Below are 72,089 nucleotides of genomic sequence, written 5' to 3' on the forward strand. Positions count from 1 at the left end.
GAATCTTGGAGAGAAGGGCACAGCATTCTGCTCTGAGTTGGGATCCTTAGTGCTCCCTGTGGCCAGGCTTTGTGATAACGGGAGCCCCTGTCCGAGAATTTCCCACTGGGGTCGTCCAAGTCTAGATTCTCTGACTCAGGGCAGTGTGGCCCAATTGAAATAGCATGCCAGCCTGGTGTGTAAGTTTAAATTTTCTAATAGCCACATTAACAAAGTACAGAGAAACAGGTGAAATAACTTTAACAATATATTTTATTTGACCCAATATATCCCAAATATCAATTATGTTGTTAAAATAAAAAACAGATGACATATTTTATTTAAAAAAATAGTAAGTCTTTGAAATAGATGTGTATTTCGTACTTACAATTCATCTCAGTTTGGACTAGCCACGTTTCGAGTGCTCAGTAACTCCACATGGCTGTGGCTGCTGTGTTAGACACTGGAGCTCTGCTGTTTAGGAGTGTGGCATGTGACCCATGAGGGCCAATGCAGCCCTCCTCAGCCCAGAGTGCTGTGCTCCGGGTTTTTAGACTGCAAATGTGGGGTAGTGAGCCAGGAGCCCCGGCCACCTGCTCCCGCATCAGGGGGAGGCATTTAGTAATGATCACTGAAGTGGAATGCAATGTTTGCAAACTTTCTAGTTTTTCATTCCTCTATAATTACGTTATAAAATAAGGGGGATGGTAAGGGGTTGGTGAGACCAGGGATTTTCTTGGAAGAATGCTTTGCTGTGCCTGTGACTCACGTTCCGACAGGAGCACTAGCCTCAGAATGGCTGTGAGGAAAGCATTTTGGTCCTCCCACAGATGTCTGGCTGAGTGTGTATGCGGAATCCCTTTGGATGTGCGGCAAATATGTACACATCCCCCTGGAGGAGCTGAAGCAGGGTCTTTGGACTGCATTTCAGTAGAGGCTCTGAGCCCAGCTGGAGCTGAGTGGCATAAAAAGGTCTTGAGCTCTTAGACACCAGCTGAGGTTGGTAATTATAAGGCTGTGTATGAGTTGGGCCGATTCCAGCTGTGTGGGAGCACTGGGAAGGGAAGACCACAAGGCACAGTCCTACCTGCTGCCCCCCAGCTGCTGAGAAACTGGAAAGTCTTCCTGGATACACCCAGCCCAGAGACACAGAAATCTCTGCCCAGTGAATTTAATATGATAGTAACAATTCCTTACATGAGCATGAGTACATTTTGTATTTTAAAATGCCTCCTGGTTCACATCCCTGACTATGAATCAGAATCAACTGTGGAGCATGCTGAAAATACTGACCCCTGAACCGCACCCCAGGCTTACTGAGTGAAAGCCTCCTAGGAGGAGAGGGGCCCTCCAAGCCATGCTAGTGAGGAACCCGTCCTGGGTACCCCTGCACCAGACTGTCCTAATTCCAGGTCCGTACCACCTGTACCAGGTTAGAGGTACAGACTCTCAGCCTGTCTCTGGTTTCCTCCACACTCTGCATTTTAGTAAGATCCTGGGTGGTTTTGGGTGTAGGGTTACCAGATAAAATACAGGACATCCAGTTAGATTTAAATTTCAGATAAACAACAAAAAAGTTTTTAGTATAAGTATGTCCCTTGTAGTATTTGAGACATACTTATATTAAAAACTTATTTGTTGTTTATCTGAGATTCAACTCTAATTGTGTCCTATATATTTTTATTTATTTATTTATTTTTTTTTTTTTGAGACAGAGTCTCGCTGTGTTGCCCAGGCTAGAGTGAGTGCCGTGGCGTCAGCCTAGCTCACAGCAACCTCAAACTCCTGGGCTTAAGCAATCCTCCTGCCTCAGCCTCCCCAGTAGCTGGGACTACAGGCAGGCGCCACCATGCCGGCTAATTTTTTCTATATATATATTTTTAGTTGGCCAGATAATTTCTTTCTACTTTTAGTAGAGACGGGGGTCTCGCTCTTGCTGAGGCTGGTCTCGAACTCCTGACCGGGAGCAATCCACCGGCCTCGGCCTCCTAGAGTGCTAGGATTACAGGCGTGAGCCACCACGCCCAGCCTGTGTCCTATATTTTTATTTGGTAAATTTCTCACCCTATGTGGGTGCACAGTATAGTCTGAGGGGCCTGGGCTCTGCAATGGCTCGCTCCTCTAACCCTAGCATCATAAGGACGTCCCACTGCAGTTTGAATGCATTTATGGAAATTTTTTCCCCAGTTAAATATGATTAAGCTTTTGCATATTTAGGTCTCTCATAAATTGAAATAATATTTAAGTAGTATCTAAACTGAAACTACCTCTTTGATTTATTTTCTTTTGTTTCAGAATGCTAGGAACAAAACAAAACAAAAACCAAACTAAACACTATCTAATAAGTAGATAACTTACATTATTTATCCAAAAAAGAAAAATAATTTTAAAGCTCTATCCTAAGTAATAAAAAAGCACATTCAACCCTTTAGAGGTATGATTTAATACAGTCACAAAGATTTATTGTCCCCTATTAACAACTCAGCATGTACATTTAGATAATTTAATTATAAATGTCAACAAACAGAAAATGTTCAGTACAGAAAACAGTCCTTTTAAAATAAAGTAATTTTTGTAATTAGAATTATTTGTATATATCAGACAAAAGGTATTTCTCAGTTTTAGGGCCAAGGTATGTGAGCAGCCGGAGCCATGAAAGGGCAGGAAGGGGTTGTGAGGACTCCTGGGCGCAATAATCAATAATCTGATTATTGTCAGATTTCACGATGTTGGCTATCTGCAAAACGTATTGGCCCAATTATTAAACTCTCTAGAGAGAGCCTAAACTCACATACATTTTAGGAAATTAAAAAGAAAGAAATATAAGGATGAAATCGAGACCTTCCACGTCCATTTCTTCCAACATTGGAAAAACTTACATTCCCTTGGTCATGTGGCCTTGTAATCCTGCTTCTTGGGTTCCTGGCTTAGAGCTAAGACACGGAACCGGTCCCTGCTCTGGCCCTGTTTTAGTCCCACACCTTAGGATTTCCAACGTGAAAGGGTGCAGCCGTGTGTAGCAGACATGCAGCCAGTCCTGGTTCCAGGGCTCACCCTGGCCGGCCGCGGTCCGCTCTGTGCCAAACTCTCCCCGGAGAAATCTGTTTTGTCTCAGGCTGGGCTGAGTCACATAGAATAGATAGATAGTTTATCAGCACATGTCCTCCAGATCATGTTATCCGCTTACAAATATAGCCTGTTAGCGCACAGGCACGGCAGGCTCCGGGCAGCGCGGGCTCTTCCGGCTCCGCGGTGCTGCTCTGCGGGTGTAAACAGCGGATTACGCGCCGACTCCGGGGAGGTGGAGGTAAGGGCGGTGGTCGCGGTGGCCTTCCTGGAGGGGGAAGGGACTGCGGGAGAGGGGCGGGCGGGGCGCGCCACCTGCGGGGAGCTGCGCCCCGGTGCGCTCCGCTAGTTTACGTCCTCCCCTGGGGCCGTGGTGACCTCGAGCCAGCCCAGGGGTAAGTGTCCCTAATGGGACAGGGGCTGAGGACTAGGTATTGACCTGTGTTTTAGGCCAAGGGCTACAACTGAACAGGGAGGAAGCGGGGACGCTGGGGCGGGCGCGCGGGTGACTCTGGAGCCCGCTTAGCGGGCTTCCCTGCGACCGGCCCCGGGGCACGGCTGAGCGCAAGGCGTTCTGGCCCAAAGCGCTGTCCGGGGGCGATAAATCAACTTTGTTTGTATCCTCTGGCGCCCTGAAAGGTATGAGTGACACCTGACCCTGAGCGGGAAGAGCGTCTCAGGGCCCTTGGTGGGGCTAGGCGGGCGGGGTGGGGTCCAGGGTGGAAAGTGATTGGAGACCCAGAGAGCTGCCTGGCTTTAAGCGGCTCAGCCCTGCTGCTGGATCTTCTGCTGGACCAAGCCCCCCCCCCCAGAACTCAGGGATGGGAGGGGGTTCAGCATTATTCTTCCAAAGAGCCTCTGCTAACCGTGAAGGGTGGAGAAAAACTCTCAGATGCTCAAGAACCTCTTGTTTTTATCTTACATTTAATTATTGACAATGACCCTGTCTTAATTTCTTTCCTTTTTTTCCTTTAAATAATTGACCTTTTTTGAGCCTCACTAGGTGCCAGCTACTGTCTAAGCACTTGGCACAAATGTTCACATGTAACCCTCTTACCGACCCGGTGAGCTTGGTGCTGCTGTTGCGTCGTGTCCGCGGGAGAACACCGGGGCTCAGAGAGGTTAGGCCACATTCTCAGGGCCATACCGCCAGTAAGCCAGTAGGCAGAGCTCCAGCCCTGCAATCGGGCTCTGATTAGGCCTTCTTAATCCTATCTGGACCTTCCCTCTCCTGGGCTGGATTTTCTAGCTTAACAAATTTCCATAAAAATAATCAGGTGTCCCCAGGGAAACTGATCATGTGACATAAATGATTTGGCTGACTATACTAACTTTACTTGAATATGTGGTCCATACTTGTCCCTTTGCTTCTCTTTTTATTTTGAGACAGGGTCTTTCTCTGTCGCCTGGGCTACAGTGCAGTGGCATCATCACAGCCCACTACAGCCTCAAATTCCTGGGCTAAAGTGATCCTCCTGCCTCAAACTCTTGAGTAGCTGGGACTACAGGTGTGTGCCACCAGTCTGAGCTAATTTTTCTACTTTTTGTAGAAAAAAACAGATGGCCAAGGCACACCTCTCTGTGTAGGGTCTTGCTTTTACTCACGCTGGTCTCACACTCTTGGCCTCAAGTGATCCTCCCGCCTCGGCCTCCCAAAGTGCTAGGATTACAGGCATGAGCTCACCTGGCCCTTCTCCCACAGTTTCTATCGGAAAGCTCACTCTGCATTCCAACTTTGGGGTCCAGGCAATGGCCTTATGTGAGGATAGAATGGAATTTGAGTCACCAAAGCTCCTTGGCTGCCATATTATTGCCCCCGTTGTACTTGGTGTCTCCAGAAATTCCGTTGGTTACAGTTCTCTTGAATCTGGCAAGGCTGCCGATATGGGTCTTCACATCAAGGGCATGCTTGGACGTGTGTTGTGGCCTAGAACTGGGCAGCCCAAGGGGACAGGGGTCCTGAGGTCCCTGAGGGACAGGAGGGGAGGAGGGAGCCAGGCCCCTCTCCCCTGGCACCATCTCGTCTCCCTCCCCTCAGCCCTCCCCACCTCCAGAGGGAGCACCTCCTCCCAGACTCCTCCACTGCTTCATGATGCTCTGTTTGCCCTGCACCCACTCTGCACCTCCCACCTCCCAGTGCAGTCTGTCACTTGACAAGAAGCGAGAGGACTAGGTCACCAGAAAGTCCTCCCTCCCCCCGCGTATGACTTCTGAGTGGAGACTAGTGCTCTGGTGCCAGGGGACATGTTTTTCCAGTCATGCCCTCTGGCTCAGGCGAGTGGATGGTTCTGTAAAGTGATACTGATATAACCGGGTTGGGGAGGGGGGCACAGAAGTTATCCAGCCAAACCTGCACTGATGGCCCTTTCCCTTCCTCACCGTCCTTGTGGGACTCTCCCCACCCCTCCCTGGGCGTCCCTCCTCTTGGCTCCCAATCAGTATGCTGCGCTGAGATACATCCCTTTATGCGCATGTTCTCCCCTCGAGACTGGGAATTTGGAGGCATGGACAAGACCTCAGTTTTTCTGTATTTGGCTGCCCATAAATGTCAGTTATTCAGGATTCCTAGGAATTGGAAAAAGAAATACACGCTAAGTAAAATGGCGCAGTACACATGGTTTCTGTATTGAGGTTCGAAAGCAGGAGGCTGGCGTCTGTAGCCCTTGAAGGACTCAGAGCCTCCTCATTTAATGTCCGTGGCAGCCCTCTCTGTGCAGGGGCTCGTGCGAGGTGATAGAGACTACATCTGCCACTGTGTGGCCTGCTCACTGTCGGGTGGCTGAGTTGATGGACGCCAGGCTTCTGGGGACTTCCTGGTAGCTGCTCCTATCAGTAAACTGTGGCTTCATCCACGGACATTTGAAATATATTAATAATTAAACAATCATATATTTAACTTGCATTAAGTGCCGTACTGTGAATAAGCCATAGATGGACAGAGAATGTAACGGGCGGGTCTTCTTTAGAGGAGGAGGCTGGAAGGCAACTGAGGAGAGAACATTTAAGCTGAGTTCGGGGCTGTGGGGAGGAGGTCATGGGAATAGGGAAGAGTGGTCTAGGCACAGGGGGCAGCATGTGCTGAGCTCTGAGGGGAAAGAAGTGCGGGGTGGATGTGCACTAAGGGGCGGAGCAGTAGGGGTGAAGTCGGGGGTGGGGAGGAGGGCTGGCTGAGGACAGATCATGCCAGGGGCTCACTGCCCCTATGAAGAGCTGGAATCTCACTCTCATTCCACAGGGACGTCTTGGGAGGATTTGAGCCCTGTGGCAGCATGATCTAGTTTTTGTTGGAAAATGACTGTCACTGTTGAGTGGAAAGTGGATTGGATATGGGTGATGGGAAGCCAGGAGACTAGTCAGGAGACTTTTGAACAACTGAGGCAAGATGTGACCCTGGGTGGTGAGAAATGCATGTCCTCTAAGACCTGAGTGATAGAAAATTGGATGAGTGGATGAGTGAGTGTGTGTGTGTGTGTGTGTGTGTGTGTGTGTGTGTGTACGTGCATGTCTGCATGGTGGGTGGGCAGAGTGAGGGAACAGAAAGAAAAAGGACTGACCTACAGATAATGTAGTCATTCCTGAAGTGGGGAATTAAGGCAGGCCTGGGGAAGGGTAGATTCTAAAGGAATAAGTTTGGGGGTTTCTTTGAGATATGTGTGAGACATCCAAGTGCTTATGTCACGGAAGCAGCTGGATATAGGGATATTGACGCCAGATGTCACTGTAAGTTAAGACTGATGATTTTTATAAGTGCCTCATATTTTACTGTCTACTGTCTTAGTTATTTATTGCTATATAACAATTACCTGTAAACATTTCAGCTTAAAATAACATACATTTTTTATCTCACAGTTTCTGAGAGTCAGAAATCTGAGGCAGTGTAGCTGAGTGTTTCTGGCTCAGGGTGTCTCACGAAGTTGCAGTCAAGATGTTGGCTGGGGCTACACTCATCTGAAGGCCTGACTGGGGCTCGAGGATCTGCTTGTAGGAGAGCCCACTCACGTGACTATGGGCAGGAGGCCTTAGTTCCTCTCCTCAGGACGCTTCTCCACAAGGGCTGCTTGAGCATCCTTGTAACATGGTGGCTGACTTCCCCCAGAGGGAGTGAGTGATCCAAGGGAGAGAGTGAGCAATATCTTTTAGGGCCTAATCTGGGAAGTCACACACCATCACTTTCATCACATTGTATCCATTACAAGTGAGTCACTAAGTCCAGCCCACCTCAAGGCGAGAGGAATTAAGCCCCACCTTTTTATTTATGTATTTATTTTATTTTATTTTATTTTATTTTATTTTTTGAGACAGAGTCTCACTCTGTTACCCGGGCTAGAGTACCGTGGTGTCAGCCTAGCTCACAGCAACCTCAAACTCCTGGGCTCAAGCGATCCTCCTGCCTCAGCCTCCTGAGTAGCTGGGACTATAGGCATGTACCACTATGTCCGGCTGATTTTTTTCTGTATATATTTTTAGTTGTCCATATAATTTCTTTCTATTTTTAGTAGAGATGGGGTCTTGCTCTTGCTCAGGCTAGTCTCAAACTCCTGAGCTCAAACGATCCACCCGCCTCAGACTCCCAGAGTGCTAGGATTACAGGGTGAGCTACCGCGCCCGGCTCAAGCTCCACCTTTTTAAAAGGAAGAATGTGAAAGAATTTGTGGGTACAGGTTAGCTCATCATATCCACTAAATCAAAATATTTTATGTTTTATTATCTGCTAACGCTAGGATCAGCAAACTATACTGCAAAGGCCTGGCACCTGTTTTGTATGGCACGTGGGCACTGCTGGGACAGCTGGGGACCAAGCTGGGGTGTCCCCTTCTGTGTCTACTCTCAGTGCCCAGCTCCCTGGCCAGCTGTGTCTTGCTGTAGGCCAGGGCCCACGCTGGTTGCCATCTACACATTGGAGTCTCCATCGTTGGCAGTTGCCGGACAGCAAGCAGTGGAATCTCAGCTCAGGAGGTGGTGACTTAGCAGATCACCTTGCCTCCAGCCAGCCAACTTGAGATGCCTGGAGGAGAGAAGGACACACAGGCATCCATCTGGGTGTCACTGGAGCAGAGGGTGAACCTGACTACAGCAGGTTTCGCCTGCCATCCCCAACCCTACCCCTCTGCTCACCAGGCCTGCCGGCTTCTTCCCTCTTGGGCAGTCGCTCTTGCCCTGAGAACGTGTCCAGCAAGCGGCGACTGGGCATAAAACCTGCTCACCACCGGATGGCCCACCCAGAGCAAGTGGGGAGGGGCAGGCCAGGAGTTTTCTCTTTTCTTTTGTAAATTCCTATATAATGTCTTTGATTTTGCCTATTAGCATGTGAAGCCTAAAATATTTACTATCTTGTCCTTTACTGAAAACATTTGCTGACTCTTGCATTGATGCAAAAGGTTTTTCGAGACAGTATTTTTCTTTCCATTGTGAACCTAACCTTTGAGAGTCTGCGATGGTTAACATTTTGATGCAGGAGCTGCAACACCATAAGTACCTGGCAGTCCCTGGACAGGAGAGGAATGTGCCTGACCACACTCTGTGCCCCAGGGTCCTTTCCTTTCCAGTGAGGAATGCCATTGTTTTCCTTCTGTCTCATGGTCTCAGGTGTTTTCTTCTCTGGAGGATGCTCTGTGACTGTGGACAGGGTAGCTCAAGGCTAGGGAGGCTTGTCCTCACAATTCTGCAATAACCACCCACACCCAGACACACAGCAGGGAACTGGAATTAGATGCCATCTTGGAACCGTGACTCTTTGCTGTCAGATTCAGTAAGGACCCAGGCTAAAGCTTTGCACTGCCTGGGGAGAGTCTACTTGGTTGTAAATTTTCCTCTAAGATGCTATTGCTTTATTTGTATTGAGGGTCTCCCACACTGGGTCCTATAGATTAATTTTTCCCTTTTCTGTTTTGGCGTAGTATAGTATGGGGACATTCCTATAGTCCTGGAGAAAGTTAGTTCTTAAGACATTACATTTTCTGTATTTTCCTGAAAGATTGTGTTGACTGGAGTTCATTCTACAAAGAGATTAACTTTGTAAATTTGCCAGGCGACTTTGTCCCAAGCTGCTGAGGGACTGGTACCTGCATCTGCTCTGCTCCCCAGTGTGGCCTCACCCCTGGTTAGAGGGTCTCTACCAGCCCTGGACTAACTCGTGGGCTCTCAGTGGAAAACCTCTTTCCTAAGCACCCGCCCACGGAGCTACTACCTCCTGGGTTAAGGTCGAACTTGTCCAGCTGTCCAGAGAAGCCTCTGGACTCAGCCCTTTTCTGCACAGGATGCCAGGAGCTGGGCTGGACCTGGCACTCGGGAGCTTGTATTTCTTAGCTTCCCAGCACTTCTGGACGTAACATGTGTTAATATGTCTCTAGTGGATGTGGTCATCACCTACTGTTCTTGGAGTATCCAGTTTCCATCATTCACATTTGCAAACAGAATTTCATCTTACAGGCAAGACCCTGACTTAATCCTGGCACATTCAAAGCCCCCTTAATTCAAAGGAGGTTTTAGAACAGAACTTCTTTCTCTGCTTTGTAAAACACAGGGAAAATGGTGAATGTGGCTAGATGACAGACACAGGATACACTCTTTACCACCAAAATACTGAGAGTAGTAATGGTGTATAACTATTTAAAAATATATCAAGGCCTTTGGTAATTAAATTTCATATATTCCTGGAATTTATCAGATGATTAAGTCATTTTTGTTGACATGATCAAATATTTAGAGCACAAAGGCGTCAATCAAGAAGAGGCCATTCCCTAAGATAGAAACTTGAATTACATTTCTCTAAATGAATGTGTAGAATTTAATAAGCAATGATATGTTTTAATGTAGGGGCAGTTAACATGTAGATCTGGTTACTTCTCGAGGGCTGACTGGCCTAAGGAAATGAAAGGACCTCAGTGAAAGAGCCTCAACGAGGAAATGAAAGAATCTGAGTTGTGTCTGGTTGATCTAGAGAGCATACGCCCTCTGGGTAGCTAGCAGTTCTTCCAGCTTCAGTCACTCTGGCTGGCCGGGCTGGCCGCACGGCCCAAATGCATTTAACTTTACTTTGGCTTTTTCGTTTACTTTCATGTGTAGACTTGGGTTCTTGGCGGAGATTTCCTCCAAGAAATTATGCTGACGATCTTTTTTAAAATTTTTCTCCATTATTATCTATGGACTTTGATCTTCTGTTTTCACGCTCATGTTAGGCATTTCTTTATGGAGGCTTTTATGTCAAAAGCCAAAGCCTTAAGACCTTTGCAGATTAGGTGCTCCTGAGCTGAAAGTAACAGAGTAAGAAAAGTGGTAAAAGAAAAATGAAATGCAGAGGTTTCTGGTTCTTGGTGAGATGGCCTAGGCACACGCCACCCTGTCTCTCCCACTATAAAACCTGCACAGACTACATGGAGCGGTGATATGAATATGGAAAAGTAAATGATTGCAAGAGGATAAGGAAAGGACACCAGAATTCAGTGTCACATAACCCATAGTGTTTCCCATTTTTTTCCCTGTGTAATTCCCAAGCCTGGACTCCAGGTGGCTTGAAACCCAGAATTGGGCACAAGGACACCTGTAGAGGGAGCTCTGGGAGAAGCTTTCTAGTTTTGCTCAAGGAGTAGGAAGTGGGACTCCTAATGCTCAGAGAATGAGGTAAATCCCTGTTTTTCCTTTTTCTTTTTTTCTTTTCTCTGTTTTCTCATGCTCCAGCCACAGAAAATTGTGACAGTAGCAGTGATGGTGGTGGTGGTAGGAGGAGATCAGACACCTAAAACAGAGATGGGAAGTTTCCTTTCTTTTTTAATTAAAAAAATTTAAAAATTAATTTATTTTTATTTTTTATTTTTATTTTTAATTGACAAATCATAATTGTCACATTTATGGGGTATAAGGTGATGTTTTGATATATGTATACAATGTGAAATAATTAAGTCAAGCTAATTAACATATCCATCATCTCATTTATCTATCATTTTTATGGTGAGACATTTGAAATTTACTCTCTTAGTTATTTTGAAATATGCAATACATTATTATTGACTATAGGCACCCTGATGTTTGGTAGATCTCAAAACTTATTCCTGCTGTCTTCCTGAAACTTTGTACCCTTTGACCACAACTCTCGATCACCTCCTTGGCCCACCACCTTCTATTCTCTACTTCTATGAGTTCAACTTTTTAAGATTCCACATCTAAGTGAGAACTTGCAGGAAACCTTCCTTTCTGACCAGAGGAGCTGTAGTCCCAAAAAGAGTGGAGCAAACCCTCATTGCTTTTTTGCTTCTCACAGTCCTCCTGCTGCTTGGCCCTGAACGTGGGTGCAGTTGCAGGAAGTGCATGGCAGAGCAGGGTAACTACACCTCCAGGTTTCTGGCCTGAGGACTGAAAAGAGAGCCCAGGAATCTGGAAAGCAGTAGGGAGACCACAGAGAAGGAGGAGCTCAGGAAAACAGCTCTGTAAGTTTGTTTAGGAACTCCCTGAGCTGCGCATGTGTGCATCTGACCAGCATGCCAAAGACTGTCGGAACTGAACACTGCCAGGATAGACCACCCCTCTTGTCCCACATGAGTGGGTGTCACACGTGGAACTGATGTGGGAATCACAGCCCACACAAGGCAGGTTGGAATTTGAAGTCTGAACTTAACCAAACTGATTAACTGCTGTGTCAGCTTTCAACTTATTGCCTCGCAGTTCTGAATGCACCATCCAGTATATGTATTCTGTGATATGTGATGGAATTCCTTTAAATATTTTTCCTTTAAAGTGAACACTGATGTTAAGCTTTCTTAGTAGAAGGCACTGGAGAGACAAGGTAGTAAGAGGCTTCCTGACTTTTCTGGTGTGGGCTGGGGATCAGCAGTACGGGTATGAGAACATCTATTGGAAACTGCCCCAGCTGTAGTCTCAAAATAAAGTCCCTTTGCGACATTGCAGCCTTAGCCTGGCGATAACCTTTCTACAGCTCTCTCTCTTGACCCAGAAAACAGAGCCCTTGTGCAGCCCATGTACTCTGAAGTCCTCCTGCCTCTGCCTCTATTCTGTCTCTCTCTGCAAGCCTCCACATAACCTGTGCATAGTTGTCTGTGGTCCTGAGGGTCACACTCCAAGCTGCCACTCCTTCTGCAAGTCCATGTGTGGTCTACATACTCGGAAGTCCTTCTTCCCTTTCCAGCACCTGGACTTCTGCTACATGCCCATGCCAGCAGTTGCCTGTCAGCTGTTCCCCCACCTGCATTCTGGGCAGTGGTCTATTGGTTGTCCAGCAACTCCAGAGCAGCCTAACCAAAGCAGAGGTCTTATCTACTATCTGGTGGGCTGAACCACAACTTCTGAAATGAGGTCTGAACCCATTCCAAGTTTGTCCTTTCTTGGGTACTCTCACTCAGCCCTGGGATGTGAATGGAAAGATAGAAAGTATTGGCAAAGAAACAGAAGATATAAAGGACCAAAGGGAAATTTTAGAAATAAAATAGACAATAATTGAAATAAAATACTCAGTGGATAGGCTTGTAAACATAATGGAGATGACATAAGGAAGAGTTAGGAAAATTGAAGGTAGATTACAGGATATTGCCAACCTGAAAAAAGGAAGAAAAGATTTATAAAAAATGAAGAGGTCCTCAAGAATCTATTGAACAGTACCAGAAAGGTCTAATGTTTGTGTCATCAAAGTTCCAGGAGGAGGCAAGAAAGAATGTAGTGCAGAAAGAAAATCTGAAGAAATAATGGCTGAAAATTCCCAAATTTGGCAAAAAATATAAGCCAACTGATAAACAAGCTGAGCAAATCCAAAACAGGATACATCCAAAGAAACCAATGCCTGGACACATCATAATTAACCTGAAGAAAACCAGAGACAAAGAAAATCATCTTGAAAGTAGCAAGGGAAAAATGATGCATTCCCCTGTAGGAGAATACAGTTCAAATCACTGCAGATTTCTCATCAGAAACCACAGATACCAGAAGAAAGTGGCACAACATTTTTAAAGTGCTGAAAGAAAAAAAAAAGGTCAACTCAGAATTTTATATCCAGCAAAAATCATCTTCAGGAATGGAGGTAAGAAAAAGACATCCTCAGATAAAGGAAAAAAGAATTTGTCAGCATACTTCCTCTAAAATAATTGTTAAGGGAAGTTTTTTAGACAGAAGGTAAATGATACCAGAGAGAAACTTGAACAGCAGGAAAGAAGGAAAAGCAATACGGTAAATATCGGGGTAAATACAATGGGCTAGTTTTCTCCTCATGAGTTCTTTAAAATAAGTTTGATGATTGGAAGCCAAAACATAACATTGACTAAAGTAATACATAAGACAACTACAACATAAGGGTGGAAGCACAGGGGGGCCTATATGGCGGTAACGTTTCTACATGTTGCCTGAAGTGGTGAAATATTGTTTCTAAGTAGACCATGAAAAGGTACGTATGTACCTTATAATTCCTAGGGCAACCATAACAATAACAACAACAAAAAACTACCCAAAGAGACATAGTAAAACACATACCAGAGAAAATAAAATGGAATACTAAAAAACGTTCAGAGAAAAGAAGGCAGGAAAGTGTAAAAGAGGAAAACAAAAGAAGGATCAAATGGAAAACAATAAACTGGCAAACCTAAATCCAAACATATGAGTAATTATTAAATATAAATGGCTTAATCACACCAGTTAAAATACAGAGATAGTCAGAATAGGTTAAATAAATGATCCAACAATATTCTGTCTACAAAATTTCACATTAGGTATAAGTATATATTTAGATTAAAGGTAGAAGGATAGAATCAAGAAAGTGAAAAGACAATTCACAAAAGGGAAGAAATTGTTTTGCAAATCATATATCTGGTAAGAGAGCTTTATCTAGAATATATGCAGTACTATTACAATTCAACAATAAATAAAAGATAAATTAATCCAATTAAAGATGGGCAAAGGATCTGAATAGATATTTCTCCAGAGAAGATATATAAATGCCCAGTAAGCATATAAAAGATTCTCAACATCATTAGCCATCAGGAAAATGCAAATCAAAACAATGAGATACCACTTCACATCCACTAGGATGGCTATATTAAGGATCGCTTGAGCCCAGGAGTTTGAGGTTGCTGTGAGCTAGGCTGACGCCATGGCACTCTAGCCAGGGTGTGACAGAGCGGGATTCTGCCTCAAAAAAAAAAAAAAAAAAAATTAATAAATAAAATAAATAATAAAAATAAAATTATGGGCTTTGAATGTTCAGCTGTGCAAACGTAAGCCAGTTCTCCCATTTGTGTTGGCAAGATATTTACAGAGAGCACACACTTGAGTCAGAAAATTAAATATTTGGTTTCATATCCCTACTGACTGCTATTTAGAAGTGTCTGAAATTGGAGAAAAAAACATATATTCACCATCTCTACTGTTTACTAACTGATACTCCGAGTGTTTGTGCAAATCAGGAAATGGATTTAGCCAGATTTTGATGCTGCTGGTAGGGGAAATTCAAAACAATACAAGTTCAAAACAAAGTCTAGAAACTTATTTTACTTAAATAAGGGACATAAGCTTAGTGGAATGAAATTGAAATGAACTTTCATGTCCTGATAATGTTTTTTTCCCTTTTTTTTTTGCAATGAACAAGTAATTACTTAAATAATGAACATAAGTGGGAAAATAGAAAGAAGAGAGAAAGCTCATTTAGTGGCCTGAGAGTGAAGCAATGTGGATGCAGATCTTTTATTTACTCATTGATTCACTCACCCATTTATTCAACAAATATTTATTCAGTAAATATTTATTTATGCCATGTGCCAGGCACTGTGCTAGGTGCCAAGGATGCAGGCATACAATTTGTCTGGGCCTCCCAGGTTTCATTTGGAGAAATTTAGAGTAGAGACAAAATCATCTCTCAAGTCCCACTAAGATCCGATGGCCAAGATGTGTCTGAGTCTGACTTTGTTTGTGCTTGGAAATTCAAGTAAAAAGCTTGTGAGGATTCATGCTGCAGGAAACTCGGAGGACATGTCTCCAGGCAGTGTGGTCAGTCCTAGGTGGGCAGGTGCTGAGGGGGCTCGGTGTGATGATGTTTGGTTTTATTGCTTCATGGTAGCTGGCTCCTAGCCTCAGATAGTAGAGGGTGGGGAGGCAGAGGAGGGAAGGGCTGGAGGTCACAAAGAAAGACGACCTGAAGCAGAGGAGTGAGTTGTGTCAGTTTCCGAGAGGGAAGATGTTGGGAGGAGGATGGAAGGAAATCCCAGTTATGTTCCTCATATCCTGTACTTAAAGGAAAGAAAGAACACTCAAATATATTTAGAAGAAATTGTACTGAATGAAAGGGGACTTTTCTTGATCATTCTCAATTAAGTAGAAAAGTAATCACAATACTGTCTATGTCAGCCTTTGTTTTTATGGAGGTTTAAATACAACTAAGAAGTTCTATTCTACTTGAGAGAGAAGGAAAGAGAATGTGTGTGTACATGTGTGTATGTGTGTGTGTGTTTGTGCTGTGATTAATTCATCTAACTGTCTATGAGTCTGTTACAGCCCACTGGGAAGATTAGGTGCATACACTGTTAAATTGAATGGAATGTGGACCCACCAGGCTTGGGGGATGCCCGGGGACTTTGGGAACCCAGAGTTCACCTGAGGGATGGGGAGACAAGCCTGATGTTCTAGAGACTACCCCAGGGTGAGTGTTGAACTAAGACTGACTGACACAGAGCACTATCAGACCCTAAGAACATTAGCAAATCGCCATCCTGGAAGTAGTAAGACAGATTATCATTCCTTAAGCCAGGTGATGCATTCGTGTTTCAGTTCAAAGTGCATGTTCAAACTGTTCTCTTCTGTCTGTGTATGAAGCTGACATATATATTTTTTAAACAGGTAATTCCATGCTCCCAAAATGGGACATAAAGTGGTCGTGTTTGACATTTCTGTCATCAGAGCCTTGTGGGAAACTCGAGTCAGGAAGCACAAAGCTCGGCAGAAGAAGGAGGAAGAAAGGCTCGAGAAGAGTGCATTGGAAAAGTACGTGCTTTCTGTCCCTGGTCTTGTGGCTCGTTTAGTGAACAGGGATTGGGGCAGGCAACAGTTGTGTTGTGGAGGAGGATGCTTTTCTTCCGAGTTTTCTCACTGTTGGTGACATTTTCCTTGTTGGACTTCAGAACCTTACACTGTTGCCCAAGATGAACACTGGATTCCTGTAACAGTAATACCCATAATTACAGGGACATACATACAATCCAGGCACTGTGCTAGGCACAGGGAAGACGGCGATGACACAATAAATTCCTCTACACTAAATGCTGTAGAAAAGTGCTCAGCTGGTTTCCACTGAACTCACCAGGCTGCCTGATGCATGCCACACCCGGGTAAGCCACTAGGTGGCAGCCCCGGCACCTGGGGCCACCCTCTGTCATGGACTTCAGCACTCCCCCATTGAGCTGAATTCTAGACTAGATAAGAGTCATTGTGTTGGTGTCATTTTTATGTGGATTAAAATGATGTAATTTGACTAATATATAAATTCATGAAATATGAGTAAAAGAGAGTTATCATGAAAACCAAATTGAGTGCTTTGGAAAAACTACATTTATGATAAACACATTAATGACAGCCGTATGATTGGATTAGTACCATATAAGGCTGATAAAAACATGACAAGCTAGAAAAGTTGTACATTCAGGTGGCTTTGCATATGTCTGTCAATTTTATTTTTATTCTTATTCCTTTGGAAAGATCTAAAACTGGAACTCTTGCATGATGCATTATGGGTGTCAGTTTTACAAGAAAGGTACAATGCGATTTTGATTGGCAGACCCATTTTCAAAGGAAGTCCCTGGCCCTATGTCAAGTTGGCAAATGGTGCTGTATTTTTATGCTTTAAGTTAAAAACAAAATGTGTACAGTGTGAATGTATCTATATTCTTGGTTCTCCACTTTTATGAGATTTTTGGATTGAATGAATACCTGTTCTGATTATGCTTGATAACTAAGCTGCTACTGTTTGTCTCACAGTGATTCTAGGTGGTTATCATTATCCCTAATTTGCAGATGAGGAAGTTAGGACCTAAGTAACTTTCCCAAGTTCACGAAGATGGTAAATGGAGGATTTAGCCAAGCTCTTTCCTGTACGTAATGCTATAATCACAGACAGTTGAAACATCTTTTCACTTGGCACTCATCTGAGATTATTCAATATGATATGAATCTTGAATTTAAGAATTGAAACTGTCAAACCAGACAACTCCCATGGCAATGGATCTGAGAGACTCACACTCCCATAATCACACAAGGTCTCAGAGCCCCACGAGCCCAAAGTGGCTCTCAGCCCTGCCTCAGCTTCCTCCCCACTCCTACCATCTGGGGTCACTCTGGCATAGAGCAAGCTCGCTGCATGGGGACCCAAGCCCTGGGGTGGAGGAGGTTTAAGGAAGTGTTTGTAGCTGATGGAACCTCCTGAGGTTCTCGGAACAAGAGCCATCTGTGGAGATGGGAGATCGGGGTCTGCAAGCTGTGTTCTCTAACCTGCTTTGCAGTGTATCCACCCTTCAGCTCTGTCACTGTGGTGGTAAACATCTCCTCACAGCTCATGCACACAGCATTGACTCTGCACTAGGCTCAGCATCACGGAGATTGTGCTGTGTCTCATCTTAACCTAAGACAGAAAACTTCTCGGAGGTTTGTTAGGCATTTCCAGCTCCAAGTTGGCTGGGCAGATGAGGAGGAATGTGGGTGTTTAAAGAAGGAGCACTTAGGTTCCTGAAGGTTCTCAGGATCTTCAGAAATTTACCTTCTTCGCAGGTGTTTTTGAGTTTCCATAGTATGATTCATATTGTGATTATTAGTACTATTTGAAGGTCAGCTTAGTTTCTCGGGATCTGTTTCTTGTGCAGAAATTAGTATATTGAAAAACTGATGAATGCCTGATTATAAAAGGTAGGTATCTTGTTAATTTAAATTTCCTAAGACAAGTAAAACCCTCCAGCTTGTTCTGTTACCTCACTTCATGGCATGTCATCTTGTAATGCTGTATTTGTTCCATTAAGTATATGCCAACACTTAAAAGTTATAAGTAGAGCTAAAATACGGAATATCATTTTGAAACTCGAGCATCTAGAGGGAGAATAGAAGAGCTATTGTTAGGCTGTCAGTGAGGAATTTCTTATTCAATCAAGCTAATTGCCATCTGGGCTGGGATTATGGGTTCATTTCCTAAGGAAAAAGTATTTGTTTGCACATTTATTGATTTAATTAGTAGAGCCCTAATGGCATTGTTTTATATGCTTATCTCATATTTCATGTTCTACTAAAATTGATTCAAGGGAAAAAATTCATATTTAATTATATGGGCGATAAAGTACAAAAACAGTGACATTTTATTTATTTTAATTACTCTTCAGGAAGAGAATGGAATTTAAAAAAATGTTTATATTCTCATCTTGCCGTTCCTATCAGGTTTCAGAGGGAATAAGACATAAAATATTTAAGAAAGAAATACAAAATAGATTTGGTGTATAATTATTTTTAATGGGGTATGTCTAATTTCCTTTTTTTTTCCCATTTTCTGTTGACTGTACTAAGATGTGAAATATTTATATTGATTTGTAATTTGTGATATAGGAAAGATGTATTATAGAGGGCTTAACTGGTATCATTTCATTACATTGCCAGAAGTTACCTTCAGGTTCAGTCTAAGAAATGAGGATAGAAAAGTTAGAGTCATTAACGTGCAAAGTGCTCAGTGAATACAAGCACTTGCAGCAGCTGTGCTATCGACTGCTGAAATTTCGGAGGGATTTCTTCTAACAGAAGGCCAGGCAGCAAGTCTTAGACCAAGGGTATGCCCTCATCCCTGGCTGCTACAGTCAGATCTAAATGTGCAGGTAGATATTTATTAATAAAATGTATTTTTATCATATAGCTATTCAAATATTTAAATCATATAGAAAAGCTTATTAATAATGAAAAGCAACAATCTCAAGCTCCTGTAAATTCTGCCAGAGGAGACTACTTCTAATTCTTTTAGCACTTTCTTCTGGTATTAAATTCATATCCCTTCATGTGCTGGTATTTTTTTAATTTATCACTTTTATGACATTCCTCACAGACTTCCTATGTCAATCCTGAAGCCCTAACTAGTTGACTGCTGGGTGATTTCCCCAGCACAGCTCACTGTGATTGGGACCCGTGTGGCTAAGCCAGCCAGTGCTGTCAGCAAAAAATTTTTTGCAAATGTTCCTGCTTCCCTCGGCTTAGTGGCAAGCAGGAAACTCCAGGAATATGCAAAGTGGTTTCTCAAGAGCAAAATGTCTGATTAAGAAGGTGACATTTGCACATAGACCTGGGCAGCCAGTCCTGTGTCTATTTCACACTTATTTAGCATTTGTACTGCCTTAGGCCATGTAGAGACCAGGTTGGCATCTGCGGCCTGTTTCTAAAAACAGCCCCCAGAACCCCTGGATCCTGACTGCCACCAAGTTCCAGCTCAGCTGAGTAGGGTCTGGAATGCCCTCCAGCGTGTGGAACGCATCGAAGTCCCTATCAGATGTGGGCTACCTTATTTTGAGGCGGACATCTGTGTTGACAGTTTGGAAGAAAAACCACAAACAATCTTGGTTTTGCACCACACAGAGTATGTTAAAGGCCTCAAACAGCAAACAAATCCCTAAATAGAGAAAAGCCCACCAGGTGCAGAGCGCTGTTCTAACAGCTGTGTGGGCATCTTAGGGCAGCCAGACATGCCCATTGTCATCATGGAGCTTAGGGTCAAGCTGGGAGGATAAGCCGCAAGTGTGAAAAGCTATAACATGATAGGTCAGGAAATTAGTGACAAATGGTATCGAGGGTTTGTGAGAGGCTGAGTCCTGAGCCAGCTCCAGTGTCTGGCTGGATGTTTTTTCATTTACAGGTGTGAAATTTCCCAAGGTGGCTGACAGAGGACATTCCAGTCAGGTGATTTATGAACTGAGGCTCCTCTGTTTGTATTCAAAGGCACTTGAAAGATCAGCAAATTCCTGGGGCCCTGCACTTTTTAAAAGCTTAGGTTGGTACGATATAACTTCAAAAGAGATTGTAATGAAATGCATAGGTAATTTTGGTAGAAATTTTGGCCAGAAATTCCATCTAACTCACCTCTTCTACTTTTCTAGTCAAAGTTACTAATAATCCACAGAAGGGTTTAGGGTGTCCCCTACCTGCCCCCCAGCCTCCCCACCCCTCAGCAGGGAGAGAGGAGGAGAGTGTTTAGGCAGCCGGTGCAGGGAAATCTGGCTGCAGGAGTAGGAGGAGGGTGCCTGCCCCTGGGGGCCCTGACTAGCTTCTCCAGGCAGGTGATGGGATCGGGAGACCTCCAGCATTCCCGTGAGCTGTGAGGCCACGAGTGAATTCCCGCATCAGTATTTATTGGTACGGTGATCGGTTGCCAGGGGTAACAGATTTACATAATAACAGGTAGTTCCTTTTAGGTTAAAAGTCTCCCCAAAAGCTTCTAGAGATCCCTTAATTAACTCTATCTACGTGAGCAAACGGTTACAAAATCTTTCTAAGACAAACTTCTAAGTTCTAAGATAAAGCTATCACTTAGCAGAAAGGTTAAACAGAAGTATAGTGGCTCTATATTTCTTTATCTAGTTTCTGTTGACTGAGACAGGTACTCAGGTGAAGCAGGAACTGTCCCTTAGGCTAATTGCTTTTAGCTGCAGGTGTCTGTCAGGTGGGCACTCTTTGATCAGTGGAGCCCGTGGCTCCATACCAAGCTTTGCTGTACAGAAGCTCAGGCGCAAGCCGACAGGTCTGAGAAAGCCAGCGTCACCGTGGAAAGCGCTGCTGATCTGTGAGATGCCCTCCTGAGGCGAGGCAGCTTTTGGTATGTGAACTAACACTTTCACATACTCCTTCAGGCCAAAGCCCTGCAAAACTCCTGAAATCATTTCTGTCTCTATATAGCAATATTAATCTACGGAGCAACAATTCCCCAGGAGAGTAACTGTGGCCTCTGCTGCCTGTTTCAGGATAAAGGAGGAGTGGAACTTCGTGGCCGAGTGCAGGAGGAAAGGCATCCCCCAGGCCGAGTACTGCAAGAATGGCTTCATAGACACCAGCGTGCGGCTTCTGGAAAGGATCGAAAAGAACACTCTCACGAGGCAGAGTTTGCTTTCCAAGGACAGCAGCAAACGGAGCAGTAGGTTTGTGTTCGAGCTCTCGGGGGATCACTGGAAGGTGAGTTGATGTGTTTCTCTGTCTGCAGCAAATGTTGCTTGATGCCTTGCCGTGGCTGATGGTGACTGCTGCTCCGCTGAGCTCAAGGCGTCGGCCTGGGCCAAGTGAGTGCGCTTGCCTGTGGAGAGCTTTCCAGAGGGCGGGGAGCAGCCGACTGCCTGCTCTGAACCAGGTTCTCCTGTCTCTCCCTCCATGAAACTCGGAGTAGTCCTGGAGACCACGGTGGGATCCACTTGGGTCCCTCCCAGGCCAAGCGACTGGGACCCTGCGGCCCTCCCCAGGATGGCACAGTCTTTAAAGATGCTTCATTCTGTTGTCTTCCCTCCAGCATTTAAAATAACTCTTTGCCTTTTTGAAAGTTTAATTTAAACCACTGAGCCTTTCATTCATCCAACGGCCTCCAGCGGGCAGTGACTCACTGCCTTGCCGCAGTGCCCTGGGTTGGCAAAGGAATTTCAGCAGCCCTCTACCCAGCTTTCCTGCCCTGCGAGTCTGAGGCCGTGGCAAAGACGCCCCCTCTTTCTTTCCTCAAATGTTTACAGGTGGTGCCCTGGCTCCTGCGCACCCACCCACTGCTTTGCTTGGGGAAGTGTCGCCAGGGGTTGCCTGTGAGCTGACAGTTTCTGGTTGAGGGAGCCCAGGGTGAGTCCGCCTGTTGGAGAAGCTGCCCTGGGCAGAGGAACTCAGACTACTGCCCATTTCATCGGGACAGGGTTCTCTGGGACCTGCCCGCCATCTCTGTTACCCTCTCACCTTGTGGCTGAAAGCATTTGGACTGGGAGAGTAAATGTTTGGGATGATCCTGGGGCTGGTCTTTCTTAGTCATGTGACCTGCGGCAGTTTACTTCATGTGTTTTGTCGTCCTCATCAGTAAAATGATGCTGATGCTTCCTCTGACACTCTCTGAAGCCTGTTAGGCATATGGGCCTTCCAAAATGAGACGTTATTGCTGTAAAACCTCTTAGATATTCTTTCTCCCGCATCCCGTCATTGTGATCAGCAGGTACGGGGATACTACCTATGCTGGGACAAGAAGAAAGGCATGCATGGATTTTCTGGGAAGTCTGGAGACACTGAGTTTTCCAGAGCACTAAGGAGCTCTGAGTGTGTGTTGGGCACACTTAGTTTTTGAGGGCATCACTGCAGAGCTCCCGGCTCACTGCTGCCTCCCCTTCGCTCTGCATGTTGGTGCTTTGTCTGGAGCCTGTGAGAGCCCACAGACCAGAATCCTCTCAGTTTCCGAGACAGGGAAAATCTCAGCATTCATCATCTGACGGCCACCTCCCCTGCCCCAGCTGTGCCTGCAGGACCCCAATCCAGGGACTCTGTTTCATCCCCCCCCCCAAAGAATAGGCCTCAGTCTCCTAAGAGTGGGGGCAGAGGCAGCTGATCTGTGCCATGGATGGGGGTCAAGGTTCTGGTCCTTAGACTTGGAACCTGACCCCCTTCTTTGGGCCCTGCCTTCAGCTCTCACTTCCAGGCGTACCTGGCTCTTTCACTGCCTGAGCCTCTGGGGGCTTCTGGGGAGCAGTCTGGGTTGTATCTCAGTTGTTTCCTCTGCTGGGCCAAGACTGAGCAGACCCGAAAGCTGGGTTACTGTCTTCCAGCTTTCCTTTCTTTTTGTCTTTTGCAAGGTGTGTGCCGTCTAAAAAGTTCCTGTGCTGTCGGCTTTAATGGAATTTTGGAGAAGAGCAAAATTATATGTGCATATTCAATCTGTCATTTTTACACTATTTCTTTTATTTCTATTTAATATGATACCCTAATACTTTTCTCATGTTATTAAAAATAGTCATGAACACAGTTTGGAAAGTATAATCAACTTTCAGGTGTGCCAGAATTGGAAGAGTGGAATGGGAAAGTTATTTAGGAGGGAGTCAGTCCATGGGAGCTTCCGTGAGGAGAGTGTGGCTGTGAGCCTGCAGTCTGTGCCCTGATGAGCCGACTCTTCGACTCTTCATTTTGTCACAGCTCCCGGGGCAGCTCCAGGGGCAGACTGTCTGCTGTGGCGTGGGTCCATTCAGATCAGAAGGGGTGGGGACGGTTGCCGGGGCTGAGTGCCGGGGGCAGGTGGTAACCAGGCAGTCAGCTGTAGAATCAGTCGCACAGGGCCCCATGCTTGGTTTAATGCTCTGTGGCCATCATCTTGAAATTCTTAATTTTTAACAAGGTGCTTGCATTTTCATTTCGCACTGGGCCCTGCAAACCACACAGCCGGTCCCTACTGTGATTCCTTTAAACATCTTTGGGTTTCAGTTTTCCTCTTTAAAATGTGCCTTAATAATGTCCACTTTGCCTCTTGCAGGGTTCTGTTGTGTGGGCTAGTACTGGAGTGAAAGTGCTCTTGTAAGCTGAAAGCTTAGCCCCACGCCCAACAGCAGTGATCACAGAGCACATGACAAGTATGAGTAGTAAACAAAGGCTCACTGTGGGTTCTGCTTGCTCCCTCCACACCCCCCCCTGCGCCCCATGGAGTTTTCTACCCCATCCCTGTGCTCCAGCCACTTTGCTGACGGTGCTCCGTGGTCAGCTTCTGCGGTCAGGCGCCTGCGCCCCATCTGTGTCCTGCCCTTCAGTGCCGAGCATGCCCCTCCTGCAGCGGGGGCTCCGTAACAGGTGTCTTCAACCAGACAGGTAGCCCCCTAAAGTCTTTAAACACTTCCCAACACCGTCACAAATGTATCCCAGAGCAGGTGGGGCCCTGGGGACTGCTGAGTTCCTCACCATCACTTCGGAAGCGAAGGCTCAGGGAGTGGCGGGCCTGGAAGACGCCGGGGCCTGGGCCGGCCCTCGGTCTCCCTGCCGACTGTCTTTCTGGTGCTCTTTCCTTATCACGGTCTCATAAGGACATCTGGAAATTTGGTGCAGCAAATATTAGATGTGTATGAAGGATTTCTAAAAGCAAAACTATATTCAATTTCAAAATTGAATATATGGACAGATTTTATTTTTGGAAGATGTTAAATTGGTGTGTTGTGAATAAATACTATGTTTTCTGGCTGTGAATGTGAGCCTGGTTGTGTTCCTTAGGATTTGATTTTAATAATCTGAATTCACGGTGGCTTTGAAATCGGGCCACTCTGCTGTGAAGTGAATGACAGCGGCAGTGTCTTTGCTTCTTTTTGAAATGGCTGGAGCGCTGGCGGTGAGATCTAACGCTCTCGTGTCTGCTCTCGCTTCTTGTTTTTAAATAAAGACTTGGTTTTACATGTTTCTGTGCACCCCGAGGGGTCAGTGCTGATGGATGTCATTCATTTTATTTTAGGAGCTCCCGGATTCGTTGAAGGAGCAGACGCACCTGAGAGAATGGCACATAAGCAATACCCTGATTCAAATCATTCCTACCTATATTGAGCTGTTTCAAGCCATGAGAGTTCTGGATCTGCCAAAAAACCAAATCTCGCATCTTCCGGCTGAAATTGGTACGTCTCTTAGCAGGAGTCTGCAGGCCCCTTGCCTGTGGCAAGCAGGCCGCTCTCTGACAGGCGACGCTGTGCAGACACCATGTGTCCTCTGCCACCTGCTGGCCAGGGCTGTGTGGAGGGTCCCCGGAGCTGCTTGTTCACAGTGTCCCCTTTGGGCAGCAAGGCCGTGATCTCACCTGTGTCATTCAGCACACACAGGTGTTTGCCAATTGCTCAGAAACTGGAAGTTTCATGAGTGAGCAATACTTTGTTTAGGAACTTTTTGTTTATTTCTTTTTAGTTTTAGAAATATAAACATGCAATAATATTATTATTGTAAACATAGAATAAACTATATTGTTCCTATATATTAGTCCACTGATAAGTCTAGCTTAGCTTATCTATGTCTTTTTGATAGATAAAAATTATTCAGTTGCATCATCTTAAAATGAAGACTGCAGTGATCCTGACTGCTTCTTTCTCCTGGGGCTCGAGGAGTAGAGGTCTAGGGGCTGCACAGAGCTCCACTCTTACAGCACATGCCCTAAGACCAGTGGAGTGGCACTCATGTGAGAATTTACCAGAAGCCAAGACGATGCGGGACAAAGGGTGGCTTGTTGGGCCTCTGGTGTTCATGCATGTCTTGCCAAGTGTGTCTGGACTACAAAGATCTGGCCACCCTTTTGTCCAGGCCAATCTCAGGGTTGTTTATGCAACTAATTACATGGAGGGATGAGGTGACATCTTCCCCCAGACAAAGCACAGACTCACTCACCACTTGCTGTGAAAGCAGCACATCCCCAAGCTCAGTGCACTTCAGCTGCGATGCAGTGTGTGTATACGTCCGTCCAGGCCAGCTCCTCGTGCTTGGTGGACTCGGTTCTAAGGGGAACTGACGTAAACGTGCCCTCTCTGACCAGGAGTCTCGTGTCTTCTGCCAGTATCCATGAAACAGCAACAGGCAAACTTACTAGCTTGTAATTCAAATTCTAGACCCAGCAAGGACAAGTACTTCTGTTTCCTTGCCCAGTTTCTGGAAATGTAGGAAGGACCTTAGAGATTTTATGACTGAAAAGTACCACCTTTGACTTGTTAGGGGTAATTTACCTCCTACCCCTTCATTGTACGGTTTGGAGAGAGCAGGTCCCAGTGACAGTAGATGACTTAGTCCAGGGGCGGAGAACCTGTGGTCTTAAGGCCACATATAACCTTCTAGGTCCTTTAGTGCAGCCTTTTGACTGAATCCAAATTTTACAGAACAAATCCTTTTATTTTTATTAATACATTTTTGTTTGTCTTTTATATTTTGTAAAAGCAAATATTAGATGTTTATCAGGATTTCTAAAGGCAACTACAGGATAGGGAAATGCAGCACAAACTTCAAATTGAATGTATAGGCAGATTTTATTTTTAGAAGATGTTAAATTGGTGTGTTTATATTTTTATTTTATTTTTAAAATGAACATATTCAAAATACCAACGAATAAAGTAAGTTTTAACAAAATAATCCTCCCAGATTGACCAGCATGATCATAGCCTTAGTAAGCCACAAGGGCTGCAGGGATCAAATGAAATACAGTGCAGGGGAGCCCAGCCCGGCGCCTGGCACCCAGGGCGCCCCCCTAGATGTGCACTGTCCTCCTCCTCTCCTCTCTCCTGCCCCTTGTCTTCTGTGGACCCCTCTCAGTGGCTGCATTTCTCCTGCTCAGCTGGTCCTGAGCATCGTCGTCCTCCAGGACACCGAGCAGCAAAGAGCCCTGTCAGCCTGGTACCAGACCTAATTCCTAAACCTGGGTCCCTGGTGTCCCTTGGCAGCAGCCCCACCAGCGCTGGATAGGCAATTTGGCTGAACCCGTGGGTGCCGCTGAGTGCTCCCTGCCCGCTTCTTGCCAGTTCCCCCAGCCCTGAGATGTTTTCCTCTTTGCTCCTTCCAGCTAAAAGAGTTTGACTTTTCTGTTCTGCAGCTGCTTTCCTCATTCAAGGTCTTGTCCAAGGTCTTCTGCTCACCGGCCAGCCTCTGAGCTCCCCGCTCATCATCTGGGGTGCTCCGCCCGCTCTCCATCAGCCCCCTTCTCTCCAGCTTTGCCTGCAAGCTCGGGACTCCTGCTGTGTCCTGCTGTGTCCTGCTGTGGGCACTGGGAGCCCTGCAGCACCTCTAACTCAGACAGTCATGCTTGTTTTCTTCCAGAGCCCTCCAGGCACTTGACACATTAAACCATTAAGCCACACTGGTCATCACACTTCTTGCAGGTCAGCAGCATCAAAGTTTATGACACCAAACAGGCCATGACGTGAATAGCACCCTGTTTACCCTCCTAGAGCAGAGTGGGTGGTAGCTGATGAGAGCTGGGCATTAAGCCAAGTATGTGACATCTGTTATTGCCTTTCATTATCTGAGCTGCCCTACAGATGTACACATTCTACAGGTGAGGAAACCAGGCTTAGAGAGGTTAAATAATATGTCAATTTGACATGGCCAATAAGTGACAAACCAGATGCAAAACCAGGTCTGTCGATCACAAACGCTGGACCTGGGGCGCATGTGTTTTCTGATGCTTTGTCAATTGCTTTATGACCTTGTTTCTTTTCCAGATGGGGGAACTTTTTTCTTCCTCGGGACTTGGGGCATGAGGTCTGGCTCTGTAGGGTTTGGCCGAGGGTGTGTGCCAAGCCTGGGGTGCTGATGAGGAAGCCTTGCATGGGGTGGGCGGGCAGCCCCAGCTGGGCGGGGCAACCTGGTGGGAAAGAAGGTGCTTTTGACGCAGTGCTACATCCCTACTTCAAAGGTTGGCGAGCCACGACTCCTCTCTTGTCATCCCAAGAACGTTTGTGTCCCCAGACCTGTACCCTGCCCTGCTGGGCCTGCCTTCTCTTCTGGGCCTGGTCGATCACACTGCATCCCTGAAGTTATGGCCCCCTGCCTTGGAGGTGGTTTAAGAAAGTACTGTGAGGAATGCCACATGTCCCCACTGCCCCTCCCCTGGCTTCATCTGGAAGGCAGAGGCTCCTAAGGGCTGGGGCTGTGGCTCTGTAGAACAAACACATGGTTCTACACGTGGTTTTGTCTATGAAAGAGATTTATAGTGTATTTTTCAGGAAGCATGATATATCATAATTAAATCAATGCAAATATGAAGCCAAAGATGCATGGTGAATTACATGTAATCTGTACACAATTTGCTTCTTTGAATCATTTACCACATATATAGAGTTTTATGTGTATTTCAATACATAGCTCACTTCTCATTAGAGCCCACCATTAGGCTGTCACTGGTCACTGTAGTTCCTAGAAGCTGTGCCACTCTTCAAAGCGACTGCCTGATATTTAATTCATCACTTAATTTCAAAGGAGTTTGCAATCTTATGGGTGCTGGCTTCTGACTCAAGGTACAGGGAGGGCAAATCCCCTACACTCTCCTTGCCTACAGTTTCACAAAGGATTAAACAACTAAAGAGTACGCAATAATGGACAGATAGATAGTTATGATCAAGGACCAAAATGCTTAGGATAAAAGATGAGCAGACATTTAATAAGGAGTGCTTAAAAAACAAACGCAAAATATATTTAGTGACTTCCCCATCATTACTGATACGTTTTACCTCTTAGGTTTTGTTTTTGTTCTTAAAAGACCGACTCAATGGCTGTTAACTTTTCTAATGACAGGTTGTTTGAAGAACCTTAGAGAACTCAATGTGAGTTTCAACCATCTGAAGAGCATTCCCCCAGAACTGGGAGATTGTGAAAATCTAGAGAGACTGGATTGTTCTGGGAATCTAGAATTAACTGAGCTGCCCTTTGAAGTAAGTGAATAAACATTTCTGCACTTTGATTTAATTTATTTATTTCTGTGTTGTCAGAAAGTGTCAGCAGTGATGTATCCCTCTTTTATTCTTTTAAAAAAACTAATTAATTAATTAATTTTTAGAGATGGGGTCTCATTATGTTGCCCAGGCTGGCCGCAAACTCCTGGGCTCAAGTGATCTTCCCGCCTCAGCCTCCTGAGTAGCTGGGACCACAGGTGCACACCACCGTGCCTGGCTCTCCTTGATTTTGGTAATTTGTGTCTTCTTTCTTTCTTTTTTTATCCCTTGGTTGAGGTAACTAAAGGCTTTTCATTTTTATTGATCTTTATACAGAGCCAACTTTTGGTTTCATTAATTTTCTCTAGTAATTTTCTGTTTTCTATTTTACTGATTTCTACTGTAATCCTTTATTATTTCCTTTTTTCTGTTTTCTTTGTATTTAAGTGGCTTTTTTTTTCTTGTTTCATAAGTAGGAAGCTTAGGATATTGATTTGGGCTTTTCTTCTTTTGTCATATGGGCATTTAGATTTATGAATTTTTCTTTAAGCATGGCTTTAGCTGCAGCTCATGCACTTTGATATGTTGTTTTAAAATTTTCGTTCGGTTCAAAATATTTTCTAGCTTTCCTTATGATTTCTTCTTTGGCCTGTAAGTTATTTAGAAGTGTGTTGTTTAATTTTCAAATATTTGGGGATTTCCCCTATTTATTTATGTTGTTGATTTCTAATTCAATTCCACTGTAGTTTGGGAACATGCTTTGTGTGATTTCACGTCTTTAAATTTGTCCAGACTTATTTTATGGTCCAGCATGTAGTCTAGTCTAGAGAATATACCATGTGCTCTTGAAAATAATTTGTATCTACTGTTATTGGATAGAGTGTTCTGTATACAGCTGATCCTCATTATTCACAAATTTCATATTTGCAAATTTGCTTACTTGTTGAAATTTATTTGCAATCCCAAAATCAATAGTTGTGGTGCTTTCATGGTCATTTTTGGACATAGGCAGAGTGGTGCAACATTTCAGTCACTTGATGTGCACATTTCTAGCTGAGGTCAAGCAAAGCTATGTTCTGCCTTCTTGTTTCAGCTCTTATACTGTAAAGAAACATCCTTTTTGTCTAATTAGTGCCGTGGTTTTTTTTTTTTTTGCATTTTTGTTGTTGATCCCACTGGTTAAAAATGGTCACAAGCATAGGACTAAAGTGTTACCTAATGTATGTTAGATAAGCCCTGTTCTGGCATGAGTTATAGTGCTGTTGTCCATAAATATATTAAATAAGGTGTCTTTAAACAGAAACACACAGAAAGCAAGGGTATGTATTGATTGGTTGACATAAATGTGACTAGAGGCTCTCAGGTACCTATCTCTGTGTTTCTCCTAAGAGCAATGATTCAGTATTTGGTAATTCAGTGTTTATGGTGATTTCATAGAACATAACTACTGTGAATAACAAAAATCAATTGTATGTCAATTAGGTCAAATTGGTTGTTCAAATCTTCTATGTTTTTGCTCATTTTCTGTTTAGTTATTTTATCTACTACTAAGAGTAGGGTACTGAAATGTCCAATTATAATTGTTTATTTGTCTCTTTGTCCTCTTAATCAGTTTTTGCTTCCTGTATTTTGGGTTGTTAGGTGCATATACATTTATCATTGCTATGTCTTTCTGATGTATTGACCCTTTTATTATTAATCTCATGAAATGTCCCCTTTTGTCCCTAACAATATTTCTTTTCTTAAATAAATTTTTTTTTTTTTTGAGACAGAGTCTCGCTCTGTCGCCCAGGCTAGAGTGCTGTGGCATCAGCCTAGCTCACAGCAACCTCAAAGTCCTGGCCTCAAGCAATCCTTCTGCCTCAGCCTCCCAAGCAGCTGGGACTATAGGCATGCGCCACCATGCCTGGCTAATTTTTCTATATATATTTTTAGTTGTCCAGCTAATTTCTTTCTATTTTTTTTAGTAGAGATGGGGTCTCGCTCTTGCTCAGGCTTGTCTTGAACTTCCTGAGCTTCCTGAGCTCAAACGATCCGCCCATCTCGGCCTCCCAGAGTGCTAGGATTATAGGCATAAGCCACCGCGCCCGGCCTCTCTCCACTGTTTAGACTGAATAATTTCTATTGATCTATCTTTAAGTTCACTAATTCTTTCCTCTGCCACTTATACTCTTTAACTCCAAAATTTGTTTATAATTCCTGTGTGCTTACTGAGAAGCTCTATTTGTTGATTCATTTAACCTTTGTCCCACTTTGGTTTTCATCATTGCACAGATATGTTCTTATACTCGTGTTGATTTGTTGCTGTCCCATCCACCAGTCCTATAAAGAGCAGGTCTTTGCCTCATTTACTCACATCTCCAGTGCTCAGGGCAGTATGTGGCACATAGTAGGCACTTACTAAATATCTGTTGAATTAGTGAATAGAATAAATGGATGAGCATCACATGAATTTTAAATGAGTCAAACAACTTTTATAATATCTTCTTCCCATTCACAAGTCTGCCTTGATTCCTTATTACCTAGCATTTCTAAAACAGCCTTTAAAATCCAGCACTGTAGTTAGTAATCTCAAACTCACTGCTGCCAGCTCCAGCACCTCTGCCCATTACGAGTCCTCTGGTTCAATTAGGGTGTCCCAGCAGGTAAGGCCTCCCCAGCACTCTCAGCATCTTCATGTGCCTCTGCATTTGCTAAAATTTGTCTGTCTTCATAGGATGTTACTTACACAAATAATTGACACAATTCTGATATAAAATTCAAATAAATAGCAGGTAGAATGAATGCCCCCATAGATGGTTAAGTGAAGGAACGATCAGGAATTCTGAGACAAAGGTAAAGATTATAAAACTTCCTAGCTACATGTACATTTTTGCATTAAAAAAGTGTTCTGTTTATTCTGACCGAGGGTCAGATTTTGACCTGTACAACACTGGAATTTTCAGACAAATATAAACACTTTCCAAAAGAGTTTATGAATGTTTTCCTTTGCCCTTGATGAAAGTAGCTAGTGGGGAAATGAATTTATATACAAGTAATTTCTCTCCTTGCTAGTTCAATGCCACTGCGATTTTTCTTACTCTGATTTTCACAAAAGTTTAAAATTATTTCCTTTAAATACCTCAATAAATTATTTTATAGTTTAAAAATGCATTTCATACATTTATTATAAAAAAGAAGAAAGGAGAGTAAGTGATAGAAATTTAGTCTTAATTTTTCTGCTGATCTGATAACCTTGGCAACACAGAGACTTCAGACTGAGTTCTGGGCACCCAAAGTCTCTCTCTCGACTGATTTCACATTCATTTTTGAAATTCAAACATGAGCAAAATTAGAATGTCCCCATTCCAAAGGATGCTTAGTGGCTTGTGTCTTACTAAAGCAAATTCAGCACTATGGAATTGGGTTTTATATTAAGCTAAATAGAGACATAAATCTACTTTTCTGTACATTTCAGTAATACCTCCTATTGGTCCAACTGGCTCCATATTTCATAACAATTTTGAAAATGTATCTCAAGAGACAGCTCAGATTTTATTCATGAATTCTCCAAATAAGTCAATGAAAGGTAGCTCCTTCTATGTTTCCTAGTACTACCAAACTTACAAAACCAAATCCAAACATGAGACACTCTTCCCATTGCATTTGAAGTAAAAATATATTTCCACACCTATTTCAGTTACCATGTTACAAATAAAAATTATGGACAGACATAAACAGTAGAGATTTCTGATCATTTGCCTTGTCACTTTACCACCCCAAATGTGGGTCAGTTTAAGAGTTGCCAAGACTTGTTAATACACTCTCCCCTAAGTCATTCTACTCTTTCAGACTTCCACTTTCTGTCTTCTGTGACTTTGCACATGCTGTTCCCCCATCTCGGTTTCCTTCCCTACCTTTCCACCTGTCAAGGAACCTCAGGACCCGATTCCAATACTCCATTCTCTGGGGGCTCTTTGTTGATCCCTGGCCCTTACCCTACTATGTTGTTGGGCAGATTAGATATTTACCCGTGTTACCAAACATGGCAAGTTGAAAGCTTCTTTACATTATTTCTTACTATGTAAAATTGCATCGCTTATTTATGAAAGTATAAACTCCTGGAGGGCAGCCACACTGTACTATTTATCTTAGCTTCCCCAGCATGTAAACAGTGAACGACACATAGTAGGTGCTCCAAAATACAGACTCTATTGATCTGTTTTGCATATATTCATAGAAATGCCTTTGGGGAAGAAATAGCAATCTAAAAATTATTAATTGAACTTAATTATCATTCTCATAAAAGTAATTAGAATATTGTATTGTTCTTTTCTAGTTAAGTAATTTGAAGCAAGTTACATTTGTAGATATCTCAGCAAACAAGTTTCCAAGTGTCCCGATATGTGTCCTGCGGATGTCTAATTTGCAGTGGTTGGATATCAGCAACAATAACCTGAATGACCTGCCACAAGATATAGACAGGTAGCTACTTGCATTCTACAGGTGAGGTATATGAATTAGTTACTAACTCCTTGAACACTGTTAACATTTTAAACATGGGTAGCACATGAGTATTCTTTGAAATCAACTAGTTTTCCAGAGTTTATTGTTTCCAGGAAATTAGTTTTCCAAGAAATTATAGAATAAGATAGTTTCCAATCTGCATCATATCTATACATCTATGTGTGCATTTGAACACATCTTCATTGTCTTGGCCAACTTTAATTTGTTTCATTCTTCCATAGGCTTGCATCACAGAAGTAGAAAAGTAAATTTATTATGTATAGAATAGAAACATATCACTCTATGTTTAGGATATCAGTGACGACAATTTTTATTTCACTTATTGATTTACTATACATAATCTATCAAACAAAATTGATGTGCTTAGCAAGGTTTTCAAATTATATTCTTGTAGCTATTTCACATTTAAAAAATAATTATTATACCGAATCATGTAAGATTCACTCGTTCATTCATTTATAATATTATTTGGCTCCTGTATGGCAGGCCCGGAGAGTGGGATGGGTGTAAAGTGGTGAATGAAACACAGTCTCTTGCCTTCTGGAATCTACAACCTTTTTATAAAGAAGCATGAGCAAGCTATCGTGACACAGAAGCCAGCAGCAGCTTAGGCCTGAGTCCCGTCTTGCATGACCTGTCTCTGCTCCTGGTACATTTGATGTGCATCGATGCTTTCTGGGTTTTTGAGAATAAGTGGGAATTGTTTTAGTTTGAAACACAAGGGGGAATTTATGAAATATTTGTGGAATTAGCCACAATTTTACAAATGAATGAAAGAAAAATCTTTCCCTGAGTTAGAATAAAATAGAAAACAGGGTAAAACATATTTTCTTTTCACTCTATAGTTTTCTTCCTGTCTTAAAGTTGGAAAATATAATGGGAGAAGCGTAACTGTGCTTTTAAGATATACAAAAGGAAATACATTGCCAAACTCTATTTACTCTCATTCCAACTCTAGTAAGATTTCTTTCCTGTGTCCTGTTGGCCCTTGTAAGTGCAGGAGACACTTGAAGAGGGGATACACTGATTTTTGAGGCCCCATCATAGTCAATGTGCTGCTTATCCTGCTGCTGTATGTGTCTTTAATTGGTGAATAAGTCAGTAAAAACTTTAAAAAAATTGTGTCACCTGGCATGACTTTATTAATTTAAAATTTAAGTTTGTTTTCATAAAAGTCACATATATAAACAAAGTAGGGATTTTCTACTGGAATTTGCTTGTAATTCACACTGGTTTTCTTAGCTGTGAAGCTGAGTCCTGGTGTTCTCTGGTTCTGTTCACTTCTTAGGCTGGAAGAACTGCAGAGCTTTCTCTTGTACAAAAACAGGCTGACCTATCTTCCTCACTCCATGCTTAACCTAAAGAAGCTCACCCTGTTGGTCGTCAGTGGGGACCATCTGGTGGAGCTCCCAACTGCCCTTTGTGACTCATCCACACCGTTAAAGTGAGTAGACCAGAGATCCCCAAAGAGACACGTTCAGACACAGGTAAAGAGTTAGGAGCTTTGGAGCCGGGGCAGCTGTCTCAGGAACTGGATTAGATGGTTCTCGTACCCTGAGCACCTGAGCCCAGTTCACAGAAGTTCTGATGACCTTACAGGATTTTGAAGGTTTTGGCATATGGCTCAGAGGATTTCTGGACAGATGCTCCGTGCTGGTTGAAGGTGCAGTGGGGCACGTGCCCGGGGACCCCAGTCTGTTGCTCTGCACTCATGTCCCTGCTGGCCTGGAGGGGGCAGCAGCTGTTGAACAAATGCTCCCTGGTGGCCTCACCCTTCTTTCCATTTCCTTAAACTAAACCACTGGTAACTAAGAAAAGCCATCCATGCAAATGTGATATAAACAGACTCCAGTCTGGGGTGAGGAGGAAATGGAATTGAAAGTCCCCAGCTCCACCCTCCCCTACAGTGACTCCAAGGCAGAGGATGGCTCCCTGGTAGCACATCCTGCCAGAATTTGGAGCCTTAGGGTTCCCCCATCACCCCCTGAGACCATTTTGTCTATTCCCAGCAGCTTGAAGCCTTCACAGGAGATGGCTCTAGTAAGAGCCACCTTGTCTCTGTGTCCAGAGACCCATCTGCCTTGAATACCAGGTGCTTATTAAAACCCCCGCTGGAGGGAATATTTCCCCGGGACCCCAAGCTCTCTCCGTGGTGAATGCTCACTATCAGCATAGAGTCCAGTCTTATCTTCCTGTCCTTGCAATAAAATGCATGGCAAACAAAGAGGCTCAACTATTGGAAAGAGAGAGACCAACTTCACACCTGTGTTAAGTACAAGATTAACAGGGGTGTAAGACATCTGCCCCCTGCCCACCCCACTCTGTCCGCTGGAATGGGTCTCCCACTGTCCTTGGCTGGGTTAGGAATGTTGTTTGGATAAGAAGAGGCCCACTGGTGAGAGGGCAGCAGAATCCGTCCCTTCCACATTTGGCAGCTTTGCATCCAAGAGCAGTCAGGGTAAAACTGTCATCTAACTAAAGTAATTTCAGATGACATAATTGTAGGATTCAGAAATCTAAGAGAATCAGATGAAAGCTCCTTGAATTATTGAAAGTTCAATAAAAAGACTAGATGCAAGTTTGCATAAAAAAATTTAATAGGTTACTGATTTCTCAGAAATAACCTATAGAAAAATAAAGGAAGAAATGATGGCATTAATAGCAGTAACCAAAAATACGAAATATCTAGGGAAAACCCTAGTGAAAAATAGTTCTCTTATATGAAGGGGACTAAAATATCTTCCCAAAGGCTATCAAAGAAACTGAATATTTGGGAAAGACATGTGGTATCTTTTCTGAGTAAAAAGATGGTAAAGATGTGATTTCTTCCAAAAATTATACCTAAGTATAATATAATTTTAATCATATTATAACTCCAATGGAATTTCTTCTTTGGAACTTGAAAAATGAATTTGAAAGTATATGTAAAAGGCAAAAAGCTAAAGACAGTAATAATTTTAGAAAACAAGAGTAATGTGGCAGAACTTGCCTTACTGAGAATTATAATATATTTGTAATTCTTGGCAAGTGATGTGATGTGGGGCAACAATTTATAGATAAATTACTGGAAGAGATTAGGTAGTCCCAAAATCAGCCCTAATACATAATACAGGAATTCTCATAAACCAGTGAGGAAAGTATGGATGATTTCATAGAATATTGAGGAAACTGGCTAGTCAGTAAAAAAAAGAGAAAGCCTATTCTTCATTTTATAGCATAAGAAAGCTTTGTAGCACATAGCTATACATGCCATATATAGTGGATGTCATAAATACATGGTATGTAAAGCATAAAGGAAGAAATCTAGATCAAGCCACAAGTTCAGTATAAAAAGGAAGTTATAGAAAGAATAAGAAATACCGTGTTAATGATGGTAGCTTGACCATATGTTTCGCACCTGTCCCTCCTGAGGGCCCATTAACATGGAAGGAGCAAACGTAAAATATGTAAACTTTGCAGTGACGGAGAGAGCGAGGGGAGGCCTTCACAGAGTGAGAGCTCTCAGCATGTTTATGCAAGACATAAAGCAGACAGGACAGCGATGACTGCTGACAATGGGATGAAACAAGCCCACGCCCAGAGAGCCAGCCGGAGAGTAGGCCTGTCTGCGCTGAAGAGCTCTGAAGAAGCTCGGTGGTCAGAAATTCCAGGTACAGGGAGGTACAGACCAGAAGCATGGTGCTAGAAGCAGAAGGGAAAAGGGAAAATTTTCATAGTAACAGGCAGCCTCCCCCAACCTTCTCCTCGATTCCAGTGGCCAGAGCACTCTGCAGCAGCAGGCCGGCCCCCAGACCAAAGGCCCGGGGTTTCCCCCAGAGTGACCCTGGAGAAAGGACCCTGGAGTTTCATGTTTGGAGATTCCCCAGAGCACCCACTAATGCCCTGCCTGAGTGACCACCCACATGAGGCCTGCCCCGTGGCCAGCACTGCCCGCACACCCAGGGTGCCCAACCAGCATTTCTGTGTCTCATTCCCAAATATGAAAGCATCACCAAGCCTTACCACATAATTGTCACAAAAATGTAAATATTGTTTATTCATTTTCAATTTTAGAGTCAAACTGCAGGCAAAATAAAAGTTAGATGTGGTTACACATCAGAATGAGTACAGTATTGACCCTAACAATGTAAAAGGATACAATGTCTATGATATACTTTGAGATGCATCAAAAAGATAAGATGGTTAGTGGGACGTGGCGCATGCCTGTAGTCCCAGCTACTTGGGAGGCTGAGGCAGGAGGATCGCTTGAGCCCTGGAGTTTGAGGCTGTAGTGAGCTATGATAGTGTCACTGTACTCTGGCCTGGCTGACAGAGTAAGATCCTGTTGACAGAGTGAGACCCTGTCTCTTAAAAAAAAAAGATGGCTGATTTGTGGATAGATGTGTGAATATGTGGTAAAGCAAGTATAGCCAGTTGTTTTTTATTTTTATTTTTTTATGGAGACAGAGTCTTACTCTGTTGCCCTGGGTAGAGTGCAGTGGCGTCATCGTAGCTCACAGCAACCTCAAACTCCTGGGACTCAAGCAATCCTCCTGCCACAGCCTCCCGAGTAGCTGGGATTACAGGCATGTGCACCACTACACCTGGCTAATTTTTTCAATTTTTAGTAGAGACAGGGTCTCACTCTTGCTCAGGCTGGTCTTGAACTCCTGAGCTCAAGTGATCCTCCTCCCTCGGCCTCCCAGAGTGCTAGGATTATAGATGTGAGCCACCGTGCCTGGCCATCAGATGTTAAAAGTGGAGCCCGGGAGGTGTGTACATGGGTGTTCACTATAAAATTTTTCTATTTTTCTGAATATTTGAAAATTTTTATAATAAAATGTTAAAGTAAAAGAATAGATAAAAACTGGGAGGTATGAAGGTAGGAAAATTGAAGATAAGGAGAGGAATACCACCATTTGATTGACTGACATTAAAGTATTTGTCCTAAGGTAAAAGATATTTTAAATAGATTAAGTAAAAAGAGCGATTGACCCATGAAGGAGAGATTGCCTCTGGGATCCAAGAGTAATGCAGGGGAGGGTGAGAGAATACTGTTTCACAAAAAAGTACATTATACTTTGCAAAATGTAAATTATGTACAGTGATTACTTTGATAAAAAATTTGAAGAATAGGGTGCGGTGGCTCATGCCTGTAATCCTAGCACTCTGGGAGGCCGAGACGGGAGGATCGCTTGAGGTCAGGAGTTCGAGACCAGCCTGAGCAAGAGCGAGACCCTGTCTCTATTAAAAAATAGAAAGAAATTAGCTGGACAACTAAAAATATACAGAAAAATAAAATTAGCCGGGCATGGTAGCACATGCCTGTAGTCCCAGCTACTCGGGAGGCTGAGGCAGGAGGATTGCCAGGAGTTTGAGGTTGCTGTGAGCTAGGCTGATGCCATGGCACTCTAGCCCAGGCACCAGAGCAAGACCCCATCTCCAAAAAAAAAAAAATTTGAAGAATAAAATATAGATATGTTTCCTATTTTTGGATAGGGAAGAATGATAAAAATTAATTCAATGAAAAATTGTAAAGGAAAAGTTGAATGATTTTATCTACATTAAAAATGAAAGCTTTTTTACTTTCTCCATATTCAGACATTAAATAAAATTAAAAGGCAAATGAAGAGGGAAATATACTAAAACATGACACGTGTGTGGCTCTATCTCCCATATACAGAGCACTCTTCTACAAACCAGGGAGAGCAGCTAACACCTCGAGACTGCAGGGCCTACACTGCAACCAAAGAGTATTTGAGAGATTTCCAATGTTGAATTGAAATAATTATATCGTCTTTCACACCAAAACATCTTTAAAAATCATGAAGACAGAAGATCAAATGCTGCTTTTTTCATAGCAGTAGTGTATTTTTTAAATACTCCTTTTATGGAGATTTTCTCTGAGTCCTTTGTAATTTAGCAACATCATTTTAAAGTTCGATGTCCCTAATTGGGGACATCAAACACTGCAAGACGACATGGCTAAGGATCTGACTGAGAAGGTGCGTTTTTGTCCACTTGGCGTCTCCTCCCTTCTCTTCTCTGTGACTAAGGTCCTCTCGTTCCCTCATCAGGGCTCTGGACAGTCTCTGCCTTAAAACTGACTCCACACTCCTGTTGGATTTGGGATTCCACTGGTGATACTCATATGATGTCATCAACTGTGACTTTCAAGGATAAGCCAGATGTTGGGGTTTACTACCACAAAGGTTGTCTTCTGATGTGAGAAAATTCGCAGTTAAAAATGCGCAGGTGATAATGTCATATTTTCCATACTTTCTTGAATAGGTTTGTAAGCCTTATGGACAATCCTATCGATAATACACAATGTCAAGATGGTGACGAAATAATGGAAAGTGAACAGGATCGCCGACATTTTGATAAAGAATTTATGAAAGCCTATATTGAAGATCTTAAAGAAAGAGGTGGGTTACTCATATTTAAAATTATTTAAAATGAATGTCCAGAATTCCACTCACTTATGCCACACATTTATTAAGTCAAATTGACAAAAAGCTAATTGCTTAGGGAGCAGGTTACTTTGTAAATATTTTTCCATTTACCCTCCCCAAAACCAAACCAAAATGACACATTCCCTTAAAATATCAAATTTTCCTAGTCCATTTGATTGCTTGATATATCATCAACTGTTTGACAGGGAGGCTGAGAAACATACCCTTAGAATGTGAGGATTGCCCTATTAACCATACATGAGCTTTAACTAAATAGTATTCACAAAATGGTATTAGACGTTAATGGGAAAATACGATTCCGTTTCAAAAATCCTTTTAAATTCAACTTTTGAAAAAGTTATTTCATATAAAATCAAGGGACAATTATATAAAAAAAAATCCCAAGAGGAAAAACATAAGATGGCAGATTAGTGAATGGACCCATTTAGTTTTGCTTTTCCGCAGAGTGGTGACAATATAGAGGAGTGTGGGAGGTCAGGTCCCTCAGGAAAGGGTGGGACGTGTTTTTCCCAGAGCCAGATTCTAGTGGTTGTTTTCAAAGGAGTCCTGAGAGCCTACTGATGTGCTGGAAGGCGTAGAGCCCCCTCCTCCTGTCACATGTGAACATACACAGGGGAACGAGGCCTAAAAGGCTGTTTGGCCTTCTAATCACCTCCTCCTTTCTGGGTCTGAATGCCTTCGAGTTATCACTTAATTTTTAAGTTCTTTTCCTTGGTAAGCTAGGCGTGGACTTGACAGTAACAGAGATGCCATTCCTGTGGGTTTAGGGAGACGGTAGCACTGGACCCTGTGCCTGTGAAGACAAGTTCTGTGGGCGGGTCCCTCTGTCACCCTCAGGAAATATCATGCACAGAGCATGGTCCTCCCTCATCAGGAGATGTTTGAAGATGATTAGTCACATTCAAATATTCAGAGATTCAATGGCACTAATGAAAAATTCCACTTATTTGATAAATTAAAAAATTTTTCAACTACATTAAGAAAATTTCTATACAGTTACCTTTAATCAATTTAGCTATCCCTAATCTTTTTTGTTTTTGTTCTTTTTTTTTTTAGTAGTACCCACTGGTGTATGATTTTCCTTTTGTGAAAAACTTTATTGTTCTATTTTACTCATTTAATTATTCATAATTATATTTTAGAGCTATTATGTAACAATACAAAAATGGATTAGAGAGAATAGGTATTAAATTTTGGCTCTATGTGGCCAGCAATAATTTGCTTTTAAAGTTAATTAATTTAAATAAAATAAATAAATTCACTATAAAATATTATTTGTTAATGAACAAATTCATTATAAAATATTATTTATTAATAAATAAAATCATTATTTAAATAAAAATTTGTTATTTAAAAATAATTTGCTTTTAAAAATTAGTGATAGATTTTGACTCCATTCATTTATTTCTAAATAATTATAATAATTTTAATTATTTCTCAGTAATGGATAATCCTGTTGCTAATACTCAATGTCAAGATAATGTCATAATTTAATATTTATAAATAATTGTAATTATTTTTCATATATTCATATTGGTATTGCTAGCATTTAGCTGGTTTTGACCTATAAAAATGCCAATTTCTTATGATTCAACCTATATATGGTCAGGCATGTGCTTTGAATTTTTAAGAATTTGTTTGCTTTCCTTTCTTTATCGTGGTGTCTTCCCTCCTTTCTCTCCTTCCTCATTCGACCAGTGTCTGCGTCAGTCATAGAGTCAATGGGTATCAGGAAAAAAAGTAGGTTTAGTCCACCTGGGCCTGCAACCGCATGCAACTCAAGACTGATGGGGATGTGAAGCCCTCACTGGTCCTCACACTTCAGTGAACTTAAGAATCAGGGTTTTGCCCATGAGGTCTGGGTAGGGCTGAGAAGGTGCATTTCTAACAAGCCTCCAGGTGGCGTTGATGCCTTGTGCTGGAGAACTGTTGCTATACAGACATCCTTTGACGCGATTTAGCTGGGAAGGGAGAGAGAGGGCTGCTAACTAGCAGGAAGAACAAGCTTGGGAGAAGGTTTACTAGTAAGATCGGGCTTGGTGTAGGAATAGTCTGAACTTCTCTCTTCCACCTGGTATCCACAACCCCAAGTCTATCTGTTTCTATCTGTCGGCTTTTATTTCTATAGGGTCATGCAGTGTCCGAGATCTTGATGTAGTTGTGTGAGTTGGTTGGAAAGATTGCAAAAGAACGAGCGTTAATGACTCTATCTTAGATCTAAACATTTCTAAAGCTTGACTACACGTTTGTGACGGCTGACTTCAATGATGATAATAAATGTGTCATTTACCACCTATACATTATCTCTATACTTAAAGCATGAAGTGCCGATAATCTGTGTATTGACGTAGGCCATACTGTGTAGTTATATTTCATAATAAAATGGTGAATGGTTGAGCATATTTTTTCTTTTTGTTACAGAATCTGTTCCCAGCTATACCACCAAAGTATCTTTTAGCCTTCAACTTTGATATCATCCATCAGAAGACTGCAAAATCTCACTATCCTGTGGAGCTTTAAATCTTTGTGTTAGGGGTCATGTCATATAGGAATAATGGCTTGTGCTTAAGGACAAAGTCTAGAAACCACTATTATAGTAGTTAAGAAAAATGATTTTCAAGTTTCAAATATATAAATACCTCTCTCCATGGACTAGAGAATTCATAAATTGGTTTAAATATTGATATTGACAGGTTCATTTGCATTCACTTGTTTCCAAACAATGCACATTTAATATATTTTTTAAATGTCTTATTTTTAAAACTATAGCTTAAAGACCAAACTCTGAAGTTGAGTGCATTGTTTTCAGGAATTAAGGGATAAAGGGATTGTGAAAAGAGCATTTATATTGGACTAGTCAGAAGAGAATTTATTATTTTGAAAGAGTTTTAATTTTACTAAGAATAATTTTCCTTGGGCTTATATCAATTGCTATTTCCATATGTTTTAAATTATATTTTGGCAAGTGTTGGCTCTCAGGAGAGACTTTAGGTACAATCTGGTCCTTGAAGGTAAAATGGCTGGAATGTCTGCCCATGCTTTGGGCACGAGATGCTCAGATGGTACGTGGGTAGCCCTAGCTGAGGAAGTGTGGGCCTGGCTGTTCATGCCTTGAATGGCCTGCGTGGGTGGCCATCCTGTCCTGAGTGCCCACCTCGGGGGTCCTGGGACTGACCTCAGAGTAAAGAGCAGAAACAATGCCCTCAGGGCCCCTTCCCTAAAGGTGGCCATGTAGCGTAATGGAGAGGACTAGTCTACACCAATGAGTCCCTAGCAAGGCTTCCTTGTAGCTACCAAAGGATGCTTCAGTCCAGAGGGCTCCCATAGGATGGCGTCTGACGTTGGCCAGGATGGGATTCATTATGGGGCTTTGGGCTCTTAGATCACATTACGTGCTTTGGAGAGATGGTGCACAATCTCTTATTTTTATACCACTGTCTTGGGCTAAAATAAACAGGATTGTGACTGGTGGTCTTGAAGATAAGCTTAAACAAGGCTCCTTAAACAAGGTGACTTTGTGAGTAAGAAGGAAAATATGCACACAGTTACATATTCACATATGAGAGTCAACACCTCTGGGCCCTGGTGCCATGCTGCCCCATAGAGCCTCCTACGGCGACGGGAATGTTCTTTGTCTGCTGTCCAGTGCGGCAACCTCCAGACACGTGGTTCTTCAGCACCTGAGCAGTGTCTGGTGTGACTGAAGAACTAAATTTTAAATTAAATTTAAATAGCCACATTGTTCTGTCAGGCCACACTGGAGGCTGGAGTAGCCCCCAAAGTGACAGCAGGGTAATTCCCATTAGGGAGTGTCCCAAACTGTCCTGAGATGGCACCTTGTCGGGGATTCCAGAAAAAGAAGCACTAAATGCCAGGGTGACCAGCCCAGACATTTATTGGGGGAACTTACCTACTGGATGGGCTGTAGCTCCTTGTGACGGACAGTGAGACAAGGGATGTTCTACCGAGGCACGTCCCCAGTGAGGGGGTTGGGTTAAGAGTTCATATGATGGTTTGAGGAATTTGGCTGGGGGCGGGGCTGGCTTCTGTGTTTAGCAACATGGTTGATCTTCCAGTGTTTCCAGCAACAGCCTAAACACCCTTATCAGTGCCTGAGAATGTTCAAGGCCTGGGCTTAGGTTCAAGCCTGCAGGGGAAACATGTAGCTGGCCGGGTCCCAGAGCAGTCAAGGCCCTCTGTGTTTCTTGATCAGCACAGAGAAAAAGCAGGGAAAACTGGGGTCCCTGCGCATATGTGGTCACCATACTGGACAGCACAGTTCGGGTTTTTGGAAGTTATTTGGGGTAGAAATGAAGGATGACTTTTATTTTCTCTTGTCTGAGGAACCAGTCTGTTCTCAGGGGCATGCATTTTAAAAGGGTTATTATTGATGCCCCAATATTTTGTCTTGATGAACTTAATGATAGGTCTAAACATTTTATTCTCAACAGATATAAAACAGGCAGGATGTTCTAAAACCACATGGTAATGCTTCAGTAGAGAATTGCGTCAACTTAAGATCAAACTCTGAGAAATAGGTTAAAAGATGAAGTGTAGGAAAATAAGAAATCACTTTAATTGAACCTTAAAAAATTATCTTTTTCTTTTTAACACTTCAAAAGTATAATTCAAATTCATTAACTATACGACCTGAATGATTTTGGAATTTTATTTCCTGCCAAGGTATATGTTATATATAGCCAAATGGAAAATATATCTGAAAAAGGGGTAAGTCCACATAAATAGACTGTCCATAATTCATGTAAATTTTATTAAAATAAAAACAATCTTTTGTGTAAAAACCTTGTCTCAGTGTCACATATAAATAAATGGAAAGAATATTGCATTGATATATAATTATTTTGTGTTACATAATACCCCCAAATATATATATAATTTGAATGTTTGTAGAGATACTATTTAATTTATTCACATGAATGTAAAAATGCAGAAAGATTCTAAAGTAGAATATGCATCTTAGTGGAAATATAGAGATTTGAAAAATTTACATGATGCATATGGACTGATATGTAATTTGGAAAACAGAATATATGTATGAACATTAAAGTAATATGAGTGGAAAATGCTTGTCTCTCTTACTAATTGGCATGTGTTTGTATCTGTCTTGTCCCCGCTATTAGATTTTAAGTTCCTAGAGTTTGCCTAATGCAGATATAGACTGTGCTCAAATGTTGTGAAATGAACAGCAAGTCTAGGCAGAATTTATCCACAAATTTCTGCTGTGTTCTTAATGGCTATCTCTGTGCTGAGATATAGAAATATGATTTGTGACATTGCTTTGAAAATATGAACTTGCCTCATAAAAAATGACATTTTCTAGAAATGCAAATCAAAACCACTACAGGATATCACTTCATACCCATTAGTAGGGCTATGATAAAACAAACAAAACCCCAAAATAAATGTTGGTGAGTATGTGGAGAAATTGGAACACTTGCACATTGTTTGTGGGATTGTAAAATGGTTTCAATACTATGAATCAAACAATATAATAGTTTCTCAAAAAATTAAACATAGAACCACCATGTGATCCAGTAATCCCACTTCTGGGTGTATGTAAAAAGAATTGAAAGCAGGGTCTCAAAGAGATATTTGTACACTCATGTTCATAGCAGCGCTATTCACAACACCCAAGAAGTGGAAGCAACCAAAATGTCCGTCAATGGATGAGTGGATAAACAAAATGCGATGTATAATAATACATATGATAGAATACTATTTAGCCTTGAAGAAGAGAAATTCTGACACATGGTACAGCATGGATGAGCCTTGAGGACATTAGGCTAAGTGAAATAAGCTGGCCACAGAAAGACAAACACTGTATGACTCTACTTATTTGAGGTATCTAATGTAGTCAAATGCAGAGAGAGAGAAAGTAGAATGGTGGTTACCAGGGGAGGGACTAGGGAGTTGTTTTTTTTTTTTTTTTTTTGAGACAGAGTCTCGCTCTGTTGCCTGGGCTAGAGTGCTGTGGCATCAGCCTAACTCACAGCAACCTCAAACTCCTGGGCTCAAGTGATCCTACTGCCTCAGCTTCCCAAGTAGCTGGGACTACAGGCATGTGCCACCATGCCCGGCTAATTTTTTGTCTCTATATATATTTTTAGCTGTCCAAATCATTTCTTTCTATTTTTAGTAGAGACAGGGTCTCGCTCTTGCTCAGGCTGGTCTCCAACTCCTGACCTTGAGCGATCCTCCAGCCTCAGCCTCCCAGAGTGCTAGGATTATAGGCGTGAGCCATCGCGCCTGGGCGGGAGTTGGTTTTTAATGGGTATAGAGTTTTAGTTCTGTAAGATTAAAAAGTTCTGAAGATCTGTTTCACAGTGGTGTGAATGTACTTACATGGCTGAACCGAACACTTAAAAATGGTTAATGGTTTATGTTATGTGTTTTTTACCACTGTTTTAAGAAATTACTGTTTCTTACTTTTGTGAAATCAAATGTCAAGCCTGGTTCACAAACACATTCCATGTGAACCAAAGCTCTTTGAGACCTTGTATTAAGTTTCAGTTCTCTAGTGAGCTAAGTGATAATACTTCAGGGCTAATTTCTCATCTTTACCTTTGCCAATTTTACTTTTAAAATACTCTCATTATAGAACAGAGGACAATACAGTCATTAAATATTAATAATACTATAATTATGGTGGCATCACAATTTAGGTCGTTAGAATCTTGCAGAAGCCAAATTCCCTGGGGCTGAGAGGGGACAAGTGGCAGGCTACATATTTAGTAATTTACTCTGAAAAAATAACACATCTTCCCAGGGGATTACATTAATCTTCTAAAGTTCCTGCTTCTATCTCTGAAGTTTCTAGTAACCAGATATTTTTTTGTTCAAATGCTACTTGCTGGACCCGAGGTCGTCAATCCAGCTCTGTCCTTCCCACCTGGGTCTTGGGGGTGCGCCCTCTATGACTCCCCCCGCCTTGTGCCACTATTTCCAACATCCCTACTGAATAAGAATTTAGGAAGGGGCAGTCAGAAGCTCAGATTGTGACTCAGGGTAGGGCCAAGAGATGATCCCTTTGCTTTACAGGCAGAGAAACATATATTAATTTCCAATTACTGCTGTAAATAATCACAATGCAGTGGTTTACAACAACACAAATTTATTCTTACAGTTCTGTAGGTCAGAAGTCCAGTACACGTCTCACTGGGCTAAAGTCAAGGTGTCAGCAGGGCTGCATTCCTTTCTAGAGGCTGTAGGAGAAAATGTTTTCTTGGCTTTTCCAGCTTCGGGAGGCAATCCCCACGCTTTTGGGCAGCTGGCCTTCTCCTTCATGTCCAAGGCCAGCAACACTGCATCTCTCTGACCCTTCTGTAGTCACATCTCTCCGACTAGAGCCAGGAAAGAGTCTCCACTTTTCAGGACTCATGTGATTATATTGGATCCCTCTGGATAATCCAGGATAATCTATCTCAAGGTCCATAACTTTAATGACATCTGCAAAGTCCTTTGTGCCATGTAAGGTAATACATTCACAGGTTCTGGGGATTAGGACATGGGCTTTGCTGGGCGGGGGGCAGGGCATACCACAGGGAATTCACCCATTTTTTCTAACACTTGTAAGGTTTTATTATTTCCATTTAAATTCCTAGTTCATTTGGAATCTATCCTGGCATATGGCTGAGGAATAGTTCTAATTTTATATTTTACCATATATGGCTATCAGGTTACACTAAAAACCTTATTAAAAAGTCTACCCTTTCCACACAAATGTGAGATGATGCCTTCATTGTATACTAAATTTGCATATGAATCTATTTATGGACTTTGCATTTTTTTCCAGTGGTCTTGAATGCCCACTCTTGATTTGAAAATACTTAATGAAATAGAAATTGATGAGCATATTCAAAGTCAACATTGTACTTAACGAGGAAAAACTGGAGACATCCCCTCTAAAATCCCCGCTACTACTACACAATTAGAGAAAAGAAAGAAAATAGAGGTACTAAAGTTAGCAGGTAAAATGAACACATTTTGCAGATAATGTGATTGCCCACCTGGGAAATCCAAGAGAATCAGCTGAAACATTATGACAAAAAAATAATAGACATCAGGAAGATAGTGGGATATAAAATATATAAAAACCAAAAGGCTTCACACACAGTAAAAATAGCTAGAAGATATAATGAGAGAAACCAATTTATAATATATAAAAATTCCTGATAATATGTATACAAAAACCCGTAGATGGAAGATGTTAAAACACATATGAGGGACACAAAAGCCTTTTACAAAGGGAATGATACACCATATTCTTTTTTTAATTTTTTTTTTTTTTTTGAGACAGAGTCTCATTCTGTTGCCCAGGCTAGAGTGCCGTGGCGTCAGCCTAGCTCACAGCAACCTCAAAGTCCTGGGCTCAAGCAATCCTTCTGCCTCAGCCTCCCAAGTAGCTGGGACTACAGGCATGTGTCACCATGCCCGGCTAATTTTTTTCTCTATATATATTTTTTTAGTTGTCCAGATACTTTCTTTCTAGTTTTAGTAGAGATGGGGTCTCGCTCTTGCTCAGGCTGGTCTCAAACTCCTGATCTGAAGCAATCCTCCTGCCTCGGCCTCCCAGAATGCTACACCATATTCTTGAACAGGAAGATTCAGCATAATAAAAATTCCAATTTTCCCTACATTAATCTATAAATTTAATGTGATCACAATAAAATACCAGCAGGGTTTCTTTTTCTTTAAATTTCTTTCTTTTTTTAAATCTAGAACTAGACAAGTTGATTCTAAAATATATGTCAGAGAATAAACAAGCAAAATAGCCTGGAAAACTCTGAGAAGAACAGTAAAAATTGTGAAAGCACCTGCCAGTTCTTTCCCTGTTAGTGATTTTGAGGAGATGAAAGACAAGCTCAGGACCTAGTTATGCTCGAGCTGGGACGGTAAGTCTAGGAAGGTGTGATGGTCAATTTTAGGTGTCAACTTAACTGCTCAGATGGCTGGCAAAACATTATTTCTGGATGTGTATGTGAGTGTTTCCTGGCAGATTTGTATCTCAGTGAGTAGACTGAGTAAAGACGATAACCCTCACCAATGTGGGCAGACATCACGTAGATGCCCAGATAGAATGAAATGGTGGAAGAAGAGTGAATTTGCTCTCTTCTGGAGCTGGGACATCCATCTTCTCCTGCCCGCCTGCCTTTGGACTCTGGGACTCACAATTGCAGTTTCCCACCCTCCTCAGTTCTCAGGCGTTCAGACTCAGATTGAATCACACCACTGGCTTTCCTGGTTCTCCAGCTTGCAGATTTCAGGCTGTGGGACCTCTCAGCCTCTATAATCACGTGAACTCATTTCCATAGTAAATCCCCTCTTATAAGGCTATATACAGATGGTCCCTGACTTATGATAGTTCTACTTACAAATTTTTGACCTTTCAATGATGCAAAAGTGATATGCATTCAGTAGAAACCATACTTCAAAATTTGAATTTTGATCTTGTCCTGGGCTAGTGATTTGTGGTATGATATTCTCTCCCCATGTTATTCTGAGCACTTTTAAGGTAGGCTAGGCTAAGCTAAGCTATGACATTCAGTAGGTTAGATGAATTAAATGCATTTGTGACTTATGATATTTTTAATTTATGTTGAGTTTATTGGGACATAATCCCATCGTAGGTTGAGGAGCATCTGTATACCCTATTGCTTTTGTTTCTCTGAGAACTGTGATTAATACAGACAGCTGTTCTGAGCCACATATAACATGAATTTGGGAAGTGATATCTGAGCCTGTAGGAAGAAGGAAAATCTTGCAACTAAAGGAGATGTGAGTGACTTAAGGATAAAAGATTTTTAGGGAGAAACTCCTTGGGGAATTCCTTGAGGACTAATGGCCAGATTGTTTTTAAGGAAAGATCATTTCCTACGTTAAACTTGAACTGTTTCTAGCCCTGTGTTGTTAAGTTATTAACATATTTTGTTACCTCCACAAGTTCAAGAAAACAAGAAAACATAACCCAGTAAACAGCATCTAGACTCACCCAAGCCAGTGAGGCCGTCCCCATTAACCAGGTCTTCCTGTGCTCATCAGCAGGTGTTGGTTGCCTTCCCCCAGACCTTGCTACCAAGGGGCAAAGACTGGATTCTGCCAAGGCAGTAATCAGTCATTGGCAAGCAGGTCCTGGTCCTGCCACCTGGTCTGTGAGCCTGCAGGTGTCCAGGTGGCCCAGATGTGCTCCTGCATATGTCCTCCAGGCAGACAGGACTGTGCTCTGATGGTGGGAAAACCGTATCAGGCCACCGTATGCTCTGTTTAGTGGGGAACACAGGGATAGGGTTTTAAACCTAGGGCACTCTTTTCAAAGTGCAGGGCCACTGGGCACTTCAGATTCTTATACTCCGTTCATGGTGAGGGGGGAGATACCTGAACAATCACATATGGTGAACATCACTTATTTCACCAATAAAAAGTCATTTCGAATATCTTTTATCTAGTTAACAATCACTCCCTTGCAGAAATATTTATTTGAAACTCACCACAGCTGCCTTGAGTAAGGATTCTGATTAGGTGCTAATGAATGCTAATTGCCCGCCTCTGGGATGTGTGCAACTGCCCACAGGGTATAGAAGAAACGTTAGCAGACAGGCAGGACCCCAAACCAAGGGTGCTTCTAATGTAAATTTAGATGGGTCAAAGGCTACAAGTGCAATAGCAGCCAGATCAGCTCAGAACCCGGAACTGAAATCCACAAATGGATACAAGTGGGTGTTAAGTCACAGACCCACAGGACAGGGCCCTAGAGTGAATGAAGCCTTGCCTCGCCGTTGGCTGCCCAGGGCCCCTGGTCTGCAGTGTCACAGGGAGAGCCAGTGTCCAGCTCGCTCTTCTCTCGCTCCCCCTCCATCCCAATTCTTTTGCTCAAGGTAGCCTGGAAAGCTTTGTATTCTCAGTGCCACTGGCCTCAGACAGGGTGCAAGAGAATGACACCTTGTCTGGGCAGGGAGGAGGGCAATTTTCTGAGCTAAGATATTTGGACAAATAACACGTTAGGACAGATAAAGAGAGAAGATGGCAGGAAGCACATGGCTGCACCCAGGATAGAAATCATGGGAGAGGCAGAGGGCTGCCCTGTGGCAGAGACATTTAATGGTCGCCATGTTACCCACGCACTCCCTCCCACTCCCAGCACCCAGGCAGGCAGGTTGGGGCCACCAGGCCAGCTGGGCAATGAAATGAGGCCAGCAGTGATACGTGCTCCTTCCAGATCTGGCCACAGGAGCCCCTGTAACACATTCCAGCTCTCTCTTCCTCTGCCTCAGTGACCTAGGGGTCCACATGGTAGGTTAAATCCCTGATATTTCCAGGTGTACTTGTTACTGCAGCTGAGCCCACCCTTGCCTGGCTTGATGCAGGGCACCCAAAGTCGGGATGTGACTTGGAGGGGCCTGGGAAGAATGAGTCGGTCCAGGTCTCCCTCCTGGATCTTGGTTCTGGCCTCACCGCACAGGCTGAATGCGAGGATGAGACAAGGAGAAGAGGCCAAGAAGCTTCGCCCACTGTGAGAGGACCTTGCTGGGACCCACTGGCAGCCAGATGGGCCTGGGCTGTGTTCTGAGCCAAAGTCCACCGCCCTGGCCTGGGTCCTGGTGCTCCGCTCCCTGTGCTGGCTCACAGCCCAAAGTTCTCACAAATAAATGGCCGGGACTTTGCTCCGACGCTCCTGATGCCAGCTCCTGGCCTGGGAAAGCCGCAGACCATGAGGACAGCTCTGACTCCTCTGCCCAGACTCCAGAGAGAGGGCAGCAGCAGCACAGAGTCCCAGACTCCACCCTGTGTGCCCTGAGGGGAATCCCCACACCCTCTGCTGCCGGGCCTGGGGCTCCACTTTCCCAGCGGGACAAGGGAGGGCGAGACTTTGGATGATCTCCAAGAGTCCTATTTAGAAAAGAGTCTATCAGCTCAGGGCAGAGAGGGGCAAGATTGCTGCATGTTGCTCAGCCCCCCTGCTCTTCTGGCCTCTTTCTGGGGGGTCTCCTCTGTGCGGTGGGCCTCTCCCCCTAGGGGATCCGAGGTGGACCCATGAGTCTCCCAAGGCTGGGAGTACACATGCTGCCCCTGAGTGAAATAGCTGCCCTTCCTCCCCTTCCCCTTTCCTCGCTGTCCTCTTCCTCTGCCGCTGCAGTTTCATCCCCACAGCCTGCTTTCTGTATCCAGGCATTAGCCTGCGCTGGTGTCCAGGCCTGCTATTGCTTTGGGGCTCATTGTAACTTAATGGAGTTAAAACTTCTTGGATGATGGGCATCTTACTTCCTATAGTCTTCCATCTGCAAGCATGGAATGGAACAAGAAAAGTAACCAGTATACATAATGAGAAATCAGCGAGAATTTTCTGGAATGTGTACCAGCACATTCCCCTCTCACCTGGCGAAGGCCCACTGCTGGTATTGCATCCACCCTGGCTTCAGAACATTGGGAAGAAGGCCCTTGTCTGGTGTCAGGGTCCACCCGTGCCATGGCTTCACCTCCTGGATTAATTCCTGAAACACCTGCTTCCACACCTCGGTGTCCGGAGCCATCTCCGCTGCTGTGGTGTATCTGGGCGGGTCGGGCTCTCCAGGGCCCCAGCAGGCCTGTAGCAGGAGATGAGGTTTTCCACTCTCCCTCTGAGGGCCCAGACTGAGCCCACGGACTAGGTCGATGCCCAGGGACAGAGGTCAGTTGATTCTGGCTCCAAGTTCAGAGAACAGCACTAGGCTCCACAAGAAATTTTGAAAGACACAGAACTCACGGTTTCATCCATCAAAATGTTACCAAAGAAGAACGCAGGACTCCGGGTCCGGAGGAGAGAATTTCAGTCTGGCTCTGCTGTCTACCTGCCTTTAGCCTGGAACACACCTTTTTGCCTCCAGCGCGCCCGTAAATGGTGGAGAGAGGCTGCGGTTGCTCTTTGCAGCTCTAACATTTGAAAATCCTGCTCCATTGGGCCACTGTGCTCATGCTGGGGAGGAGAGACACAGAGAAGAACTCAGCTGTCCTGGGACGTCACTGGGATTCCTGTGTCCCTGCTCCATGGTCTTTATGTCCTCGCAGACACCCGGCTGTCCAAAGCTGCCCACCCGTTGGAAACCAAAGCTGATGTGGTCAGTGTGTGACCAGGAGACCGGCTAGAAGGGCCCTAGGCATACCTGGAGCCACTGTCTTCTTCCCCGAGGGACTTCTCTGTGGCCCCACTTCCTGCAGGAAAGGCTTGAGGAGGAGGAAGGTGGGACGAGCTATGGGGCGAGTGTTGGAGCAGACAGCACCCCAGGAAGGTCACCAGACTCTGGGTGTCTGAATCACAAGGCCAGATTGCTTCACTATCTTTTAGTTCCTGGCCCACTTTAAAGATACCAAAACTGGAACTCAGAGTAAGCTTGATATGAAACTCTCATCAGTACAGTACCTCTTCTTCCCTCCCTCCGCTCCACTCCACCTATATCAAAAGACTAGCAAATAAATGTACCAAAATCATTTAAAACAAAATATTTCTCCTTCACTCCCTGCCCCCCCCATAAATGTATAATTTTTATGAGGGCTGGAGAACCTGCGCCCTTGGGGCTACGTAGCCTTCTGGATCTTTCCCCATGTGGGGAACCTGCTGCCTTTAGACTGAATCCAAATTTGACAGAATAAATCCTTTTAATAAAGGGATTTCTTCTGTGAAGTTTGGATTCGGTCAAGGGACCACACTTGGGGATCTGGAGGGCCACGTGTGGCCTTGAAGCTGTAGGTTCCCCACCTCATGAGGCCAGGAAAGACATAGAGAAGGGGACACGAGCTGCATAGACAGTACACAATGGCACAGAGGTCCAAGTAGCATGGCTTGTTTAAAAAATATCAATACAATGAAGGGTTCAAAACAGAGAATAGCAACAACAGAGACCAAAGAAATAAGTATGGTCTGGATCTTCATGGGCCTTATAAGGCAGAATATAGAAGGTAGACTTTAACTGAGAGAAAATTGAGCAAACAGGGCTTTAAGGAGCAAAGCATAATGAATCTTCAAAAGACCATTATAGCAGTGACAGTAAGGGTGATTTGGGGGTATGGAGAATGACAGACTTGAAGTAAATGACGTCAATAATCCAAGCAAGAAATGAGAGTTTGGGAATACCTAAGAAGGAATGAAAATAAAAACATCATGAAGGTGGAATCAGTAAGACTTGGCCATGAGGTCCTTAGCATGAGAGCATAAGGAGAAGGAACACAATGAAACTGGTTTGTTGCTTTGGTGGCTCTATGGATCCTGAACAAATTATTCTCCCAGTTGATTTTAAAGAGGAAAAGCAAGATTTGCAGAAGCCAATTCCGATTGTTTTGAGCTTGAGGAGCCTATAGGACAGAATGCAAAACGCCCAATACTTAGCGGGGTATGCATAACTGGATTCAAGGAGAAACATCGGCCCAGGGTTAGAGTCTGACGGCCTAATCCTTTAATATTTGAAGCCATAGGAATGGAGGCGACAGGGGTTCAAGGAGAAGTAGGACAAACATGTCAGAGAGCTTTGGCAAGATTTAAAATATTCCACTGGATTCAGCAATTTTGAGGCTACCAGAATCCTCTGGCAGGGAGGAGAGTTTTTGTGGGGTGGGCGGAGGGAGGATGGAGGGGGGAGGGGGAACAGAACAACCGGGAACATACCTCTCCTCGGGGTGGGCGTACCCAACACAAATTCCTCACGGTGCCCCATAAGGTTCCAGCTTCCACGCAGGTTCCAGCTCTTTGGAAACCCTGGTGTGCATTTCTCCCCTCGGCTTACAAAAGCAACCCTGCCCTCCACGCCAGCAAACGTCTACTAAGTCCTCAAAAACCTGCACAAGTGGCCTCGCCTCCAACGCCCTCTCTCCCTGATGCTCCCACGGAAAACTAAAGCCCTTTATCTCGTGTTACCGAAGTTTTGAACTAAAGCCCTTTATCTCGTGTTACCGAAATTTTGAACTAAAGCCCTTTATCTCGTGTTACCGAAGTTTTGAACTAAAGCCCTTTATCTCGTGTTACCGAAGTTTTGAACTAAAGCCCTTTATCTCGTGTTACCGAAGTTTTGAACTAAAGCCCTTTATTTCGTGTTACCGAAGTTTTGTCCGTACCTCACACGGTTTTGTAATTATCTGTTGTGCTTCTGGCTCAAATCAACCAGGGAGCCAGACCGAAAAAGTCAAGGAAAGCTGAGCGACAGGCGAGACGCGCCCTCACTGGCCCCTTGCGAGGAGGCGACAACTACAACTCCCATGAGGCCGTGGGGCCGCGGCACCCACAAGTCCCAGCAGCCCTTGCGAGCTGGAGCCTGTCCGGGCAGTAGGTGCAGCGTGAGGCGCGTACATGTTCGTGGCAGCGGTGGAGAAGAGGCGGCCTTTCCGGATGGCAGCGTTTGAAGAGGAGCCGGAGGTTCCGCCAGAGCAGCTGGATGTCGCGCGCGGCCTAGAAAACCTGCCTGTGAGCGCGTGGCCCCCGGGGGCCCGGCCCGGGCCCTTCCAGGTAGGGCGCGCGGCTCCCCCACGTGGTCGTACTTCCGGGTCTGACTGGCACTGAGGGGACCTCCCGGCCTCTCCGCCTTTTTTCCTAACCCTGTTGCACGGCTATTGGAGGGCGGGCATAGGTCTTAGCGGGCAGATTTCAGGCTTTTTCTATTAACCCGCCGTATGACCTTAGCAAGTTTATTACCCTCTTCTGTCTGTAGACTGGCAGATCCCTAAGGTGCAAAACCGGAGGCTTCGAGATCCCGTAGAAAGGGCCCCGAAAACCTGGCTTTTTGTCCAAGTTCTGTCCTCACAATTCAATGAGGGATGCGGAGCAAATCTACCTTTCTGGCCTCAGATGTCTCATTTGTAAAATAAGCCGTGGGGCCTTTTAATGGAGCTCAGCCTAATGTCATGGTTAAAAACTTAGCCGCTAGAGTCAGACTTAGTTGAGGTCTTCCTCATGCTGTGAGCTCTTGGGCAAATGTAAATTCGCTTTGGCTAAAGCTTTAAAGTCCTCCTGTGTACAGTTTAACTAATAGAAATAATAGTGCCTCTCTTCCAGATTGCTTTGAGAATTATAAGTAAAATACGATTTCTGATTCACTATAAGAACTCAATAAATGTTCACTACTAGTTCTCAAAGCCCTTTCTTCGCTTTCTCATCCCTCTGACTTTTGCTTAAAAGTTGCCTGAGGAATAAGGAATGACCAAAAAACGAAAAAAACACAAAAGAAGAATTTTAAAGTGGAAAGAGTACTGGACTTAGAGGTTGGAGAGCTAAGTTCAGGGCTTAGCCATTTCAGTTTCTTCATCTGAAAAATGAGAATCATAATTTAAACATGTATATAGCCTTTTTCACAATCTGTTATCAATATTGAACCCTATCTGCCCATCCTTCTTCCTACAGTTGTGAGGATCAAATAAGATAATAGATTTATAGTAGTTTTCAAAGAGTAGAGCGGGATATTAATGTCAAAAATGGTTTTTATTCCTTAAACTACCTTTGGCAGTTTATGGTTAATAATATGTTTGGCTGGCCCAATTTTAAACACTGGTCCCTCAAAACTTATTCAAAACCAAGCATTGCTGAATTCCTGATCAAAAACACTGATACTCATCTTTTCTTTGTTGAACAAATAATTGAGTGCTGTGTTAGGCTCAGCCTAGAAAATAAAATGGTGAAGACACACATGAGGATATAAAAAAACTATATTGAGCTTGAGCCCCTGAGCTTACATCAAAATACAGAAAACACTTGGTTGCTGCCTTGTTTTTTTCTTACCTACAGGTATCTAACATGAACACAAAATACCACTGTTCTCGTCCATTCTTAATTAAATTCAACAAATATTTATTGAGAACTAAATGTATGTAAGGTAGTGAGTTGGGGTGCAGAGGATATAGTGAATAGAAAAACACACTCTCTACCCTCAAAGTGTTTACAAATGAGTCATCTTATGATTAATTTTAACTAAGTATCAGTGCTATTACACAAAACAATTGTGTGTGAATTCTGTAAACCTATTTCCAATCTTGAGTCATATTTTTCTTTGTCATATACAAGAACAATGTGTAAAATTGTGTGCCTAATGTATTTCTTTATATTAACTCACTTCATTTTAAATATTAAACTTATTTAAAACAAATCAAGTTATATAAGTATCACATTTAAAATCATCTTATTCATCAGTGTTCATAAAATCGTAGTTTGGTGTGCTTGTTATATTTGCAAAATGTACATTAAAATAAATACTTGTCTATTTTAAAAAGCAGGGAGAGAGGTGGCAAGACGAATCATTATAATTGATCCTTAGACCTACAGTTGATGGGCAAAATGAAAATCAGGAGATTAAAACTCAATCCCACAGTGTTCTAGCTACCTGTGTATATGCACAGCTCTGGATAGAATTAAAGAAAGTAGACAGGATTCCTTCCTAAAGGAGCTTATAGTCTTTCTTACCAAGAAGATAAAACATGCTTGAAATATTTAAATGACAAGCCTAAAAGTGCCTTCAACTAGTTTTCTTCCATATGTTCATGGATCATAAAACCAGTCTTATAAAAGGTCAAAACAGATTGCTTGCTCCAAACCCTACCTTCACAGACATGCACACATAGGAATTAAGACATGAAAAACTAAAGATATTATAAAAATAACTGTATCTGGTTTGCTTTTGGCTACTGTGTGAAAAGGCAAAAAGAACATTCAAATGTTCATCTTAGAAACAAGCATATCATAATATCAGTATTGAAAGTCAAGTAGAAAATAAACTAATTGATTTTCTTGAGCTAAGAGTTGGATCTAACCATTTTCAAGTTTCTGAAACCAGCTTCAAACATTATTTTTAAGATTTCAACTGGGGCTTGATAAGAATTATTTGGTTCACAATATTCTAATAGCTGCTTGGAGCAAAAACAAACTTATGAGGCTGGAGGCCAAGTGGAAAGATTCTTGTAGCTGGGGTTTCGGCACAACTGAAAAAGGAATGAAAATCTTCACAACACTTCCTTAAAATTCAGAATAATTGCCCAGGTTTTAAGCCTAGAATATTATACATTCTCCTACTTCAGTTTCTGGGACTTTGATACAGAATGTGACTCAGACAAGTCAAATTTCCAATTGAAGCTTATCAATAGCTGCAATCAAGCAATCAAAAAATACTTCCTAAGCACCTGCTCTCATGACCATGGCTTTCCTTGAGACATATGTTTCTTAGAAAGACGAGACCTACACATTTAACACAGACAGCCTACACTCTACGCCATTTGGATTCCAAAGTTCATGCCATTAACAGTAAGTGCAGGCCTAGTTCAGAGAAGAGAGAAATTATTGCAGACCATAGTAGCCAACGAAGTATATTTGCTCTTCAGCATGCTGTCTCCTGTTTCCATTTTCACTTTTTGGATAACCATAGTTTATAAAAAAATTTTCTCAAGTTTTCTGTTAAAAGACTTGAAATCTTCACCCAGTGCATCAAGGATCTATTTTCTAGTACATTATTTTGCACTGATCATTTTGCATTTGTTCTCCACTCTTGCATGACCAATTCTATGCTTTGATACATAAAAAGAAAAAGTAAAGCTTATGTTGTGACAAGGCAAGAAATGATAAAAATCCCATTCTTCGTGTCCTCCTTTAAATTTTTCTGACTGGTTTCTAAATCCCAGCGCATGCATATAACAGGCAAATAAGGTAATATTTGATGATGAATGAAAGAAGTTTGGATCAGCTGTTAGCTTATCTCCACTTAAGGTGGATTAGTAACGGAGGCTAGGACTCTAATCATGTGATTTCCTAGACATGATTTTGGTTTGAATATATTTGAACCTAGGAAATTTAACTCCAGAACCTGTTTTCTTCACCACCCTGCTATGTACTTCCTACATAATTCTTATTAAACACTTATGTGCTAGCCACTAGAGTAAGCTTTTTTAGTGGGGTTTTTCATTTGTTCCTTCATAGCAATCTATGAGATAAGATAGACAGATAAATATGTAGAGATGTTAAGTAATTTACCAGAAATATATGATGTTTTAAATATGACATCTAAAAGTAATATCTAGCCAGGCTGGTGGCTCACACCTACAATCCCAGCACTTTGGGAGGCTGAGGCAGAAGGGTAGCTTGAGGACAGGAGTTCGAGACCAGTCTGGGCAACATAGTGAGACCCTGTTTGTACAAAAAAATTTTTTTTAATTTTTAAAGTAATATCTAGAAGAATTGAAAGAAGCTAATATTTTAAAAACATAAAATGCCTGGCACTGAATAACAGTGTTGTTTCATTTACATTTCATGATAACCACCTCAAAAATGGGTATTATCCTTGTCTTATACTAACCCAAAGCTTAGTAGTGTACTTGCTCAAAGTGACAGTGCTAATAAGAGCCTGCCTATGTATGTGTCTCCTTTTGGGCATTCCATGTTCTGCACTAAGAAGCTCTCCTCTGCTTGGCCAGAGTTCAGGCCACAGTCAGAATATTCCTGTCTGGCTTCCTGCACACTTTGCTCCAGTCTCACCTCCCAATTGGATATTTACATCTTTGACTAAATTTTCCAACCATTTCCTGGAATCATTCTCAGCTTCTACCTGAGGTGTACAGTCAGGACTCATTTGTTTGCAAGAAACAACACAAAACAAACTGGCCTGAGAAAAGAGGGAAGGAATTGCCTCACATCAGAAAAGTCTGAAAGTGGTAACTGTAGGCATATCTGGATCCAAGAAATCCAAAAGTATCAGATATTTCTTCTCACCACCCTCCCGCTTCTCACCTCTGTTCCCGTGTTCCCCCTTCCTGTGGTTGGCTACACACTCAGGAGGCCTTATCTATGCAGTAGAGCTTGGTAATGCCAGGGGAACACTGTATGGTTTAGCAACTCTAGTGGAAAGATAATGTCTCTTCCCTAATTGTTTCAGAGGAAGTCCCAGAATTTTAATTCATGGGTCTGGCTTAGGTCATGTGCCCATCTGTGAACCAAACACTGTTGAAAAGAGTGAATGAAATTCTGTTTAGCCAGGTCTAGGTCCCTGCCCAACTGGGACCCCCATCCAAACCACTGAGATGAAAGTGGGGAGGGTTCCCGTGGAAAGAGTCAGGGTGCTGTTGTTAGAAGAAAGAAATAGATGCTGGGAAGGTAAAAACATGTCTATGATGGGATGGCTGCATCCTCCCTCCATTCATTGATCTCTCCTGGGCTTAGGGTAGATACAAGCAAGTGTCAGGGTAGTAACCATTTTTGTATCAGCTTTGTCCAGGACTTTGGGTACAGACTATGGAAAAAAGGTTATAAATTAGAACCATTTAAGGCCAGGCATGGTGGCTCATGCCTGTAATCCTAGCACTCTGGGAGGCTGAGGAGGGAGGATTGCTTGAGGTCAGGAGTTCAAGACCAGCCTGAGCAAGAATGAGACTCCATCTCTACTAAAAATAGAAAAAATTAGTCAGGCATGGTGGTGTGTGCCTATAGTCCCAGCTACTCAGGAGGCTGAGGCAGGAGGATTGCTTGAGCCCTTGCTGTGAGCTAGGCTGACACCATGGTACTCTAGCCCAGGTGACAGAGTACCTGTCTCAAAAAAATATGAGAAAAATAAAATAAATTAATTGGGAGCATTTAAATTTATGCTCAGGTCACCTGACTCCCAATTTGTAACCCACCATCCATTAGCTGTTAGATACAGTCATATGTCACATAACAGTGGGGATACAATATGAAAAATGCCTCATTAGGTGATTTCATCATTATATGAACATTATAGAGTATACTTACACAAACCTAGATGATATAGCCAACTACACACCTAGGCTGTATGTTGTGGCTTCTTGCTCCTAGGCATGTCAGCATGTTACTGTAGGCAATTGTAACATAACAGTTTATAGTTATGTATCTAAACTTAGAAAAGGTACAGTAAAAATACAGTATTATAATCTATGGGACCACCATTGTATGCATTCTATTGTTGACCAAAAGTCATTATGTGGTGCGTGGCTGTATTCAAAGTTTAACAGTTTGCCTGGCATATAAACATTTGAACAGAATGTCAGGAGAATGACCTTAGATTATTTCTAAAAAGAATAAATAGCTTTTAAATATGTAATTAAATACCTGAAAAGATGGATAATTACATAATCATAAATTAGGCCAATGTTTAAAGACCAATAACCTTTTCAAAAGATTATTCTTGGGTATAATTTTTTTAAGACAGGTGAAATATCTTTCTAGAATGTTATTTTACCAACTTTTTATGGAAGAGAAAATGGAGACACAAAGTAAAGTGACTTGGAATGATTATTGGTATCAGGGTCAATGATTATAATTCATCAGGGAAAAAATTTTTGTCTTTAAACAGAAAGTTTGCCCAGAAACCTTGATTATCCTTTGGAAGTTATCTGCAGCTCATTTGGAATTAGCTACTGTTTATAATCTTAGTCCCTATAATCTTAAATTGTGTAGAAAGTTTAATTGCAGAATTTTTAAAAATATATCATTAGATTCTCCAGTATCTTTTTAATTTATAAGTAAAAATAAGCAAATAAAACTATTTTTCAATAAGGAATAATATACACTCCTTGTTAGAAACCGCAGTAAGTCAGACTTGATTTTAAAGGTCTGGATCTGTGTGTCAAAAAAAATCACTTTAGTGCTTTATATGGCACATTAAAAGTATATGCACTTTTAAGAACAAATCAATTTAAAAGAATTCTTCATGAAAAGTTTAACAGAGAGATAATAATATTTTCATTTTATAAGTACTTCTTAAAATATCTCAGTAACCATTTACATTTCAACATTGAATCTTTAAAACGCTGGAAGCAGATTCTGTATAAGACAGCAGTCATTGACTTTGACTGATAGGGCATCTTTTTCTAAGTCATCCTTTATCCCTTTAGAACACCCCTGCTAAGTTAAAGCTGTAAGAAACAATACAAACAGAAGGTATTTCTGCTCTGTATCCCCAAATGACTCTTTAAGGAGTATGTTGGCCTGCCCCCACGGATACTCCACTCATCATCTTCCTCGTCTTTCACAAGAGGATGTCAATCCCCAGCTCAGTGTTTTTTAAAGTATAGGGTTTTGCACTTAACTACATAGCTCCACCCGAGGCCCCCACAGGGAGTACGACTACATGCTGTTCAATACCTTTCTAAAGCTTGGCCTGGAGACATAATATTAATGGAGGATTGACTGAAGGACATGCTGTGTGAACATTCCTCCATCTATCCCCATTGGAATGCCATTCAACTGGTTCCTTGCGGAACTGCCCTTACCCAGATGTGCTGTGGCTGCATGCCAGTGGCCTTTGTTGAGGGCCAGAATAAAAAACAGGCCATGAAGCTGCTTCTTGGAAAAAAAATCGTTTACAAGGACACATTAGTGAAATTTCTCTCTGGTCTCAATACTGAAAAAAGTCAATGCTTTTTCTGAACAGTGAGGTAGCTCCTTACAGACAGTGCAAGCGACACATCCCCATGTATCCCTCTCTGAAGTGGCTGCTCTCGGGAGGAGCTGAATGTCCGGTCTAATTCTGCTACACACTCTAAGCTCACTGGACTAGTTTGCTCCTATGTCCCCCTTCACTTCACTCTTCTTACCTGTTGTTCATTTATCTTACCTGTTTGTAAGTCTCATTAAGTCCTTTTTGGAACAAGACAGGTATAAATAAATGAATTAGATTCCATATAAGCAAGAATTGTTCTATACATAAACAAATCTGCTGGGCTCATGAAAGATATTTTAATCTTCAGGGTTTGAAAATATACTTTGTGATGCCAGTAAGGATATAACTAGAGATCAGGCTTCACATAGACATTAACTATATAGAGATTTTAGATTTAGGACAGTCGTCTTTTTCCATAACATTTTATAAATGTAATGTTTTGAAAATAGAGGTACATTTCAAAAACTGAGAAATTTTTTCATATTATGCCTTTTTCATTTAATAAGAACAGGATTTCTTTACATGTATATGGTACATCTACAATATATTTAAATACCTACTAATATCTATTTGACAACCATTTTTTGGAATTCCATCTGCAGTTGATTTATTTGTCATTTATAATTTTCTTATACCCAAAAAAGATCTGAAGTAACTCACAGTAAAAATATATATATATGCATATGTATTATCAGATAAAGGTAAAAGAGATCAAAGCTAAGAATAAAATTTTTACCTGCATTCAAACATGAAATTCAGCACTGATTTTCCTGATATCCAAAGCTAAGAGGAAAACAAAATAAGCTACAAAACTTTCAATTTCTGATAAGAGAAAAAATATATTTTCCTAGTGCTATCCTTATACCTAAAATAAAAACCACAAAATTTTAAATCTAAAAATTAATCTTTTGTGAAACAATTTTTGGGGAAAAGGAAAAAAAGAAAAGAAAAATTAATCTTATTTTTTTAAATTGGAGAGATATCTTTTCAGGCAATATTTATTATAGTATACTGTATTTTGTCAGTTTTGTCCTGTTTTTATATATTTTGAAGTGTGCCAGCCAAAAGCTGCTTGAAATATATATAAAATATATGGCATGCCATACTGACAGTATTTATATTTTTTACAGTACACATCTGATCATGTAGGTGGACCCGGAGCAGACATTGATCCCACTCAAATAACCTTTCCTGGATGTGTTTGTGTCAAAACTCCCTGCCTCCCTGGCACTTGCTCCTGTCTCCACTATGAGGAAAATTATGATGATAATTCATGCCTTAGAGATATAGGATCGGAAGGAAAGTATGCCAAGCCTGTTTTTGAATGCAATGTCCTTTGCCAGTGTGGTGACCACTGCAGAAACAGAGTGGTTCAGAGGGGTCTGCAGTTCCACCTCCAGGTGTTCAAGACAGATAAAAAAGGTTGGGGACTTCGTACCTTGGAATTTATACCAAAGGGAAGATTTGTCTGTGAATATGCTGGCGAGGTTTTAGGATTCTCTGAAGTACAGAGAAGAATTCACTTACAAACAATATCTGATTCAAATTACATAATAGCCATCAGGGAACATGTTTATAATGGGCAGATAATGGAAACATTTGTTGACCCTACCTATTTAGGAAATATTGGAAGATTCCTTAATCATTCTTGTGAGCCAAACCTATTGATGATTCCTGTCCGAATTGACTCAATGGTACCTAGGTTGGCACTCTTTGCAGCCAAAGACATTTTGCCAGAAGAGGAACTTTCTTACGACTATTCAGGAAGATTTCTTAATCTAATGGACAGTGAAGACAAAGAAAGGCTGGATAATGGAAAACTAAGAAAACCTTGTTACTGTGGTGCCAAATCGTGTACTGCTTTCCTACCTTATGACAGTTCGCTGTACGGCCCCTTAGAAAAGCCAAACATCAATTAGGAGGGAAACTGCCCAACCACTAAGAGAGGCCAGTGGGTGGGAATGAGAGAACCAAACATGTGTGGCTCAGCGCCTTATGCATTCCCCTCTTCCAAGCAACTTACCCTTGAGGTAAGTCTGTTCTGTGGCAAGCAGCTTGCCCCTCTTTGTAAGGAATGCTGGTGGTTGTCTGGCTTTGCCTCTGTCTGGTTGCATAAGTTTAAGTCAGGAAGGTGGCAGAGACTACAAGTTGTCCATCAATATTCTTTCTCTCCTTCTGTAATAAAATTCTAAATTTTACCTGGGTACTTTGCTACCCAGAATACTCACTTCTCTAGTTAGATATGGTTGAGTGACTGTGTTCCAGCTAATGGAATATAAGCAAAAATGATGTGTCCTTAAATGGAGAGTTCCGCCGTTCTCTTCCTCTTTCTTCCTGTTGGCTGGAATGTATACCTTGTGACTAGAGCTGGAATAGCCATCCCAGACCCCAAGATGACTCTTAAGAAATGAAGCCATGCATAACGAATCAACAAGATAAAAAGGAGTTTAGGTGTCTGGTACTATAGAACATTCTGCTGGTTCTGATCTGACACATCTGAACTTTTCGATGAGAAAGTCTTTCCCTTGTTTAAGTCACTGTTATTGTGAGTGTTCTAGCCCTCAAACTGAACCTAATTGTAATGATCCAAGAAGACCCTTGTGTCTACTACCTAAGCCATGCTTTCCAGCCAATTTCATTAGTAATAAAGCTGATATTTTAATTTCTATCTGACTCCTGCATCCTATTGTTTGTTTCTAAGCACAGATCAAGGAAAACGGCATGACTAATTATCACCTGCTAAAACCCTAATAATTACCACCAATAGTGAAAAATATAACCATGGAAATGACTTCTGTGTTATAGCCAAAAGTCAGAAAAGGAAACACATTGTAAATTTTTCATTATATACTTGGCTATATTCCAAAGCTTGTGAAGTTATGCTTCAAAACTTCAAATAGCCTCACTTCTTCACGTATTAATAACAAAAATAACCCTATCAACACCACAGAAGGAGATACGAGTTTTATAATCCCATTTAATCTTCGACAGCAGCAAACATCTCTACCTTCCTTAAAGCAAATATTTTGCAAAAATATAGTTGCTATGCAGGTGTATGAGACATTTTGAAAGCTAAAATAATTATTTGAGCCCCTATAGTATTATTCAATAAATAATTTCATTTCTTCTCTAGTACATTTAAACCCTACCACTGGGAAGCCCTGCAGAGTTATAGGGATCCTTATTTTATATAACACTCTGTGTAGTGTATGTGTTAGTTGTACACTTTAAATGAGTGAAATGTGTGATATGTGAATTATATCTCAATAAAGTTTTTTTAAAGCATATTAGGCCTTACATGTTCATATAACATTATCAGGAATGGTTCCCTGTGAACGAAAGACACTAGAATGCACATAAAGTGCCTCAAACTCCAAATGCGTGATGTCGAACATTTTCCTCCAAACTCATCATTTCTCCCTGCCAACTTTCATCTGTTACTTTGATTTCTCTGAAGCACTCCTGCTTTTTGTAAGGAAGCTTATATCTCTCACTCCAAAATGGCCTTTCTCCTCCTCACAAGCTCTTCTAATAACTGAGGTACTTCAGAAGCAATAAGGAAATGGTCAGAAAGAAAATGATTGGCTTAAAGTTTGATTTTGCAGATCCCTTTTTCCTACTTCTTTTTGCCTTTCTTTGTTGAATATCATATGTCACAGAGGACAATCTTCCATTCAGAGACACAGACACAAGCAGCACCCTCCAATTTGGTGCCTCTGCCAGAGACAGAACTGACTAAATATGGACCCTTGGAATGTTTTGTCATCAGGCACTAGTTTATTCTTAAATAGCACATAGTCTTAGAAGTCAGATTCCTAAGGTAAGAGTCAAAGAGTCTTTATTACAAGCTTTTGCTGAGTACCACATTAACTGTATTTGTTTGCTTTATTGCCATATTCTTAAGAATTGTTGGCACTTGAGAGAAAACATTTAAAAATATACTTCTGCTTGACTATTATCCAATGATAATATAAAATTTTTGTAATTATAAGATTAGAATTTTAAAATATGACATGTGTCTTTACATGTGTCAGTAGACCCAGAAAAAGCATATGGCAAAATCCAATACCCTTTCATGGTAAAAACATTGAACAAACTAGAGGTAGACAGGAAATTCCTCAAGCTGAGAAAGGGTACCTATGAAAACCCACACCTAACAACATTAGTTGTTAGAGAAATACAAATCAAAACCATAGTCAGATACTACTTCCCACCCACTAGGATAGTTAAAATGACAATTACAAGTGTTAATAAGGATGTGGAGAAATTGGAACCCTCATGTATCACTGGCTGACTTGCAAAATTGCACAGCTTTGTAAATCAGTTGGGCAGTTTCTCAAAACATACATAGAATTACCACATGTCCCAGTAACTCTACTGCTAGGTATAGACCCAAGAGAATTGAAAACATGTCCACAAAAAAATTGTGCACAGGTGTTCTATTCACAACAGGAAAAAAAAGTGAACACATCCCAAATGTCCATCAGCTGATGTATAAATAAACAAAATCTGGTATCCATATCCTCTTAAGTATTATTTAGCCAAAAAATGGAATGAAATACCAAAACATACCATGACATGGATGACCCTTGAAAACATTATGTTGAGTGAAAGAAGATGAACACAAAAGGTCACATACCATGTGATTTTATTTATATGAAGTGTCCAGAATGGGCAAATCCATAAAGACATAAAGTAGCTTAGTGGTTGCTAGGGGCTGGGTGTGGGAGGGAGTATAGGGAGCGACTGCTAATTGCAAATGGGTACATGGTTTCTTTTGGAGGTGATGAAATATTCCAAAATTAGTGATCATGGTTGTACAACTTGTGACTACTAAAAAGCATTTTAATGGGGTGAATTTCATGTTATGTGAATTTTATCTCCATAAGGCTGTGACAAGAAAAAGAGGAGGAAGAGGAGAAGGAGGAGGAGGATGACCACATGATGCCTCTCACCTGTGTGAACTAAAATGCCATCTTAAGCTCCTCCAGGCAGCTGAATGGACCACTCCCCCACCCAACTGCCACCTTGGCCAAAAGGATCCCAGAAAAACCTTAAAGGCGGGTTCCAGCTGCAGTGAGAAGGGAGGTAAGACACACCTCCCTTTTGCAGTTACTCTTTGTAACAAGATATTAAATCATTAACAGGCCTAAGGTGATGTAAGACAAAGCTTAAACCACACCTGCAGACCATCAATTTACGTAACAGATCACTTGCCTTTAAGTAAAGGTGGTAAATGCCCCGTGGCTTGTCTCTGATTAACAGACATCCTTAACCTATAACCTTCCAAGCCTTTAGACAAAGCATCACTTGTTTAACCAATTACAAATCAAAGAATCTTTAAACCCACCTATAACCTGTAAGCTCCCCTACAGCTTCAAGATGTCTCACCTTTTCGGGCCAAACCAAGGTATCCCTTCCTCATATTGACTTACAATCTTACACGTAATTCCTGTCTCCATGAATGTATAAAATCAAACTAACCTGGCTACCTCAGGTGCATTTTCTCAAGACCTGAGGGCACGTTTCCCAGGCTGCAGTCACACACACTCAGCTCAGAATAAACCTCTTTAAATCATTTTACAGAGTTTGAGTTTTCTTCAATGAACGCTTGGAAACTGGTAACCTATAACTCTGAACATTTGTTTCGGGAATAACACTCTTCAGGCCCTAGGAAAATGCTTTTCCACTTGCTTTATGTCCTCAAAAACAAAACATGACTGTGCCTCATGCTGTAGCCATTTGTGGGTTGGGCCATTACCACCATCAGAGATGGACACCACTTTGGAGTGCAGGGAGAATTTGAACAGAAGTGCTTAGATAAGAAAAGAGACAATTAACTTGTCAGATCCTTCCTCTCAGCACGAGTGCAATAGATTCTTGAATGACAGTGTATAGTTTCCTTATAATGCCTGGTGTCAATTTACTTCTTTCTCTTCCTCTTGCAGTTTGTGGTTCCAGAGGTACTTACCAATTACCACAGTATTCGTTATAGTTGCACACGGAGACTGAGAAATATTTTGCAATATTAAACAATTCATATAACTTTTAAATTGGTATATGTATAGGTCTAGAAGTTTGATAGTGGTTCTTTACATTACTGTATGGCTTTACCAGATGGTGAAAATGACAACAGAAATGATAGCAGTTTATGCGATGAAATTAAAATATTTTTGTTTTCTATAATAACAGTTTACCAATATGACTATTATAACGTTTGAACATGATATGTGAATTTAGTGGTTTATTTTCAACTCTGTCTCAGCAGAGTGAAGTTTCCTCAAATTGAAATTAGTTTTTAGGCCGGGCGCGGTGGCTCACGCCTGTAATCCTAGCCCTCTGGGAGGCCGAGGCGGGTGGATCTCTCGAGGTCAGGAGTTCGAGACCAGCCTGAGCGAGACCCCGTCTCTACTAAAAAAAAATAAGAAATAAACTATCTGGACAACTAAAAATATATATAGAAAAAATTAGCCAGGCATGGTGGCACATGCCTGTAGTCCCAGCTACTCGGGAGGCTGAGGCAGTAGGACTGCTTAAGCCCAGGAGTTTGAGGTTGCTGTGAGCGAGGCTAATGCCACGGCACTCACTCTAGCCTGGGCAACAAAGTGACACTCTGTCTCAAAAAAAAAAAAAAAAAAAAGAAATTAGTTTTTAAAAATTATCAGAGCTATACTGGCTCAAGGAAGATGGTCTCATTTGGTATCATTGTTAATAGTACACCAACTATGTGAAAATCTTGTTTATAACAAGACAATTCATGACTGCACTGAAAGGAAGACAAGAAAAACAAATTTTATGGAAAAAAAATAATTTATGAATCAGATAGGTCATTATTTTATTGCCCATCCAGACATCATCAGCTCAGTTCAATGCCCAAGCATGATCAAACATACTTAAATTTAGACACATTTAGTATTTTGCCAGTTTTAGTCACATAAAAACCATAATTTTATATGTGCTTTTCATTCTTGTGGTTATGAAAATACTTTCATCAAAGTAGGAAGATGATTTATAACTTTTAAATATTTCTATGTATTACCTCTGGTTCTGGCCCATAAGGTGGAGATAGAAAACACTGGGCTTTCAGCCCCTCAGGTTTCTCTTTCTTTCCCTTCCTCTGGAAGCTGTCTTGAGAAAAATGACAGAATGGAGAACAAGAGAGAGCCTGGGACACGGTGGCATGGTTGAGCTGTGCTCCCCCCACACCTTGTACTGGTTTTTCAGCAAACAGACCCTGTGGGTCAGGCTTATAAACACAGGAAACCTTCATGCTCATCTTCTGCTGCTCTTGCCAGGTGCTCTCTCACCCCAGGGCCTCCGCTCACGCTGCTCTGCTCCCTGGAGGGCCCTTGCTAGCTCCTCACACCGCAGGGCTCAGCTTCACGGGCCTGTCTTCCCCTTCTCCTTCTCCCCCCTGCCCAAGGCTGTGCTCAGACCCTGATCTATTTTAAAGAGAGAAATTGTTGCACAGTGTGATAATACATCGCACAGTGTAGTCGGGAAGTGGGATGTGGGGACAGGACAGAAGAACCACCTGGCCATCCAGTCTAGATACATCCTGGAATGGGCAGGCTCCATCCATTCTCATGTCACTCAGCCAAGCTACAAAGGCCCAGAGAAAATACGACTGGCTCGGTCCTGTGCTTGGCCCTGGACTGACAGTGGACAGGGCCTCTGGTTTGCAGCCCCTGCAAGACTGGCGATGTAGGACAGGCAACTCCCAAAGAAAATCGGGCTGCTGATGGGCAGAAGGAATGGATGCGAGGGTGGGGGCGGAGGGCAACACAGCAGACTCCAACACAGAGAGTTGTGTGCGGGAGGTCTATTAGGGAGGACTCTGGGGACCAATACCTGTGGAGGGAGGGGACGAAGCAGTGAGCAGAGGGATCAGTGGAGCTGAATTGCGGTCCCAGCAAAGCCCTCAGCTCTGGAGCTGTCCCAAGCGAGGGGTCCAGCCCTTTATACCCCTGCGTTGACCAGTCATCTTCAATTGCCCCAAGCGAGTGTGGTCTTGGGCAGGGCAGTTCTCTTGAGCTGAAGCGCTTCCCTGAAAGAACTGCTCGCAGTGCCCCAAATAGCTGCAGGAAAAGTCTGCGTTCCTGAGAGGGTCCCTGGGTGGTGCATCCAGTGTCCACGACCACAGCCGACTGACACAGTGGTCTCCATCTGGCTTCAGGGCTGCCTCCCCACACCTTTATTGCTATGTGATCAGAGAGTTTCAATGCATTTGATTGTTTCTAAAATAAATACCACTAAGGAAACATATCTGCTGCCATCCACTAGATTTCAAAGTAAAAAGTAACTAATGTTGGCTTGTAAGCTCACTGCACAATGCTTGTGCACCGAGCCCCCCACCCCTTTAGAGCAGCCAGCTGGGAGCCACCTGGGGTGGGAGACTCAGCCTCCCGGAGGACAGTCCTCTCCCGACAGCGGAGGGCCTGCCCTCGTGTGACTGCCCAGATGCAAACATGTTCCTCACTGACCTACTGAGGCCACTGTCCTTATGAAGCTGCAGGGCACTCCTGGCTCCCTTGGAAATCCAAAACCAGAGAAAGCAGTCTAGGCTGTTCCAAAGGTCTGGGCTGGCTGGGCTGGGAGAGAGGCTGGGGTCTGAGGAGGTGGCTCAGAGCCCAGGAGTTATTGCAGGAGCAGCCCTGTCAGGCCTCCATGGAGCAGAAAACTGCCCTGCCAGATGGAATGTGAGCCTGACACCTCCCCCGCCCCATGACATCACGCACACAGCTGGCCTTAGCCTGGGCACTTGAAGATGCTCAGGCCTGGAGTCCCTGCCCAAGGTCACCCAGTGACTCACTTGCTGCGTGTTAGCATCACTACTGTTCCTTCCTGTCCTAGAAGAAAAGCTGTGACAGAGGGATTGTGCCAAGGGAGTGTTAGAGTCGCATCACGGAAGGCACTGTTAGAAAATTCTAGTGGCTTTAAATAAAGCATAAGCAACCCAGCTCATAAATTTAACATTGCTATTTGTCTATGGATTCTGTGTCATGGATTTTTTGCAAGTCACCCAGTGCTCTCATGCAGCTGCACAGGGCCACAGTGAAGACTGACACCTGACACCTGCAGAGGGGCAGGCTACACTGCTGAAGCCACCAGAGCACACCCTGGAGTGTGGGGTAGGAGTATTTCCTCCTCTGAACCTGCCTTCTCACTGCCTCCTGGGGTGCAGAACAAAAATAACTCTCAAAGAGATGGGAGGGGTTGGTGCCCTTGGTGCATAGAATCATTATTCATTCCTCATCTCAATACACTGGAAGCCAGAGAAAACCCCAGCATGCAGTATGCATTCAGACTGCATAGCCCTCATTTCCCATTCCTCAAGCACCAAGGTTGGCTCAGCGGCTGAGCACAAGCCCTGCAGACTAATTCAAGGCAAGCTGAAGCTGGGGACCACTCCGGACTGTTTGTGAAATCTCTTAGAAAGCTGATTAATTTTTAGGTGCTTATGTTGTGCATGGAACATACAGGGAACACGCACTACCGGGCGCCACAGGAAGACATCTCCATGTTAAAGGAACGGTGTCTTGCTGACTGTGGTTCAGGTCTTTACAATGAATAATCCTGTGCTGCAGAGGTTTTCTTGGGTCTCTGCCAATGTTAGTCTCTGCAAGACAGAATTTGATTTAACACATCAGGCACTGAAGGACTTACACTTCAGGGACCCTAATTCTATGTGGGATCTTGGATTTCAGCACACGTTGTGACAACCACTCTTTGGCTAAATGTGGCATATCACTGGGGCCTGGTCCCAGCTCTTCTGTTTATTAACTATATGAGCGTTGACTTAATACAGGTATGACATGTGACATCTGATCTCTTTGCATCTTACTTTTTTTGCCTCTAGGAGGTGGGTTTATATTTTGAAATATGGACTGAGTGTTTTTCTTACTGTATTTTCCTGTACTCAGGCCCTTCCTCACACCCGGTTGCATTTAATTAGCCAGGCTCAGTTATGCTCTCCTTCATTGCCTCAGGGAAGGAGTATAGATTAGAGAAAAAGGAAGACTTTTCTGATTTTTAACATTTTAGGCCCAATAGGACTCAGCAAGAATTTGACAAAGACAATAGATTTTGAAGAATGATAATGTAAGAGCAAATCATCCTGACTGTCAAACTGGAAATTTCCCTGGCTGCAGGAAAGAAAGACTGAGAGCAAAAAAGATTCTACAGACCTGGTTCTTGAGCTGGGAAGTCCTGCCTCTTGCCCCCGGCATCCCTGGCTGAGCTCTGGGGAATGACAGATGTAGGAGAATCTGGGGATAGAGCATCTGGATCCCTCTTCTTGGGTAAGGCCCAGG

General features: G+C 42.7%; 2 protein-coding genes across 2 annotated transcripts; both read left to right on the plus strand.

Moving 5' to 3' along the window:
• The first annotated feature begins 3,117 nt into the window (after nt 1-3,117).
• On the plus strand, nt 3,118-44,457 carry LRRC2 (leucine rich repeat containing 2). Its single transcript, XM_045530672.1, has 9 exons — nt 3,118-3,286; nt 15,871-16,014; nt 21,000-21,207; nt 24,473-24,629; nt 28,276-28,412; nt 32,731-32,876; nt 34,207-34,362; nt 39,189-39,325; nt 41,795-44,457. The coding sequence occupies exons 2-9, from the start codon at nt 15,890-15,892 to the stop codon at nt 41,842-41,844; spliced, it is 1,116 nt and encodes a 371-aa protein (XP_045386628.1). The 5' UTR covers nt 3,118-3,286; nt 15,871-15,889; the 3' UTR covers nt 41,845-44,457.
• Nucleotides 44,458-54,654: 10,197 nt separating this feature from the next.
• LOC123623351 (histone-lysine N-methyltransferase SETMAR-like) lies at nt 54,655-64,765 on the plus strand. The gene is given in 2 exon segments (XM_045530416.1): nt 54,655-54,857; nt 62,907-64,765. Coding segments are annotated over 2 exon segments (1,218 nt in total). The 5' UTR covers nt 54,655-54,701; the 3' UTR covers nt 63,969-64,765.
• The last annotated feature ends 7,324 nt before the right edge of the window (nt 64,766-72,089 follow it).

This window comes from Lemur catta, chromosome 18 (assembly GCF_020740605.2).
Source record: "Lemur catta isolate mLemCat1 chromosome 18, mLemCat1.pri, whole genome shotgun sequence".
NCBI classification, from domain to species: Eukaryota; Metazoa; Chordata; class Mammalia; order Primates; family Lemuridae; genus Lemur; species Lemur catta.

Excerpts from the sequence above, each read along its gene's own strand:
- LRRC2 (XM_045530672.1), top strand. The coding sequence starts at position 15,890 with ATGGGACATAAAGTGGTCGTGTTTGACATTTCTGTCATCAGAGCCTTG. Across the intron at positions 21,208-24,472 it reads TCTCGGGGGATCACTGGAAG|GAGCTCCCGGATTCGTTGAA; the intron begins GTGAGTTGATGT and ends ATTTTATTTTAG. Across the intron at positions 39,326-41,794 it reads TGAAGATCTTAAAGAAAGAG|AATCTGTTCCCAGCTATACC; the intron begins GTGGGTTACTCA and ends TTTTTGTTACAG.